Genomic DNA, 72,089 nt, shown 5'->3' on the forward strand with positions numbered 1-72,089 from the left:
ATTGTTTACATAATTATGTAAACAATTATGCAAAAAAATAGATAATGATAAAAATTCAATTTTTGAGATGTTTTGATGGTTTTCTCAATATAACATAACGCAACATCCGACTGGTTTTGGTCAGATGCGTCACATAGTTTATAATAACATTTCAAAGTTTTGTAGTCTTTTGTTTTTTTAAAAAAAAGAAGAAATAATTTAATAAATTTTAACTAGTAATTAACTAATCTAGAAAGACCTGTATCATGAATATCTGCGTTGAATTTTTAAAAAACGGCTATTTTCATAGCCAAGAGGTCACTTTATATAATCTTTTTATGTAAACATGTGTTTTTATGAAGTTAACGTAAGGGAATGTTATGCTTTTATTTATGGTAATATAGGAAAGAAATTCGTGTTGATATTTATTTAAATTTGATTTTTGTATATATAAATATATTGAATATATTACAGTTAATTATATATTGCTCAACCCTTGGTAGTTTTTCGTATCATATATATCATTAGTTGATCGCTACGGGTTTTTGTGCTAATTACATAGTGTTGATATCATTTATGATTTTACAAATATTTGTCCGAAGGAAGTTGCTTGTGTAGCAATTTTTAATGACTGTCTAAAGCGAATATTACAAATGATTGTCCAAAGGGAATTGGTTGTGCAGCAATCATTACAAATAGCATGTTGTTTATTATTTTTTCAATGGGTGGCAAAAGTGTCAAAGATCATTGTTGTCTGTATATTAAAAGATGGATAAAAATAGTCGTCTAAATTTGCTTATAAAATCTTACAATAATGCTCATCCGTTCTAGAAAAAAACCGATAGAAAAAAAAAGTCCACAAAATATGGAATGAGGTCAAGGAAAAGCAAGATTTGGAGGTTCAAGTAAAGACTTTGATCCAAAAGTATACCTGAATGGTCTTGAAACAAAAAGGTTCTTTAATGTCATTTTGGGCCCATCAAACAAACAATCTGTTCCTTCCCATGCCAGTTCTTCCTCTTTAAAGTTCTAGCTTTTTTCAGATCAATTTATTGAGCCAGAAGATGTTGTTGATACCATGTCAGATGCCTCTCGACAAGACATCTTGAGAACAGTTTAAAATGAGACAAAGAAGGCCAAGACCATTGCTCAAGACACTATCAAAGCAGAGATCGTTGTTTTGAATCAAGAAATAGTTGCTATGAAGAGCAGAAAAAGAAGTGACCTATGGACCAATTGTAAAGAAGAAACCATTAAAAAGAAGAAGACCAACGTCCAGGAGCTCACGAGTAATCTAAACAAGTTAATTGGCAATATGAAGTCAAAACAAAAATCAAGGGCTAAAAAGAAAACTGTCATGAATCAGGTAATATTTATCGCATCATATAATAATAAGTTACAATAATAATATTGTAGAAAATGAAGATTAACTTATTTGTATAGTTCTTTCGGTACTGGAGGTGTTCACTGACCACCCGGAAGTGAAAAAAGCTCTTAAAGTACGTGACGGAATTGGTCGCCTTACTATTGAGGTACAACAATCTGAGATATTGCGTGTCATCATTCAACTTGCTGAACATGGATCTGCTGCCCACGAGAAAAGACAATGACACTGACAATTGACACTGATCACGCCAGTGGTTGCCTTCAGTGTTGAAGGTGAACCAAATGAAAATCCACGATACGCTAAAGTCTTCGAAACTAGTATAGCCTTCTTTTTCAAATTTTTTATTGCGATCTATCAATATAATTATGTTCCTTCTAATTTAAATATTTATTTTGTTTACAGCAACTCATCATTTCCTTACAAATGATTTAGATGCCTTATTCATCATGACGAATGCGCCAGGACGGAGTGCTTTAAATCAAACCGAGACAAGGATGTCTCCACTGAGTAAAGAGTTTACGAGATTGATCCTACCTCAAGATCATTATGGACCTTATCTAGACTCTCAAGGTATTCAAATTGATTTTTAATATCAACTGTTTATCAAAATAGTATTCTGATAAACAGATATTAAAAATGAATTGTATTTTAAAAATAAAATATATATACAAGGCTTAAGGAGTTAATTATCTGCATTACGACTAATACAGCGGAGAAAATAGAATTAGCCTCACCTTTATTTTTTGTTCTAATTTAACAAAAATTGCAGGTAAACAATTATGAAATCTACTTTATTTCTTGTTACTTCTACTACAACTAAAAAGTTTATAAATTGGTATGCTTAATTAATTCCAAATGGAAAAAAAAATTAAAAATATTCAATTTGTGGAGAAAATAGAATTAGCCTCATTAGCGTTATATACAAAAAATAAAGAAAACATTTTGTTTTTTCGCTCATTTAGTATTTAGTATAGCTTCCTGAATTTTTAATGACTTCAAATATGCGGTTTGACATACTAGTCACAAGATTTTGGATAGTTTATATAGATATTTCATTCCAAGCTTCTCTGATACGAGTTTTCAGCTCCAAAGTGCATTCAAATTGCTTACCATTTTCATAAACCTTTCTAGAAAGTATTCCCCATAGATTTTCAATTGGGTTAAGGTCTGGACTACGTGCGGGCCATTCCATTACGTGAATATTTTTTTCTCTAAACCAAGCTTTTGTAAGCTTTGAATTATGGATAGTAGCATTATCTTGTTGGAAAGTGAAAGTTTCACCCATCAATTCCTCACTATGTTCAAGTAAACTTATTTCTAATAAGTCAATGTAGTCCTGTGAATTCATTTTTGTTGAAATCCATGCCAGTGGAAGTTTTCCAGCAAAGGAAAAAGCCCCCCAAACCATAACATTTCCACCCCCAAAGTTACGACTCATCCGAGTTTCTTTCTCTTTTCGAAGATCGTGCCAGTAATATTGATAGCCATCAGGACCATCTAGATTGAACTTTTTTTCATCACTGAAGAGAACTTGATGCCACTCTTCTTGCCAAGACATGTGTTCTTTCGCAAATTGTAATCTAACTTTTTTATGACGAGCAGTAAGTTTTGGTTTTGGTTTACGCTTTTTCCAAACTGTGTTTGGATCTTCATGTAAGATTTGTCTCACACGTTGAACAGATACAGGTAATTGTAAATCAGCACGAATTTGAGATGCAGTCATGTGCTGAGCAGCAGCACGACGTACAATAACTCGTTTAGTACGATTATCAATTTTACGTTTGCCACCACTTCCCTTATAGGCTCCATAATTAACGCCAATCTTGAAGTAATTGTTAACCACTTTTGGAGATCTTTTAATTTTCTTTGCAATTTCCCGATTAGATAAGCCTGTATCTTTGTATGCTTTGATTACTGCTAATTCTTCATTCGTTAAACGCTTACCACGTCCCATTTCAAATAAAGGTATCAAAAACCAAATGTTAAAAACTTTATGAGCACTGATTTCACAGTCTTTGTTTAACTTACAAATAATAATAAAAAACTAACTCACAAATGCGTATCACCAGATCAAAATATACAAGTAAACTGAAAATAATTATTGATGAGGCTAATTCTATTTGTTACCGCAAATATCAAGCATTATACATTTTATGGTTTTATCAAATGTTCCGCAATTTAATTATGCTATATTATAATCTAAAAAGTTGTTGTTTGTAACAGTAATTATATGTGTGTGGATACAAAAGTTGTACCGCACAAACTTGTTTACAGATTTACAAAATATTGGATCAGCACATGGTGAGGCTAATTCTATTTTCTCCGCTGTATTTAAGGCAAGACAGTGGATCATCTTTTGGAGAAACAGAAATTTGAATTTGCTGGAAAGAGATGTGCCTCGGTCTTTTCAGGTTTGATGATTGACCAGTTTCCAACGGTGGCCGAGTATATCGATCCAGACAAAAAGACGGAGCTCGATGTCTATCATCTCTTATCAAAGAATCAGGACTGGTTTGCCTTTCATGTGCGCACCTGTCAATATTTTACGCAAATTAGGAAATGTGAAGATCCCGGATCTTGCACTTTGAAAAGGAATTTTTACTTCCATGCAGGGTTGCCATCTGGTGTTTTTTAAAGCCAGATTTGTCAAATCTGGTTTGTTTTTTTATCGTTTGGCTTGGAACTTTTGTTTTAGTTTATTTTAGAAAATCTGGTTTAAATCTGGTTTATTTTAAAGTCTTTGGTATTTTTTTTTGTTTTTTCTGGTATGTTTCTTAAAATCTAGTTTTATTTAATAATAAATTTATTAAATAAAAATAATTTGAAATGTCGGATAAGACTAAAGTAATATTAAATAATTTTTTTTTTCAGACCATTTTTTCAAAGAGCAAAAACATACGTAGAAATACCTAATAAGAATCTGAATAATATTTATAGGGGAAAGGGGCTTAATTTTATGACGTCCTTTTTAAAGGATGAGGGGGGGTATGAAATAAAGGACAATTGGTGACAAAGAGAGAGGGGGAGGATGGGGAGGGGTCAAAAAATGCCTAATAAATGGTGACGTCCTTTATGGGCGGCCCCTTATGATACTGCTTGTAAAATTCTATAAAATATTGGCGCCCACTGTTTTTGAATATTTATATAAAAAACCGTTAAAAACAAAAATCAAAACAAAAAAAAAGTCAATGCAATAATTTCTTTTGATTCAAATATCAAAACATAGGTTTCTAAAAGAAAGTTTTGACGTAACCTCCGTCATCCTAATTCAAACCGCCGTCTGAAAGTGCGCATTTATGGCGTTGCATTTCAAGTACCTCCCTCACTTTTCTGTTAAAATTATTGGCCTCTACTTTTAAAGTATTTTTATTGTTTCCATATTGGAAAATGAAAATGAAGAACTTTTAACAAAAATATCATGAATTGACAAACAAATTATATTAAATATAAATCTTATTTGTGCTTTCTTTAATTTATGGATTAACATTAAAGCAAAAGAAAAAATTCAAAAGATAAATCTTGAAATTTTAAATTAAAATAGTTAATTACTTAAATACTTAGTTAAAAGTATATTTTAAGTAATTTAATTGCCACAACTCCTCAAACTATCGACCTATCTCACGCACTTCTGTCCCTCGCAAGGTAATGGAAAGCCTTGTACACAGACACATTACTGACTACTTGAACAAAAATAAACTCATCAGCTCTGCTCAACACGGGTTCTGAAAGGGAGAAGGTTACGTCACAAGCCTACTCGAAACTTGCGACATCCTGACTGAAGCTGTTCGCAAAGGTTACCCAACCAATGTTTTATTCACAGACTTTGCTAAAATACTCGATAAAGTTCTGCACTGTCATCTGCTGCATAAGCTGAAATCCTACGGAGTGTCCGACAACTTGCTAAATAATAATAAAATAAATAGATCAAGAGCTGGCCAACCGACCGCCTACAATGCGTAACCATTGGTAACAATAAATCCGATTGGAAACAGTATCTAGCAGTTTGCCACAAGGATCTGTTCTTGGACGACTCCTTTTCCATATCTACATAACTGTAAAATAATTGAAGTTATTGAATCGAACTATGACATCATAACACTCCAAGCCGACATCAACGAAGTAGTGAAATTGTTGCAAACATGGCTCTTATCGTTTAATGTTGACAAGTGCAAAGTCATGCACACTGGGCGCAGCAACAACAAAAATTGACTGCAATTTATACAATAAATAACTTGGTAGGCCAACTGCACCAGCTATCATGCACGTCATCTAAACGAGAGCTTGGCTTTTTTATGACATAGCCAAACTAGAGCAAGCCACATTACATAGGGCCACCTTTAAACATCTTCCGTATACTCAGAGACTATAAAGCCTTCACCTGACAACACTGACTGAACGACGAGTTAGGAGAGACCTTATCGAGAAATATAAAATCATGAGCAAAATCGACAAAGTTAACTTTCAGATCCCATAACTTCAACTAAACACAAAGTCCTTAAGTACAGCCTTCGGCCATTTGGACACATTAAACAACTAAAAGTACAACTTGTTCAAAACTGCGCTGGAAGAAACAACTTCCTCACCAACCGTGTTGTAAAATCATGGAATTCTTTAACCCAAAATGCGGTGGACGCAAAGAACTTGAACAATTTCAAATACGAACTTTCTCTGCTCTGGCATTTTCACTTTAGCTGAAATCAAAAAACTGTATTTTCATAATAGAGAGGCCTGGTGTGCCGCTCTTTGTCAACAACTTGTATATTTTGTTGACCATGAATAAACCAAACAAACAAAAAAAATTTAAAGTAATTTTAAGTAGATTTACAGGTAGTTTTTAGCAATCTAAATTTTTTTACTTAAGTAAACAATAAAAATTTTTACTATTTTATTCATGTCATAATTGACATGCAAGAAACTTTCGATTTGAAAAATGATACTAAATCACTATATTGATGTGGTAAATTTGCATTCAAAAGAGTATTTTGCGCTTACAGATTATTACTGATATTTGTAGTAATTGATAATACTATTTTTTTCTATTAACTAATTTTCAAGAAGAAAAAAGAATACAGAAAACTGGTGTTATGAACTCTCTGATGCAGATAAAAATGTTAACGATTTTTTAAAATCACTAAGAAACGTTTTTGTATGGAATTTAAATCTTATAATCATAAATTGTAATTGTTACATAAGTATTTTAGTTTAAAAAAAAAGAAGATTGACCGAAAAATTATTTTTTGATATAATTGATGAAAATATATTGTTTTCAGATTACACTAGGCAACAAAAAATGTTTGGTCTGCTACCTGTTAATAAACCTGTCGGTCTGACTAATTCTGACTAATTCTGCTGATTACAGTGGTGTAATCAGAATATTTGTATCACGTCAGGTTTTTCAGTTATATCACTTTATTTTTATTATTATTATTATACATGTTTGCTTTACAACTGCAAAGTATTTACAAGTAACCAATCACAGATTGACGGTAAAGATATACAAATATAAATCATAAATATAAAGTTCAAATATACGAAGTAAATAAATATATAGTTGCATACAACTCCGAGAAATGATTAAAATAAATATCAATTACAACAATATAATAACGTGTACGTAAAAATTATCCGAGAAAGAAATCTCTATATTATTCCAATTAAAATAAAAAACACAATAAATAAAAATAAATTTTTCGGAGGAGTGTTTAGATGTTTCACTATAAGTTTATTTACCACATTTCAAAATAACGTTAGTGTATAAATATGATAAAAACGAAATTTGTGTAAGATTGATAAGAAGAATTACTTATTTGTAGTTATAGGAAGCTCGCAGAAGACTTAAGTCAGTCTTGTCATCGAGTACCTTTTTCAGAGACGTGTAATAGACATAAAAAATCAGTTGCATACTTGGTATATATATATATATATGCGCTACACCTTGTTGTTAATATTGCTTTTTTAATCGATTTGTATTAAAAGTTAAGTTACATTCATTTATTTTTTTATTCAAATTTAAAAAAATTCTTTATAGTTGTTTAATTTGATTATTGTAGTTTTGAGCTTTTTTTTCAGAGAGTGTTCGTTGTTTAAGTTTAATAGTGATTCGTTTGTTTTTGTTTTGTTGTATACTAGTCTTGAAGCGTGTTTTTGACGTAAGTAAAGTGGTTTTAATTTAGATTTGTGTGTACTGCCCAATGCTATATTGGCATACAAGAGATAACTATGTATGAATGGAAAGTATAGACTTTTCGGACAAGTTTTAAACTTTTTTGTGACAAAAATGGTCTTGCCTTGTAAAGTAAACCTATGCTATTTGATATTTTTGTGTTTATGTAGTCTAGGTGGAGTTTCCAGGAGATGTATTTATCATTTAGAACTCCTAAAATCTTTGTGTTCAGAGCTCTTTTGATGGTTATATTTTCTATATAAATTGTTGCTAGGTTCAGGGGTATTTTTTTAATTTGTTGATTAGAATGGAATAGTATATACGTAGTTTTTTCTATATTGAGTGACAGTTTCTTTGATTTAAACGATATATTAAATTTTTTTAGTTCAGTATTTGTTTTTTCAAAGAGGTCTTCAATTGTCTTTGACGAGTAAAATAAGTTTGTATCGTCGGCAAACATTATAGTTTTAAAAATATAAAGAGGCGTTTGGAACATCGTTTGTATAAATAAGAAACAAAAGAGGAGCAAGAATGGAACCTTGGGGTACACCACATTTTGTTTTAAGTAGATTTGAGGTACTTTTTCTATCTATAATAACACACTGTTGTCTGTTATTAAGGTAGCTTTTAAACCAATTTAAAGCTTGATTTTTTATACCATAGTTTTTCATTTTTGTTAGTAAAATCTCATGGTTGACGGTGTCAAATGTCTTCGACAAATAAATAAAGATTCCTATTATGAATTTTTTTTTTAAATGATTTACTTATCCTATTTGAGAGGTCAAGGATTGCATGCTCAGTTGAGTGTAGCTTTTGAAAACCATATTGACCTTTATTGATAATTTTGTTAGTTCTTAAATATTCATTTAATTTATCATAGATTGTTGGTTCTAAAAGTTTTGAGAATACCGAAAGGATTGAGATTGATCTATAATTGTTTAAAGAATTGGTTTCTCCTGATTTATAGATTGGTATAATTTTAGAGATTTTTAGTTTATCAGATACAATACCTGTTGTAACTGATGAATTAAATACTTGGTAAATTGGATTGCGTATCTCCTCAAAAACATCTGACACTACTTTGCTAGAGATATCATTGATTCCTGGGGTCTTAATTTAAGTGATTTAATAGTTATTTCAAGTTCGTCTTGATTTGTTTCATTGAAATTTAAAGAGCAGTGTGAGCCTGTTAAGTAACTTTTAAATGTATTATTTGGGCATTGAGTTTATGATGCAAGATCAGCGCCAATGTTGGCAAAGCAGTTGTTAAATTCATTGAAAATATCTCGCTTGTTGTTTGATTCGCTTTTATTAATTGTTATTCTAGAAGACATTTTGTTAAAATTAGATTTACTTTTACCAATTATTTCCTTCATAATATCCCATGTCTTTTTTGAGTCTCCATTAAATTTTTGTATTTGATTAGAATAATATAAAATTTTATGTTTTTTTTTATTTTTTCAAATAAGTTTTTGTATTGCTTGTAGAGGGATAGGTTCGCTTCGCTTCTATTTTTTAAGTATTTTACGCATAGTTTTTGTTTTTGTTTTGATGATTTTCTTATTTCTTTTGTTATCCATGGACATTTTAAATATTTCGCTTTTATTTTTTTTCTTGAATTGGAAAACTTTTATTATATTGAAGAATAAATAAAGTTATAAAGATAATGTACATAGAGTTTGTGTTTTCACATTTTTTTTACTTTTACATTTTTGATAATAAGACATGTTGTAGCTAGCTTTTATATTGCCTAATATTGTTGTACGATTGTTGTGCTGTGTAGTTTACCTTTAAATGTTATGTTTTTATTATTTTTGACTGATCGTGTAGTATTTTCAAAACAATATGAAGAAAGTTAAAAGGGGCTTGAATCATCCAGACTATTTCTGTTATATCTGTGGACGTTTTACTACCCGAGATCAGCAGAAACAACTTACAAGAAAAATGAAGGTTGCCTATCATCACTACTTCGGCGTTAAAGTATGTGATTAAAGCAGAACCTGGGCGCCACATATTTGCTTCAGTGTTTTTATGTGGGGCTCACCTAGCGGCTAAACGGCAAAAGAAATGCCGTCTGCGGTATTAATGGTATGGCGAGAGCCAAGAGATCATCATTCGGACTGCTACTTCTGCATGACAAATATTGCTGGATACTCCAAGAAAAATAAATCAGCAATTCATTATCCAAATTGTGAAGGTTTGAAACCTGTTCCAAACGATGAACAAAATCCAGTTCCTAATCCTCCAGTATGCCTTGATTGCGAAAAGGGATGATGATGATGAGGAAAGTTACACGGAGCAGCAGAGCGATGCATATGATCCAATAGATGATGAAAAGATACCTCATCTTATTGGCCAAGCTGAATTGAACTATTTAGTGAGGGATCTGGGGCTAACGAAGAAGAAGGCAGAACTGCTTGGATATCGTTTACAACAATGGATATCGTTTACAACAATGGATATCATTTACAACAATGTAAATCATTTACAACAATGGATATCGTTTTCAACAATGGATATCGTTTACAACAAAATGGATATCGTTTATCCGTTTATTACATCGTTTATTAAATCGTTTATTAAATCACAACATCGTTTATCGTTTATTACAACAAAATGGATATCGTTTACAACAAAATGGATATCGTTTACAACAAATTTTTTTTTTGCTGCATGCTTTCTTCATGAACAGACGTGTTTTTGCAATGTAAGAGTTTAAAAAAAAAAAGTATTTTTAAGTTTTTGAAAGAAAAAACATTGAATATTTTTATTTTAAAAAATTATTTTTACAAATGACAAGCAAAAAAGAAATTGAAAATATAATGGAGAAGAAATTTAAATTGCAAGAAAGTTTGCTCATAAAAATTATTTCAGGAAATGCAGCAATTCAAAGCGACAAAATGGACAAGATTTTACTTTTAATTGAAACATTTTGAAACACGCAAAGATGCTTAAAGGAACAGGCATTTTTATCGATGAAGATTTTTCATACGAAACAAGCAAAATAAGGCGTGAATTAAGACAAAAAATGAAGATTTTGCGTAATGCTGGAAAATATGACGTCATAGAGTACGACAAGCTAATAGTAAAAGAGTTTAATCAGAAGGCGAAATAAGTAATTTTATTTTTTTAATTGTTTCTAATTATTAATTTATCTTTATTTATATCTTAAATGGAGGAACGCCATGAATTTAAATTTTTTTTTGATAATCTTAGTGATAATGATACTGATACAAATTGTTTCGACAATTTAGTCTTGAAAGTAAATACTACACGGTTTGGGAATCTGCACAATATTTAAAAAAAAATAAAGAAGCATTTTCAATATTAAACATTAACATCAGAAGTCTAAATAAAAACTTTGAAAACTTAAAATTTTCTTGGATGAAATAAAACACAAGTTTTCAAATACGATGAACAAAATTTACATTTTGAATTAATTAATTACACGTCAATTCATCAACCGCGGAAAAAATATTGTGGCGGAGGCGAAAGTATCTTTGTTCGCAATTCAATTAACTTTGCCCCAGGTTATGACCTATGCGTTAATGAAACAGATTGTGAGTCATTACGCAATGAAATTGTTAATAAAACCACAAAAAATACTATAATTAATTCTACTTATAGGAAACCAACTGGCAATTTAAAAGTGTTTAAAACTCTTTTAAATACATTTTTAACTAAAGTCAACAAAGAACGAAAGCAAGTATACATAGTCGGAGACATCAATTCGGACTCGATGAGACATGCTTCAAATAACATTAAATGTTTTATAGATACTCTTCTTCAACATTTTATAATAAAAAATATCTATAAAAATACACATTCTTCATTTTTCCACCAGGCTAACAAACATGAGCAGGGTCGGCCGTTTGGCGGAAACGCGTTTTTTATTCGGAAACATTTGTTTCAAAACATTATTATTCTTTATGAAGTTGATCACATCTTCGCAATAAATCTTAAAAAAAATCAGACTAATATTATCATTATTGGCATTTATCTCTCATCGTCGCGCAATAATCAAACATCGCTGGAGGAATACAAGAGTCAGTTGGATATAATTTCCGGTGTTATTAACAACTACGAGGGTATTGCTGAATTTATTGTTCTTGGGGACTTTCAATCTTTTCCTCACGAAATATATGATTTTTTAAAGAGAGCTAGTTATACGAAAAATAACTACTCCGTGGTTTTATCAGATTTTATTAAGTCGAATGAACTTGAATTAGTGGACGTAACACAAGGCTCTGGACCTAAGATAACGTATCGCCATAATACATTACCAAACGCATCTTACATAGATCACATAGCTCTCTCAAGGTATACGTCTCTTCTGTACTCAAATTGTTTCGTAATTTCTTTTTTATCTCAAAATATGAGTGATCATTTACCAGTATCGATTGAAATTGGAATTATCGGACAATCTTCTCAAGAAAACAATCACAAAAAATCAGAAAATTATAGCATTCCAAATTATGCCTGGAATAACAATGATTTTTTACAACTATATAACAATTGCTTAAATATTAATTTTAATCGTCACAATTTTACGAATGAAAATTACGACGAAGAACTTATCAAGGTATATACTGTTATTACAAAATCTGCATCTGAAGCACTTAGTCAATATTTATTCGGGAAAAAACCGTCTTTGCATTCAAAATCTTGGTGGACACCCGAGTTAAGCCGCAGTAAAGATATTCTTTCATTTTATTTTAAAAAATGGCGGGAAAATGGGTTCCTAAAAGATTTAAACTCTCAAATTTTTATTCGATACCCGGATGGCTAGAAAAAGTTTCCGCAATGCTATCAAAAATGCTCAAAACAAAAACCTGTACAAAAAATACATAAAAATCGAAAAGTTAAAAAATACAAATCCAAAAAATTTCTGGAATACTTTCAAAAATATAAAAAACGAAGCAAACTCGAAATTGTACACCATAAATAATAAAAAAGATAAAGACTCAATTACGAAAGAATTTGCCAACAGTTTTGAAAATCGATTAAACACTAAAGCAATCACATATACCTCTTCAAATTTTGAAATTCCACCTTGTACAAAACTCGACGAGGTAATAATATCAGATGAAAATATAAAAACGGTTATTTCTCGCCTTAAATTAAACAAATCCAAAGACGCTTTTGGAATCTCAGCTGAACATTTAAAGAATGCGAGTTGTGAAGCACTAACAGAATGGCTCAGAAAATTCTTTAATTTTTCTATTAATCATGGGCAGACCCCAAAATCGATGTCTACATCACTCATAATACCACTCGCTAAATCATATAAAAAATCGCTAACTGATCCAAATAATTACCGCGGCATTAGCATCATTCCAATCTTTACGAAACTAATGGAATATCTTATCTTACTAATCTGTCCAGAAATAAAAGAAACTCATCCTCTTCAATTCGGTTTCACTAAAAATAGCTCAACCCTACACGCCGAATTTGTTATTAGTGAAACGACTAAACACTACAACAACAACAACTCACCCGTCTATCTCTGTTCCCTCGATGCTGAAAAAGCGTTTGACAGCTGTAACTGGGACATTCTGTTTGAGCGACTCTACAATGATAAAAAACTCCCTCTATATATTGTTAATACCATATCATCATTATACTATGAAAGTAGTGCTTCTGTTTCTTATCTAGGTTGCAAATCATATCCATTCTATCTAACGCAAGGAGTGAGACAGGGATCTATTCTCTCGCTTTATTTGTATAACATTTACACCGAAAACCTACTAGATACCTTACAAAATGAAAGCACTGTAGGTACATCAATCAATTGAAACTATACGGGTGTTGTAGCATATGCTGATGACATTATACTCCTTAGCTCCACCCTTTCTGGCCTACAAAAGCTTCTTAATACCTGTAGTATGTACACACACAAAAACTGTATAAAATTGAATGCTAACAAAATCGAGTTCTTGCTCACCGGAAAAAAGCAAATTAAAAACTGCAAAATAACTCTCAACAACAAAAAACTAAAACTTCATGATAAACTTAATCACCTAGGTTTTACATGGGATACAAAAAGTTCACCTTTTGCCTCACTTAATAGTTTAAACATTGATCACCGAATATCTAATTTCCGGGCAGTAATCCAAACTTTAATTCAATCAGGAATTCGTTTTGCTCACCCAAACTCCATTGTCCAGCTATATAAAACTTTGGCTGTCCCAACACTAACATATGGTCTCGAGCTTTGTGAACATAAAAAGGTATTAATGCAAAAGCTTGATATAGTTGGAAGAAACGCACTCAAGTCACTCCTCAACGTTTCAAAACATAGCAAAAATTATATTCATCCCTTATTCTTTATTGAAGATATATCAATAACTATACAACAAAACAAGCTCAACTTATTTATTCGCCTGATGAACAGTAAAATTACATTTGATATTATTAAGTCGCAGCCGGAAAACAAAACAGCCCCACAACCTTTTTTAGATAGTATCAAGGGTTTGTGTAATAAACATGAACTAAATCTGGAGAAAATAATTCAAAATAAAAAAAAAATAAAAATTATTGGCTTAAAAAATTTAGTTCCTGAAACGGATCTTCAAACTCTAAAATGTGCAGTTGAATGCTGGAACTCAAAAGAACAAAGAACAATCTTCAAGGATATTCTTGAAAAAAATATTCCTAGATGATAATAATAAAATAATAATAATAATAATTCAAGGATTTTTATAATTATCATGTATAAAACTCTAATTTACCTTGTATACTTGTATAGTGGGTGTTTAATAAATATATAAATAAATAATGTTATTCCAACGATAAATAAGACAACCAGAATTACTAAAAACTCTTCAACACTACCAGACAATATAATCACCAACAATTTTTATAAAAACCCTATTTATACTGGTATAATTAAGACAGACTTATCAGATCATTTACTTACTTTTCTAATTACTGAAAATATCACAATTAACAAGAAGCCTTTAAAAACTATTATATACAAGAAGCAGATCAATGAAAACTCCTAACAACAATTCCAAAACCTTTTAAAATATAAATTTGATTGGGGCCTTATACATATATCAAATGAGGCAAACAATGCCTACGAACTATTTCTTCATCATTTTTGTAATCAGCATGAAAATGCGTTTCCTGAGAAAAAAATTGTTATAAATACCAAGTCGCTCCTATGTCCTTGGATGTCTAAGGGCCTACTAAAATCCTCGAAGAAAAAAAAAAAGTTGTATGAAAAGTTCTTAAAAAATAAAACATATAAAAATGAAACAAACTATAAACATTATAAAAATATATTTGAAAAAACTAAAAAAAATTCCCAAAAACTTTATTACTCAAAGTTATTAGAAAAAACTAACGGAAACACTAAAAAGATGTGGACGGTAATAAAAGAAATTATTGGCGATTCAAAAAATTATGAAAAAAATAATCTACCCAAAAAAATTTTAGTAGATGGTAAATTTATATACAATAAAGCAATAATTGCTGATATTTGAACAGCTTCTTTCTTAATATTGGGCCTAACTTAGCTAAAAAAGTTCCGTCAAGTTCTTCTTCATATGATTTATATTTAAAAACCTATGATAAAGTAAATACTACACGGTTTGGAAATCTGCACAATATTTAAAAAAAAATAAAGAAGCATTTTCAATATTAAACATTAACATCAGAAGTCTAAATAAAAACTTTAAAAATTTAAAATTTTTCTTGGATGAAATAAAACACAAGTTTAGCAATATTTACATAACAGAAACGTCCCAGTCGGCAAATTTAGTTGTAAATGCGCATTAGAAACTCGTTTAAATACGTATCGATGTGGTATGTATGTTTGCCATTTTATCGTGTCGAATACGCATTAGAAATACGCATTAGATGCGTATAAAGACAGGTATACAATACGACGCCTACTGAGTATCAAACTCGCATTTGAAACTCTTGTAAACACGTATAAAACACGATAACCAGAGAATACTCAATACGATATTTTCCTGGCATTACATGCGCATTTAAAACTTTCCAGAATACGCATTATTTACGAATATTTGTTAGCCATTTTATCGCGTCAAACGCGCATTAAAAATAGACATCAGATGCGTATAAAGACAGGTATACAATACGACGCCTACTAAGTATCAAACTCGCATTTAAACACGTATAAAACACGATAACCAGAGAATATTCAAAACAATTTTATTAACTAATATGAAATCATAACATAATGATAATGACTAGCAGTAAGCAACCCGTAATACGGGTTATGAGTTATTAAATCATTAATAACAATAAAAACACATTAATAACTTGATATATTATCTAAAAAATTAAATACAAATTTATCTGTAAATATTTTAACTTTGACTCCCTATCAGCAACATCATTGCTTATAGTTAAAGACGAAGACCGCAATTAACATCAGTTGAGTTTTTTTTAAAATCTGTCACAACACAGGTACCAGAAACGGAAAGTCAAGTAAAGCCTGCAAATACCTAAAAAATAAAGTTAAAAAAAATTTTTTAATTACAAAAGTACTATTTGCATTTTATTGTTAGTAGAATTAGGATAATAATAACAGAAAATATATACTTTGTGTCTACAGAGTAATTAAAAAAGATTATAAAAAGGCTAGACAACACAATGTAGTAACACTGGTAAATAACACCACAACTTAATAAAATTTTATTAACTTAAATACTTGGACTGAAAAGATTTTAATTATTACACTATTTGAACAATCGAGGAACAATTATAGTTAAACAATTTAAACAATTATACCATAAAATAGCAAGCAAATCGTAAAATATTTCTTAGAAATGATCTATTTTTTTCATTTGACTACTATTTTCAAGTTGCCTATAAGCATTTACATTATAACTTCGTTGAGCCTAATACTATCTATTTCAATTTAACTATTATCATTAAACATATAACCAGCAATCTTATATTGCTGCAACTGAATAAATGAACGTAAAAGAATCTTACAAATTGTGATCTTTTCTAATCAAAGACTTTATTTAAATTTAAGATTTATTGAAATCCATATCTTTACGACTAATATATGTTTACATACATTAGTCGTTTATCAAAAATATTAAACAACATTTATTTACATCAATTATTTTTTAATTAAAAAAGAATCTAGACTACAATGCACAAAATTATTTTTACCTTAATGCCAGTGATATTTTCATTAACGTGAAGTAAAATTTGAAGTAAAAATAATTGATTTCGTTAATGTAAATAAAAACTTAAAATTAGGGTATATCTGAAGAACGAAAACTGAAATAGAATTGAATATAAGCATCAAAAAACGAAAATAGGAATAGAATTAAGCATTATTAACGAACGAAAGTTATTGAATATTAAAAAAGTTTTGATACAATAATTAGTTTTTTTTTGACAATTAGTTTACAAATTTTACATACTTGGTTTGAAATTGGCGCACATGTTTGACCATAATGATTTGAAATGATTATAGAATGTATTAATGGACCACAAAACTGGTCACGTGCTTGTCATTACGTTAAGTATAAATTCAATGCGTCCAATCTTTTGTTGTAAAATAAAATTAAAATCTATAGATTCTTAAGAGTTGCAAATCAATCAATAACAGAATAATGAGTTTATCAAGGTTGTCGGCTGGTAGGAAGCGTGACAGTCCTGTATGGAAATTCTTCGTTTACGATCAAAAAACTGACAAATCCAAGTGTCTAGTACAGGACATAAATAATGAGGGCGTGTGTGGCGCATTTCTTGCCGGAAAAAATTCCAGTAACTTAGTAGCGCACATTCAGAGAATACATAAAGAGACACACAAATGTTACACAGATGAAAAGAAAAAACGAAATGCAGAAAAAATGATTTTGAAACGTAAAATTGATGAAATCAATTCTACATCTTCCCAAAATAGTGGAAAGACAAAAATCCAGACAAGAGAGAGCTTTGAACACCGAATCACCGCGTGGCCAACGGAATCAAGTGAATATCAAGTGCGTCAGGATAGCGTGATTGAAATGATTGTTAATACCAGCTATCCAATGGTATTGCTAGATCAGCCGTCGTTTCGGAAGATGATAAAAACGCTTGACCCAAAATTTAAATTGCCAGGTAATAATTAACACAACTAAATTTTTAAATTATTGTTTTAGATTCATTCAATGCTAAACAATTTTTAAATGTTTACCTGTAATTATCGTATCATTAGTGTAACACTTTAGTAACTAACTACACAAACTGATGTGCATTAAATTTTAACTGATTTAAATTTTATATTGCAGGGTCTGCAACACTGAACAAGCGGATAAACGAGCGTTTTCTTCAACAATCTGCACAACTGAAAGACTTGATAAATCATACACGCAAAGTAACAATTTGTCTTGATGGTTGGACGAAGAAGGGTCTCACAGCATCGTTCCTTGGAGTATTTGCTTGTTTCTATGACACCACCATTGATAAAACACGACATGCTTTCCTAAATTTGATGGAACTCCAACATCCCCACACGGGTGAGATGCTTGCCGAATGTTTAAAGAAATGTCTTGACCAGTGGGGTATTAGAGAAAATCAAGTTATGTTGATTGTTACAGACAACAGGTCTAATATGGTTAAAGCCATCAGGCTCTTACAGGAAGTGCATGCAGCTAAGAAATCTGACGAATCTGAATCTTATGAGTTTGAATCTGATGAGTCTGAACATGAAACTGATGAGGAAGAGATCCAGTCTCAGTCAGAACAAACTGATTTATTCCTACCAGATCATATTCCATATCGTTGAATGCCCTGTATGGCTCACACACTCCAGCTTCTCATAAAACCAGTTTGTGAACATTATAGTGCAACCATCTTAGAAACGAGACAAGTTGTATCAAGAATTAGGAAATCGAGTGTGGCAATTGAGAAGCTTATTGACAAGTGTGGGAAGTCTGTGATAACTGACTGCACCTCAAGATGGAACAGTACATATCAGATGATTGACCGGCTGTTGAAAATAAAGACATCGGTGAATGAAGTTCTTACAGAAATTGGTACATATTTTTTTATTATTTATGTTATTAGTGTATATAAATTGTTTTCGGAATTTTATTAAATCTACAAAATTGTGTCTTACCTTATTTAAACTAAAAAAACGAAAATGTTAATAAATTGTAAGCTCATTAGTCATTATCATTAAAAAACAAGACAGGGCATATAGTCTTTAAATTAGGTTTACTAATAACACGGAAAGACTTTACCCTGCCTTTTAAATCACATCACAACAGCATGGAAAAAAGAGACGTATATCAATGACAATTATTAGTTATTACAATTGTTATTAGTAAACTTTAATTACAGATAGTTTACTTAAATTTAGGAATCGACACATTCAAAGCAAGTGAATGGGTTCGTCTTCAAAACATTTCTTCACTTTTGGAACCATTTGCAGTACAAACAGATATACTTCAGACTGATGCCCAGTCTCTTTCACAGGTTCTACCATCTATACTCAATTTGGAATGCCATTTACAAGAATATCCTACCAACAAGCCTTTGACAGCGAATCTTCTTGGAGATCTACGTCAACGGTTTCAATCAATTCTGCAGCCGGACTCAGATACGTTTAATCCTCTTCCGTCTGCTGCATGTTTGTTAGATCCAACCGTTGCTGTCTTTATACTCACACCGGAAATGGACACCTTGCTCCATGCAGCAAAGATGTATATAATAAAAGTTTGTGGAGTAGAACAAGAATTACAAGCTGCTGCTGAGTCAAATGGATCTGAATGTGAATTTGCTGCCATAAAGCGCTTTAAGTTCTTGTCAAATAAAATCTTTACAAAAGAAGGAAAGATTTATAACCAAGACAATATCACTGTTGCAAGTCAGCTGTCAAGGTATTTGGTTGACATAAGCGGTGATGAAGCGCTGCCAAGTAACGGCCTGCTCTTTTGGAAACAAAACAAAAGCAAGTATAGCAAGATTGCAATTTTGGCTGAAGATTTACTGTCTGCCCCAGCATCACAGGCGTTTGTAGAAAGGATTTTTTCACTATGTGGAATTTTAACTGTTGGTCGCCGCAATCGAATGAAAAAATCATTAGAGATGAGAGTTTTTATGAAACTGAACAAAAACTTGTAATTATAATTCAACCAGATATTTTCTTTCTATTTCAGAAAAAAAATCTTATTATAACTCAATTGAATCATTGAATGACTTTTTTTATGACTATTTGTATGGTTATTTAGATGTTTATTACTAAGTTAAAAAATTTTTCAAATTTCTTTCTTGAAACTTATGTATTACATTATTTTTTGAAATAATGATAGGGGAGACCGGGGCTAGTTGTCAGCAGGGGTAAGTTGACGAATTGCGTTTATGTGCAGAGTCTTTTATCAAAAAGTATAAGAAATCTTAGGGAACTTTCCTAATTGATCATTTCATCTTGGGTCCTATGAATAAAACTACTATAAATATTCCAGTCACAACTGATTTACTATTATCAGTCAGGTTTTTTTAGTAGTTGTCGTTTTTCAGGATCTTTAGGCAGTTTATTGAAAAGCTTTTGGGGTTTATTGGCAAAATTTTCACAAGGGAAGCTGAAAAACAAAAATATCTTTATAAAATCAATTTTTTTTTTAAATTATTATTTGTAACAATATTGAAAAAATTTATTTTTACAAAAAAAAAATTTTTTAATTTATTTTTTACAAAAAAAATTTTTTATGGGATTTTGTTACCAGGAACAAAGGTGGGGTGTTGTTTTGGCTTCATATTCGAACTACTAACTGCTTCTAGCTCATAGAAATATTAAGAAATTTTCATAAATTTTTACTCACTAATATGTTTGTAATCTTTATCATAGTTTGCACCAACTTACCCCGGGGTGGGGTAATTTTTTTTTTTTTTAAGGCCCCGGAAGGAGCCATAAGATTTTTTTTTTTTAATGAATGCAACAAGTACAAGTTACCCAAATTCATAAACTTCAAGAATTCACTTTAATTTTTTTAAAAAATGTGTCGTTAGGACTACTAATTGCTGTGAAATTTGATAGAAGTAAAATATGAACCGATTTAGAAACTGAAATAAGAATTAAAATGATTGAAATCATAAGAACTGAACTGAAATTAATTTAATCAGAACTGATTCAAAAGAAGTAAAATTAAAATTAGAAATTTTATCAATGCTTCAAGAACTAAGTAAAATTGGAAATTGAAATTATATTTAGAACTTAAATATCAATGCTTAATGCATAAAAATAATAAATGCACAATCTTGTATAAAAAAATGAAGCAATGTCAATCAGTATATTTTACTCTAAATTAATTATTTAAATATATATATATATATATATATATATATATATATTATATATATATATATATATATATATATATATATATATATATATATATATATGTATATATATATATATATATATATATATATATATATATATATATATATATATATATATATATATATACAGGGGAACATGGGGTAAAATGACAAATGGGGCAAGATGACGACCTACAGTTATCTCTTCAGCAAAACTAAATATAACAGTTGATTTTAGCTGAATAGGAAGTAGATTAATTTTACTAGATTTATCAATGGTTTCTTTTTAAATATTATTTTTGTGACGAAAGCTAAGTATTAAAAAAGTTTTTCCGACATTGAGAAAAAAAATTTTTTATCCTCGTTTGACTTGATTTATTACATTGCTACATCATTAGCTAAAGGTAAGTTTTAATTTTTGGGACAGACTAAGATACAGGTGTTTTTTGAAACAGTCGTCATCTTGCCCTATGTTCCCCTATATATCTATTCACATACCTTTAAAAAGTGGTATTACACTTTACACAATGAAATATGGAAATACATCATTTTTTTCAAATACTTTCAAAAGGAATTTATTTATTTTTTCTAGTATGTTATTTTTTCTAAGAAAGAATATTTATAAAGATACAGGGAAATATAAAATATACTGAAATATAGGCAGATTTATGTTTATAAACTTTTGTGTCAACAGATTACAGTCAGTTTTCCATGTTAAATACATAAAATATATATCTAATATAACATATATCAAATATCAAATAAATCCAATATAAAATAAAACAAAATAGTAAACTTACTCAAATCAGTATCAGTTATACCGTGTGAAGTAACTAAATATATTCATATATAAAGACATATATCTCGTAATAAAATATCAAATTATAATCATATTTAATTTAAATCAAATACTTATTGAATAAAGAACAAAAAACAGATAAAAGAACTGCAATCCTAATAACAAAATTTAACGCTTAGCAACAATTAAAATGTCAGTGCTGGCTCAAAATTTTAACTTATTTTTCTAAATTTTCTAAAACAGAACAAAAAAAGGTAATAGCATAACAGAAATGTCAATAAAATAGTAATCAACGGAATAAAATAAGTAAGGTATGAAATGATAGGATTTAACGTATATTTGAATTATATTAATTTAGGACTTTATAAAACTAAATTAATAAATTTAAAAGTAGTAATAAATATTTTTATGATCAAGTTTTAGTAACTCTTTTAGTGCAAAAAAGTACTGTAACTGTACTGGAGATAATTTACTAAATTTCTCAAGAAACCTTTTTATAATTTAAATTTTATATTTGCTATATCAGTTTAAGCATGCGCTTTAAAAGCAAAGAATCTCGTTTTTCCCTTATTTGTTAATAGGGACTTTAAGCAAAGACAACGGGTTTTGTTGACAACGGTAAACTTAAGGCAATTTAATTACAGTTCTGAGTTTTTCCGTTTTTAGTTTTATAAATTAAGCAAATTTATCTAAGCATTCGCGTAAACAAATAAGGCCTCCTTACGAGAAACAAAAGAAGTTATTTTAGCCGCTTATATCCAAAACGAGATTTCAGATGAAGAATTCCTATTAATGTATGATATAAATTCCAGTACAAATTTTTACTTTCCATATCAGAAATACCAACATTTTGAATTAGATTTAATGACAGATGATGAATGTTTTGCAGAATTTAGATTTTATAAAAATGACATCTATCGTATCGCAGAAGTACTAGCCATACCTGAAGAAATAATCTGCAGCAACAGATCAGTTTTTGATGGCATAGAATCCTTCTGTGTTTTTCTAAAGCAATTTGCTTACCCTTCACGCTATTTGGACTTAATTCCTCGTTTTGGTCGACTAATTCCCGAGCTATGTATGATGTCAAACGTAGTCATGAATGGAATATTTTCAAATCACCACCACTTGCTCAAGAGTTTCAACCAGAATTGGTTAGCTCCTAATCAACTGGAGCGATATGCTTTAGCAATACATAATAAGGGTGCCTCACTTGATTTTTGCTGGGGATTTGTTGATGGGACAGTTAGACCTGGACAAGACCAACAAGTATTGTATAACGGGCACAAGCGAGTTCATTCAATTAAGTTTCAATCAGTTGTGGCTCCAAATGGACTAATAGCAAATCTGTTTGGGCCAGTAGAAGGTTGCAGACACGATAGCTCAATGCTTGCCTCGTCAAATCTGTATAACTTATTACTACAAAATAGTGTAAGACCAAATGGAGATCCTTTATGTATTTATGGAGATCTAGCATATCCACTGAGAACTCATCTTCAAACCCTTTACAGTAATCGTTATGCATTAAATCCAGAACAAAAGGAATTTAACAAAGCTATGAGTAAAGTAAGATCGTCTGTGGAATGGGTTTTTGGAGAAATTATTAACTATTTTGCATTCCTAGATTTAAAAAAAAAACTGAAAGTACAATTAAGTGCAGTGGAAAAAATGTATCAAGTTTGTGCATTATTAACCAATGCTCACACTTGCCTTTACAAATCAAACACATCCAATTATTTTGAGGTTGAACCCCCATTGTTAGAGCACTATTTTTTATAATGATTCTTATATATTTTCAGGTGTTAGCAACTATATAAGTTATAATTATTCGTGTTTTATATTTTCTTTATTAATAATTATCTCCAACTTAAAATATAAATGTTTAGAGTATCAAATTCCATAATTTTTACTATAATTACAATGATAAATCAAAATTTATGAACAGTATCTTATTGATTATTTTTTACCAAATTGGTAATATGTAACAATTTATTATTCAAAACTGACATCTTTAATTGATTAACTTGCAACTAATTTTCTTTTTTATTCAAAAAATAAACAATCGTTTTCTCAAAATGTTATAGATTTATTATTCATTACTTACATACATTTGGTGACAACCATATCAAAAATATAGAATTAAAATATAGAAACAAAGAAAATATTTACTATATTTATCTATCTTATTGTTTTTGTAAAAGTTGCACAAGTAATCCAAGAATTTGCTGATTTTGTTGAAGAATATTAGAAAACATTTGATTTTGTTGTTCTTGACGAGCTCTCAGCTCTTCTCGCTGCAGGATTAGTTCTTGTAATCGTAATTCACAATCTGCTTCAGCTTTTTCTCTGAGATACTGAATAGTCTCAGTTCCTGAACTTCTTTGTTTTTTTGAAGGTGGAGTAGTTACATTATTTTCTGTATTTTTACGTGCTTTTGTTTCCATAAAGCTTTCCATTGACTTTTTTCTCATGTCCTCTGCTTTCTCTCTCTTAGCTTCCTCATCATTTTGTTTTTCATTATGGTTCAACTCTTCTTCGCATACTTTTATTTGTTCTAATACACTTTCTAAAGCTTCATCAACAGGAGTGACCTGAGGACTAATTCCACTTGCTTTCTCTTCAGTCTTCTGTTTAGATAAATATTGAGAAACCAAAAGATCGAATCTTTCTCTCACAGCACGAGCGTCTACTTTAAAATATATATCATCATTAGAGCTCGAACAAAGATTATTTGCAATTGTTTTCCACAAACTTCCCTTTTCTCTGCTTCTTGTTTTATGTTTATAAGGTTCTATTAGCAGTATTTCTCGTAACAGCAGTTCGTCTTTCAAAGGACTCCACACCATAATTTTTCTAAAAAGAAAAAATAAAATATTTACAAACTATTGATGACATTTTCTTTCAAAACATTTTAGTCAACTATAAGTCATAACGTTCTTCAAGCTAAGTTTAGAGTTTAGAAAAGTTTATTATTGAACTTTTATTTTTAATGGCAGGGTTTTAAAAATAACTCAATAACAAGCCTAAATTATTAGTTATATTCTTGTTATAAATACAACAAATATATTTATACTTAAAATAAATCATATAAAAATATACATCACCTTTTTCTGCTAATTTCGGTAACTTCAACACTTTTTTCCATTTCAACGCAAAAGCACGCGTTTTTGAAACAACCGCAAAATGGCTTTTTCCCGTATTAAACTAGTTCAGAACGGCATGAGGATAAGGGAATCACCGTAACTGGGCATGCGTAGTAAAAAAAATATGACGATTAGTCATAAAATCCCGTTGTAGATACGCTTCCGTCGTGTTTGCTTAAAGTCCCTAATATTTGATCAAAATCGGGTTCAATATCATATCCGATTATGATCAAATATTATAAATACGCATTTTTGATAAATAAGTGGTATTGAACTCGAATTCGAAACTTAAAACTAAATGCGTATTTTTCTGGTATCAATGGCGGTTTGTTATACGTGATCAATACTCCGAGTATTTACAATACTAGATATGCCGACTGGGGTGGTGCAAATACGATGAACAAAATTTACATTTTGAATTAATTAATTAGACGTCAATTCATCAACCGCGGAAAAATATTGTGGAGTATCTTTAAGGCGTAATTATCTTTAAACAGCATGACATAGCATTTCCTGTTAAAAAAATAATTATAAAATCCAAGTCTCTTTTAAACCCCTGGGTGACCAAGGGACTAATAAAATCGTCTAAGAAAAAAAAAAACTTTATGTTAAATATTTAAGGCATAAAACATATAAAAATGAAATAAACTACTAAAACTATAAAAATTTATAATGCAAAGTTGTAGGAAAAAACCAACGGCGACACTAAAAAACGTGAAGTATAATTAAACAAATAATTGGTAAAAATAAATGTGTAAAAAATAATCATCCCTAAAAGCTTTTAATTGACGGAAAAATGATTTATGATAAAAAAAAAATAGCTGAAAAACTAAACTCATTTTTTCTTGAAGTATGGCCAAACTTGGCGAGTGAAATTCCGTCAAGTACCATAAAGTTTGAATCTTTTATTAAACCGTGTAATACAATTATGGAAGAATTTAATTTAAATCTAAGCGAGATAAGGAATGCTTTTAATAGTTTTAAAAGTAATAAAAGTGCGGGTATGGACGAATTTAGTGTAAATGTTGTTAAGTCAGTTTTCGATATCATTGAACCGTCATTATTTCATATTTTTGACCTTTCATTAAAACTAGGTGTTGTGCCAAAAAAACTTAAAGTTGCCGTAATCACTCCAATTTTTAAACCTGGTGACGAAACTAATACTTCAAACTACAGACCTATTTCCGTCTCACCTTGTTTCTCAAAACTATTGGAACGATTTATGTATGACTTAATAACTATATGATGTTAAACAGTTTGCTGAACAATAAACAATTTGGGTTTAAAAAACTAACTAACCATGCGGTAATCGAACTGATTAATCATGTATCAGATGCATTCAATAGTGACTATTTTACCTTAGGAGTTTTTATTGATCTGTCAAAAGCCTTTGACACTGTTAACCATAAGATACTTATAAAAAAACTGGAACTCAATGGAGTTAAAAATAAAAATTTACTTTGGTTTGAAGATTATCTGGAGAACAGGTCACAATGTATTATTTATAAAAAAATTGAAAAAGAAAAACACATTACATATGGTGTGCCCCAAGGTTCAATCTTAGGACCGTTATTCTTTATATTGTATATAAATGATTTGTACTTAGCATCAAATATTTTAAATGTTATATTGTTTGCAGACGACTTCAATCTTTTCTATTCCAACAAAAATATAAAAGTTCTCTTTAATATATTGAATGAAGAACTATTAAAAATAAACGAGTGGTTTACAAGTAATAGGCTTTCTTTAAATGTAGAAAAAACTATATTTATTTTAGTCTTCAAACCTAGTAAAGGTTCCTTTAAAATTCCCTAATCTTTTAATCAATAAAATATTTATTATAAGGGAACCAATCGCTAATTTTTCAGGAGTAATACTAGATGAAAATTTGTCATGGAAACCACATATAGAATACATAGAAAATAAAATCTTAATAAATATTTCCATATTATATAAAATTATATCTGAACACTGCTTCCTTGAAAAAAATATACTTTTCATTTATTCATAGTTTTATCTCTTACTGTAATATTGTATGGGGTAGTACTAGTTATAGTAAATTTAAAAAAATTTATAGTAAGCAAAAACACGCATGCAGGACTGTATTTGGTGCACACAGAACTTTTCATTGCGAATCTCTTTTAAGGAAGCTTGGTGCCCTTAGTATCTATAAACTCAATATACACCAAGTTCTACAATTCATGTTTAAAATAAAACATGGGCTTTCTCCTATTGTATTTCAGTCTTACTTTAGTGAAATCTCGCACAGGTATCCTAGTAAATTTTCAATTAATAACTTTATTGTACCAACAACTAATTTAAAACTAAGTTCTTACCAAATCCAATACCGTGGACCGTTTCTATGGAAACACTTTTCAAAATTTATTAAAAAAAAATAAATATTCTAAACATCTCTTTGGAACAATTCAGGAAAGAATCTAAGAGTCTCTTATTACAAAATGACTATGATTTAAAATATCTCTTTTAAAATAAATATATAAATAATATAAATTATCGAAAAAAGTAGTTATTGACACTACTCTCTTATGTTGCAGCTTTATTTTTATGTAATTTTTTTTGTTAAAAAACTTTAATGCTTTTATATTGTTGTTAATCTTTGATATATTGCGTTATATTTCAACACTAGTATTTATATTATATTAATATTTATATTGAAACTAACGTGTGTAAAATTCTTGATATGTACTTAGCTGCTTTTTATTTTTGTATATAAACTAACAATTTTTTCAATGTAAATGGAGCTCGAAGAAAATTTATTTCATTGTAAATTTTGTTCACTGAATTTTTAGATGTTTGAGTTTTGACACCATTATTTTTCAAAAACTATGACCATATGTAGTTTTAACCCCCCTCAATTTGAGGGGGCTGTAAACATTGCAGGGTCATAAAAACTAAACACTAAGAGATTATTGCATGAAACTTGAAATTTGTAGATAAATATGAATTTTGATAAAAATAGTAAAGAAAATATTTTATAAACTCGTTGCTCCCACGTTAAGGGCTGGGTGGGCCGAAAAATTAGGATTTTTTTGTTCCCAAGCTCCAATCACTCTAATTCTTTGAAAAACATTCTTTTTTGATACAACATACAAAAGTTTGGAGTTTGCACAATGCCTGTAAGTGTCAAACTCAAACATCTAAAAACTCAAACATCTAAAAATCCAGTGTACACCACTGATTACTGTAAAATCCCGATAAATGTAACCTTTGAACTTTATGTAACTCGCAGTATTTTTTAATTTCCTTTGAATCCGGTTTTTCATAAAAATCAATAACTCGAATAAGTCTAACTATATTTTTTGTCAAAAAAAAAAAAAAAAAATTGCGCCAACCTACCCCACCACGGGGGGAGTTGGCGCCAAAGATAAAAATGATTATTAATGTACAATTAAGTGCAAAATAAATAGAAGTTTTTTTACTATTTTGGGCAACAATTTTATCCCAAAAATTAAAATTACTTCTAGCTGGTACCAAATATAAGTCCGTATAACAGTCAAAACAGTATCACACTTTTTATCTGTGAAAAAAAAACTTAAAAATATTTTTTTTTTAATTTTTTTGTAAGAATAAATTTTTTCAATACTGTTAAAAATTGAAAAAATAAAATAAAAATTAATTTTATAAAAATATAATTTTTCCATAGTAAATGCTATGAGCCAACTTACCCCGTGAAAATTTTGCCAACTTACCACGAAAGCCTTTTTTTAATAAACAGTCAATAGATCCTAAAAAACGGCAACTTTGAAAAAAACTCTGAATGGATATAGCAAACCAATTGTGACTGGAACTTTTACAATTATACAACTATTTTCCTGTAAAGTAAAAAGGAAGCGATGTTCCAAAAGTTACTTATTTGTCCAAAAAACGCATAAATCTGAATATCTCACATGCGCATGCGCGAATCCTAACAATACTATAATGAATGATGAAATGATCAATTAGGAAGGTTCTGTGTAATTTTTGTTACTTTCTGATGAAAGGCTCTGAAGATAAACGCAGTTCGTCAACTTACCCCTGCGGCCAACTAGCCCCGGTCTCCCCTACCACTCTGTGAAAAAGCATATAACGTAAGAGTATTTAACTAGGAAATTTATGTCTTTTTCTTTACCAATGTTGCTTGTCTGGCCAGAGTTGGTATAGAACTTTGATTTCATGACTTGGAGCCAAAACTAACCGTTGCGAATTTATACACTTTAATGACGTATGAGAGAAAATTAAATTGCAAGAAATTTAAATTGTTGTCAAATCTGCTTAACTTACCCCTATTAGACTAAGTGACAAACTAGTTAGAATTTTAAAAAGAACAGAATATCGGATAAAAAGACTAATTATAATTAAAAGTCCTATAATTTGGTTAAATATTAACTCTTTAGAGATGCAGATAAAAATTTCAAAGCAAAATAATAATATTTTTAACTTTTTTGGTTAAAAATAGAAAAATGTCCATGCATCATACTCGATTGCTATCTAATCACTCTTTGCTGTGCATTGTTACCATTCTAACTACTTAATTCATTAAGTAGTTCGAATGATCATTTTATTGATTAGATAGAAAATCATTTCATTCATTAGATGTTTTGTCATGCAATGCATAGTTATCGAGATTTTTTATTTGCCTCTCTACTTCAAGATTATAAGATTATAAGAACTACTGTCAAGAAAAGTTTATTAATTAAGATTACATAATACTTCTCTACCATAAAAATTAAAAAATTAAATTCTAGTGTGATGTTTGATTGAGGTTCGTATTGTAGTCATACTCATTTTAAAATTTTTTGGAAAAATTTCAAATCGTTTTATCAACATCTTAAAATATTTGAGAAACTGCGAGAACAAAAAGAGATTTTTTCATTCTTTCAACAAATGAAAATAAAGATAAATATTAATTTATAATTGGTTGTACTAGCCACTAGAGATTTTTTCATTCTTTCAACAAATGAAAATAAAGATAAAAATTAATTTATAATTGGTTGTACTAGCCACCAGGCTAAAAATATTTGTTTCAGTTAATAAGTACAAATTACAAAAATTACTTCAAGAAAATTGCCCCTAAGCAACGTTTCTATAAAATTTAATTTTTAAATAAACAACCATAGTGACCCAAAATAATAAAGAAAGTTTATGTTTTTGAGCTTAGATATGTATTTTTTTTCTTTGTGAGACTCCTGTCAATTTTTCACTTAATTTAAAAAAACCAACTTTTTTACTTATTTATTGGTGAAGCACCTTAAAAATAATTTGATTTACCTATATTTACATAATAATTTAGCAATATTTTCATTGTAAATTTTCAAAACTTCTAAAAATTTCCCGCCAATTTAAGTTTTAATTTAATTTAATTTATTTGATTATTTTTATATAAAATTAAATTCTTTAAAAAGTTTCATTAAATTATACTGAATTATCGTTATAGTTAAAAATGATCAAAATTTTTATGTAGAAACTTCAATAATAATAATTAAAAAAATCAAAGTGTATACTTTGCTTTCAATAATGTCTTCTTATATCAAGGTAATAAAATTCTTTAAATGGGTTTTGTATAGGTACCTTTGGTAAAACGTCCAAAATTTCCCGCCTTTAAGGAATATTTTAGGCGCTCAAAAAAATTCGATTTTTAAATCGAATTTCCAACATTTCTGAAAGTAAAAAATTTTTTGCTTAAAATCATTTATGAAAGAAAAAAGAGAAGAAAAGAGGAAGAAAAAAAGTAAATTTGCATTCATTTAAATTTCATTTATTTGACAATAAAAAATTAATTTACATTAATTACATTACAAATATAATTTACATTAATTAGTCACAATTTAAAGAATATTTTATTTTTTTAATAGCTTCTTTTAAATAAATATATACGTTTAAAATACATTTTTAAAAATTTTTAAATTTATCTACATGATAAAATAATGGACGTGTCTAATGCCAAACTACTTAACTGCACTTTTTGAAAATATTTTAGCTTTGATAATTTTTAAATTGGCTCTTAAGAACTAATCTAAAAATCATTGTTTTATTCATATTTTTGGTATTACTTATTCACTTACACTTAGGGGTTGTTCATAAAGTGCGAACGCTTTTATTCCAACCTCACCTTACCCGCATTTTGCCATACGCTTTTTTGAGTTCCCTCTGCCTTCCTAGAAATACCTCCTCTTTTAACCCACCCACCGAACATTTTATGACAGTTTTTTTAGTTAATTTAGTGTCTCCTTATTTCTACAATTTACTCACTGCCCCCCTCCCCCCATCACATATACGCCATTTTCAAACCCAGCTTCCCCTCCGAGCGCACGTACTTTATGGACGATCCCTTATTCATAATTTTGGTAATACTAAAAATATGTAAATAAAGGAGGTTAGAATCCTCTCTTTAATGGTTAAATTAAGGGTCAAAACATACAATAAAGTGGTTCTCAAAATTCTTTATTTAATTACACGCGTTCCTACAACTATCAATAAATAGACCTGGATTCATTTGGAATAAAATTTTGCAAAATATATAACATTAATACGTTACGCTCTCAAAATATCGAAAAAAGGATATTAAACATAATTCTGCTAAGAAATAAAGACAAATCTGCTGAAAAAGTTTTCATATTCCATGTATTATATAAGAATGACGAATTGTTTGACGCTGAGGCATTTCTCCTGATTTTTTTTCAACGCATTTAAAACGCATAATGATGATATATAATATATATGGATAAATATGATAAGCCATATTACTAAAAAAGACTAGTATCACAATCTAACCCTTAAATAGTAACATGGCAGTCAATCACATTTCAATTTTTAATTCAGCAGGTATTTAAAAAATTTAGTATATTTAAGTTGTAGATTTTCTCGAAGTTTGTCTCTAAGTTAATATATTTCCAAAAATCCTAATACAATATATAATACAATAAGTTGTGGAGAAGCAAGAAAGTCTCGATGCAATTAATCAATAGCCTCATATGTTAACATTTAACTTATAAAAGAAAGAATTAGGAAAACATTTTTTCTTTGCAAAAGTTTTTTTTTAGTTTTTTTAAAAATAATATCTTCGCTAAAATAATCGCCTCAATTTGACCAATGTTAACAAATGTTGACGCCTTAGTCAACTAAAAAAAATTAAACTTGTTTCTCTAAAGTTAAAATTAAATGTCATCTTATGATTGCTGTTGAAACAATACTAAGGGGCATCGGTAATTTGGTAAATATCACGTATTCTTCGTACGCATGCAACACAAATCTTTATATAACCTAATAAAAAAAAAGAAAACCAAAAACTGAGTTATTTGTCAATTGTTAAAATAAAGAAATTGAAAATATCAAAGAAAATGAAGAGTAAAAAAAAACAAGTCATATTATAAACAAAGAAACACTTAAAAAACAAGTCATATTATAAACAAAGAAACACTTAAAAAACAAGTCATATTATAAACAAAGAAACACTTAAAAAACAAGTCATATTATAAACAAAGAAACACTTAAAAAACAAGTCATATTATAAACGAAGAAACACTTGAAAAGTAAATACTCAAAACTAACACTTGAAAAAACTATCAAAAGAAAATTTGAACATCGATTTGTACTTCCAACTTTTCTACACCTTTTTTTTCGCCGAAAATAACAAAAAATTATTATTATTTTTATTTTTTAGAAGTTTTTGTGTTTGCATTTTCATTTTTCATTTTTTGTGTTTTGTCTTTTCGTATGCGTAAAGTTTGTTTTTATTTGTGCTGTTTTGCTAATTGTTTTTATTTTTGTTTGCTGTTGTTTTTAATTTAGTGCTTTCATATTTTTTGTCTTATTATTTAATTTATTATAGTTTTATCGATATTATTATTATTTTTAAGTTAATTTAATTTACACATGTATTTATTACTACTTTTTTTGTTTGTTTATTTTGTTTAGGTATCACTCCAATGACGAGTTTTTAACTATATGAGTGACACCTAACCTAACTTCGTAAAATTATAAAAAGAACTTGTAATTTTTCAATTTTTGGTTGAATAAATGGATAAAAAAAAAAAAATTAAACTTACGGTACTTAGAGAAAAAACTAACTATAACTATAACTTTTAGCCCCATTTAAAAAACTGTTTTCGGTATTTAATATTATTTTTTGAAGTACTTGGGAATTTATTAAATTATGTTTGCTGATGATTCTTACTTATTTCTTAATCATAAAGACATTTTTACACTTTTTAGCAACATGAACATTGAACTAGCCAAAATTTCCGAGTGGTTTAGATCGGTTTAGTGAAGAAGGTGAAGTTCCGAGTGGTTAAGATTGGTAGAGTGGTTTAACAAACTATCATTCAATATTGATAAAACTAAATGGATTTTTTCCATCCTTATGGTAAATAGCACCAGCTGCCTAGCAACTTACCTTTTCTTTTTATCGATAACATAATTATTAAAAAAGTTCTAGTGACAAGATTTTTAGGTGTATATATCGACGAAAGTCTTATTTGGAAAAGCCACATTGCTAACTTGTGCAATAAAATTTCAAAGAGTATAGGCATTTTATACAAAATAAGAAACATTCTTGATAAACATACCTTAATTCAATTATATTATTCGCGAATTCATTGCCATATTAACTATGCAAACATTGCTTTGGGTAGCATTTTTAAAGTAAACTTAAACCTCTCTATCGGCAACAGAACCATGTTGCATGCCTTATAAATTTCAAGGACTATTTTGCTCATCCCAAGCCTCTTTTATATGATATGAAAGCACTCAATATATATGAGTTTAATGTTTTTAATATTCTCTTTTTTTTTTATGTATAAATGCAAGACCCACCTATCACCCGTTTCTTTTCGTAACTTATATTTACAAAAAGATAGAAATAAATATATTTTAACGGAACGATAATTTAATTCGACAACCATTTTCTCACACTAATTTTGGAAAATTTTTTATTTCATTTCGCGGACCATTTTTATGGAATAGTATAGTTCTAAATACCTCTAAAGATTTTCCTCAAGAATGTAATTTTGATTCTTTTAAATAAAATCTTAAAAAACTCATATTTTCAACTGAAAATATACTAATCTACTTTTAAATTTTTGAAAATCCCTTATCTATATTAGTATATGTATATATTTAATGTATATTCTTTTTTATTTATGTTTTTGTTTGTTTTTATATCCACAAGCAATTAACATGTTTAGTTTTAGTGAATTATTTAACATGTTTTAGTTTTTAAGTTTTAGAAATCTTATATTGTAATATTATATGTTTATTTTAATTTTTATTTTTAATATTATATTACGAATTTTATATATAAAATTTTATTATTAAATTTAATTTTGTAATAAAAGTCAAGAATAAAATATTGAAAAAAATAATAATAATAATAATAATAATAATAAAAAAAAAAAGTAATACAAAAATATTTATATATATATATATATATATATATATATATATATATATATATATATATATATATATATATATATATATATATATATATATATATATATATATATATATATATATATATATATATTGGCCACACCAATATATATATTGGTGTGGTGTTTTTTTGTTTTCAGAAGCGTAAACGGAAATTTGGTAATTTGGCTTAACACACAGCGATAACCATCGTATGGCTATCTAGGTTCCTTTTGCACAACTTTTTGAACAATCTGGAAATACATTATATTCAGTCTGGAAATGGGATTATACTGATTATATTCAGTGATATGTAGTGAATAATGAATATGGAGAAAATTAAGATTCAGTAGTTATTTTCGACAAAATAGATTTATCTCGTAAACTATGGGCATCATTGTTCGCATGAGTCAGCTCATAGTCGGAAGACATAGTAATTTGATTAATGGAAGCCGTAAACACCATAACAAAACACCATTGTTGCAATAAAATATTACAAAACATCAGAGACGGACGCAGGTTTTTAATTTACCCCGTCAAAAAAAAAGCGCCTTACGTCATGTTGTAAGTGACGCAACTACGTCCACAAAACAAATTAAAAAAAAGTTGGGGGGCTGGAGCAAGGGTGGACTCGGACCATGAAGTAAAGGTGAAAGGGGACAATTTTTATGATTCCAACAATCAAGACTATCGATTTACCAGATTTAATGATTTTTTAAGCAGGCAAGTGTAAAAAATAGAATTTGCACTACCCAGTTTTATCCGAATTTCGTGTCACTTAGAAACATCCTCCCAAATTTACTTACGTTTTTAAACAATGTGCTCACTATCTCAAAAAAAAAATATATATATATATATCTATGGAGGGGAGGTAAATAGGGGCCTCCCCCTATGTATCCCTTTAAATCTTCCTGCCATTGGGGTGAAGGATTTAAAGGGATTTTCTTTCTATTGCAGAAAATAACCATTAAAAAATTTAAAAAAATAAAAAAAAAAAAAAAACGTTCTAATATTTTCAATAGCGGTTTCTCTGTGACAAGACCTGGTGGTCTTCTCTGAATATCCGCGTTCTTTATATTTATTTCTTTATAATTTTGTATCTGCATCATAAATATTGTAATAAAAAACAAAAAAACAAACAAACAAAAAACAAAAAATTTGGCCGTCTTGAAAAAATTTATTCCATTAAGAATGCGTAAACAATTAAAAAACAGAGGCGTTAAACTTTATAAACAAATTACTTTCGGTTTCAAACTCGTTTCGTTTTTATATCAGTAGTAAACTTTAATTTGATTTCTTTTATTTTTATAACAATAATTCAAAAGTAACATAAGTTATTTTTAACTTATTGTTATAAAAACAATTATATTTTTGAACACAAAGTCGATACCTTATAGTTTTTCAGAACTTTTCTGAAAAACTATAAGGTATCGACTTAAATTGGAGTAATTATGATATAAATTATATAATATATAAAATATATGCTAAAACTTTTTAATTTTGAGAAAATTGCTTGTTGGTTGTTATAGCTAGCCTAGGTAATTTGCAATATTTTTAAATTAAAAGCAATTGTAAGCAATAGATGATTTGATTTGGCCTCAGTATTGTGTTGCAATAAAATATTACAAAACATCAGAGACGGACGCAGGTTTTTAATTTACCCCGTCAAAAAAAAAGCGCCTTACGCCATGTTGTAAGTGACGCAACTACGTCCACAAGACAAATAAAAAAAAAGTTGGGGGGCTGGAGCAAGGGTAGACTCGGACCATGAAGTAAAGGTAAGAGGGGACAATTTTTATGATTCCAACAATCAAGACTATCGATTTACCAGATTTAATGATTTTTTAAGCAGGCAAGTGTAAAAAATAGAATTTGCACTACCCAGTTTTATCCGAATTTCGTGTCACTTTGAAACATCCTCCTAAATTTACTTACGTTTTTAAACAATGTGCTCACTATCTCAAAAAATATATATATATATCTATGGAGGGGAGGTAAATAGGGGCCTCCCCCTATGTATCCCTTTAAATCTTCCTGCCATTGGGCTGGAGGATTTAAAGGGATTTTCTTTCTATTGCAGTGAGAAGTTCATATCTTAGTTTTACTTAGAAAATTTTTTTTAACAAAAAGTGTTTTTTATTAAAAGAGTATAGAGCTGTAGATTCTTTACTACCATTCTGGTATAAAATATTACAATAATAAATATATAAACCAACAAATGATTGTTTCGCCCAATATCAGGGCTCATCAGCATGTCTAGGAACATATTTAATTCCAGACATGGACAATCAGAAAAATAAAAATTAATAACAGAAAAGAGAAAGACACAAATAGAAATAGATTTGTAAAAAGATTATATATATTTTTATTTTACAAGACTTTTTCTTTTTCAGTGCTTGTCTGAACAATAACTACTAATCATATATATATAATCCCAAACAAAAGTATGGGGTTACATATAAGCCAACCTGTTAAAGATACCATTGATGTCTTGGTCTTCCAAGGGGTTTCCATGCACACTTGTTAGCTGTTATAGGAAGAGCAGTGATAATGGAAAAGAATTTTTTAATATAAAGAAGTTGGTGTGTGTTAGAATAAGCAGCATAAACTTTTAAAATAAAATAAAATAAAATAAAATAGATTAACTTATTGTATTAAAATAAAATAAAATAAAATAGATTAACTTATTGTATTAAAATAAAATAAAATAATTATTTTTGAAGAAAAAGTAAAGTGACTTCAGAGCAATACAATGCTTTTTATTGTTTTTTAGTAAGACGGGATATAAACTTCTGCACATATATTATTTTTTATTGTGTCATTATGATGGCACAATAAAATGTTGATATCAACAAAACGACTTAAAAGATCTTTATTAGTAACCATTTTTGTTATTGTTATTAATAAATTTATCCAAAAAAGTTTCATAGAACATATTTACAACATCATCAATTTCAAAACCCTCAAACGAGATCGTCGGTTTTTAATCTTTTTATAACATCTTCAATTAAGTTATGGGCCATGCTTATACATTAAAATTCAAAAATTATATATACGATTTAAAGGAAATACATTGTTGTATGTGTGCAACCAATCAAAAAACTACTGCAAATGCTGAAAAGTATAGTTTACACTACGATTTTTAAAAAAGTTTTATTTTTAAACGAATCAGGTTGCTACTTTTAATAGCGTAAAATAATTACCTTATCTGTTATTGTTATTAATAAATTTATCCAAAAAAGTTTCATAAAACATATTTACAATATCATCAATTTCAAAACCCTCAAACGAGATCGTCGGTATTTAATCTTTTTATAACATCTTCAATTAAGTTATGGGCCATGCTTATACATTAAAATTCAAAAACTCTATATACGATTTAGAGGAAATACATTGTTGTATATTTGCAACCAATCAAAAAACTACTGCAAATGCTGCAAAGTATAGTTTACACTACGATTAAAAAAAAAAGTTTTATTTTTAAACAAATGCTACTTTTAATAGCGTAAACCAACTACCCAATCCGATTTTCTCATATCCTGCAAAGTTTAATTTACATTAGTAAGTTTTATAAAATAATTTTCTCACATCCTGCAAAGTATAGTTTACATTAGCTCATTTTATAAAAAAATTTTTGCAACCTCTGCAAATCATAATTTTCACTGTAAACTTTTTCCTAATTGAATTTTCTAACAAAATATAACAAAAATATAAAGATCGGCAATTCGTATTAAGCGGGTGTTTGACGTCATAGTACCAATATTTATATTAATTTTTTTTACCCCGTCACTTGCAGCACTTGACGGGGTTTAAATCCGCCTCTGAATATTGTTGCATAAAGTGTATGACCCTTAGGTTTCCATTAAGTATCAAAATAAACATGTAGACATAAGTCTACATGTTTGTTTTGATACTTAATGGAAACCTAAGGGTAAAGAGGTAGGAAAAAAAAAAAAAAATTGCACACATGCAAAATCATGTTGAATGTATTATTTAAAGAATTTACATTATTACACATTTAAAGAATTTACATACGAAACACATAATTATTAGATATAAGTCGCTAAATTGAATAAAATACTGATTACTGTTTTATCTAATTGGTAAAGAAAATAATAAAAAATTACCCTCTAACAACAATGGATTTTGAATAATTTTAAATAAAAGAATAAACTTTAATAAAGATTTTTTTAAATTAACTCTTTTTCAATCATTACAATACAAAAATTTGCCACAACCATTTGCATTTTTTTGATGTCATAAAAAATTACTCATCATAAAAAAAAATCCATCTGTTAAATGAATTTTATAGGTATTTTGAGCAAGTACTGAAAATTTCAGATCAAGTGAACAATGCTAACTCAAGAAACCGTTTTTGAAGTTTAAGCAAAAACGAAAAAACGCGAACTGAGATAAACAGCTTTGAAAAATTCTTGATATATTATTTACAATATTAATTTAAAATCTTCCTGAAATATAACTGCCATTACATTCTTTTGCTTTCTCCTCATCTAGGCGACCTTTTTTGATGGCTCTAAAAGTTTTTCATCTTTTTTTTCCCTTCTCTGATGACTTGCACCTCATTTGACTAATCCTTTTTTTATTTTTAGAAGTCGCTGAAATATTTGATACCTTACCATGTAAACCAAAATGTCTAAAAATAATAATAACACCCTTTGCACTATCATTGTATGCTAAAATAACTGAATATCTTCCCATTTTCAGTGTTGATTTAGAAACAAAAACTCTTTTTGGTACACAAGCTCAAATAAGTCCATTAAATGCCTCGTTAGCATTTTTTGCGTTTCCATTTAAACATTTTGATAACAATTCATCTGATTGTAAATTTATAATTATTGGTAGAATTAAATCTTTTATCCACAGAGGTATGGTAGATTTGGGTTTATAACTCTTTTGATTTAGAGCCCAGTATTTACACCAACAATATTTTCCACGAGGACAAAACTGGTGTGTAGGAATTAGGAAAATCGGTGAAGTGGAAAAGTATGGCATAAACTGCTTTCTTCATTGAATACAAGTTTCCCACATTAGATCTGATTGCAAGACCATAGAAATTTTCCATTGAATTAATGCAGTTTTCAGTGAGTTTACCTCTGCCTGATATTGGTTTTTTAGTACCTTATTGGGCAATGACAAGGTTTCGAAGACGTGATCCTAACCGTTTTTGAATATGTCCAACACATTTCAGTTTTACAGGCATAATACCATACTCTTTGTAAGGATCTGCTACTATTACATCATTAAAAGAAGATGTATCCCCATCTCCTAGATATTCTTTATATATCAACTTATCTTTTTGTAAAGATCTCTTAAACATAGCCACAGCTCCAACAGATTTCATACTACCCAATGAATCCTTGTGATTCGATTCACACTGGTGATCAACCAACCAACACTGATACTATGGAGTTCCTCTTTTAGATCCATTGCAATGTTTGGTAAATATCTCCGCATCAATACATTTATCACTACAAACAGCAGTTACAACACCATTCAACGAAATTATGACCTTGCTTTGGCCATAAACCATCAATAGAAATTCTAACTTCTTTCATTTAAACAGAGTTGTTTATTGATTTGGTTTCAAAAGCAGCTTTTTGAATACTTTCCTTAGCAGCAGTTTTGTATACTAACATGGCAGTTTTATTTAACTTATTAAAGCCGTTAGGCGACAAACAATAAAGATTCATACAGAAGGAAAAAGTTTTCATCGACTCATGACCAGCACCTATTTCTCGCTATCCGATGACAGCTTGCAGGTTGATCTCGTATGGTGATTCTAGAGATGAAAGTTTTTTTTTAACAGTATCAATAGGAAACTCATTTGTGTTTAAAGAATTCTTTGACTTTGGTGAAGTTCTAAAACTTTTAGAAAAGTTACACTTTGTACACTTCATCTCAAGTAAATGACAAAAGCCCATGCGAGAACCAACGTTATCTTTGATTAACAAATTTCCAATAAAGCAATTGGGGCAAACAGTGTGTGCAATTAATTTCTTTAACAATAAAAAGTTAATAATTATAAAATAGTCGTCAGATTCACATTTATCCGAGCTGAACGATACATCTAACTTTCTTGAGCTAACACAAGAAATCTCCTGATCTGCAGGTTTTGATTTGAGAATATCAGATGGTTTAAACCCATTCAACTTTCTGCTCTTCTTTCTAGTACTATTTTTGTTTATTTGGCATTTCTTTTATTTAATTTATATATATATATATATATATATATATATATATATATATATATATATATATATATATATATATATATATATATATATATAATATAAATCCAAAGGGTAAACAAACAATAACACTCCAAATCTTTCAAATCTGTTAACTGTTACAAATCGTGTTTAGTGGTTAAAAACATTGATTTTTAATTGAATTTCAATTCGGAAAACATAGAAGTGATATCAAGCTTACAAAGCTTGAAGACTCCAGTAAAATTGAGCTTATTTTTAGGGAGAAAATGCCCTAACAACCATGTTAAATATTTAGTATCTCCGTTGTTAAGGAAAAATAAGGAACGTTACTTGCTTTGCAATCACCGATTTTAATAGTCGTTATGGCTATTAAAACCGGTGACTTCATAGCGAAAAACATTCGCGCATTCGTTTAATGTTTTAAATTTAATACGTATGATAAAAGTCGTTATTAAACGGAATCTAAAAGGTGTTTTAAAAACTAAAATATTTTTAAAAATTATGAAAAAATAATAATATTAAATCAATAAAGAAATGTTTATTTAAATTAATAATAAAAAATTAGTTTATTGTAACGTTTTAACAGCTGTAATATAAACCGAGCTATGTAATTAAAAATAAAATTTGCTACAAACATTTTAAAAGTTTGATCGGACATTGTCCGACCAAATTTAAATTTAATCAGACATTTTATCCGGGACTTAATAAAAAATTAAAGTATTTGTTTTTTACAGTAATACATCATAATGGACAAATTTCTTATCAAACGAAAAGCGAATGATGAGGAAGAACAAAATACTAAAAATGGATCGAGTAAGTGTAAACAGTATAAACTGTAGTGCACATATTGTAATGCACATATTGTGCCTGATACAAACGATAGGATTAAAAGAAAAAAAATTAATCGACAGTATTCTGAAGAATATTTAAGTTTTGTATTTACGTACATTTGTGAGGAAAAATATCACATTCCACATTGTATTGTATGTGGAGAAAAATTATCCAACAGCGCGATGGTTCCTAACAAGTTGAAACGTCACTTTTCTACAAATCACGCCAAACGATTCAAACGATTGTTAGATACGCAAGCTAAACAAGTAAAATATTTTGAAAAAACTGTGAAATTTCCGATAAGGCACAGTTGGAGTCATATAAGGTTGCTGAAATGATTGCTGTTCAGTTAAAACCACATACTATAGCAAAGTCTTTAATTATACCTGCAAGTTGTGAAATGGTTAAAGTTATGTTTGGCGATTAGGCAACAAGGAAATAATGAATATTTCTCGTTCAAATGATACAATAAAAAATAGAATTAAAAATATGTCGGAAAACATCGAGAAAACAGTTACCGATAAGCTTTCCAAACGACATTTTGCTCTGCAAATTGAGGAGTCCGCTGACAAAAGTGGAAAAGCTCATATACTAGGGTTCGTTCGTTTACTTCATGAAAACGAAATAGTGAATCAATTTCTATGTTGTCTTGAGCTTACCGAAAGTTCGACAGGACAAGATGTCTTTGATTCTATTCTTCCTATTTTGAACAATTCAAAATATCATGGGAGTTGTGTGTGGGAATTTGTACGGACGGTGCTCCATCAACGGTAGGCTTATTAAAAGGGTTTGTGACTCGCGCCAAGAAAAGAAACGCCAATGTTATATCTACTCATTGTTTTTTGCATAGAAAATCTCTGTTGTCCAAAACATTACCAGTAGCACTAAAACCTGTGCTAGACAAAGCTGCAAACATGGTAAACTTCATAAAATCGAAACCTTTGAAAATACGCGTCTTTATAAATCTTGGCATCTCTATGGAAGTCAAGTACGAATCTTTGCTTTTGCATACTGAAGTGAGATGGTTATCCTTAGCAAAAGTGCTACGTCGTTTCATAAAACTGAAGGCTGAATTGATGACTTTTTTCCAAAAGGAAAATATGGATGATTTAAAAATGACATATGGTGTTCTAAATTGGCATATTTAGCTGATATTTTTGATTATTTAAATTTTGTTAATTCCTGCCTTCAAGGAAGAAAAGAAAATTTTTTAACATTGACAGACAAGTTGACAGCCTTTTGGAAAAAAGTTATTTTTTGGAAAAGTTGTGTGTTGGAGAAGAAGAAAGTAGATATCTTTCCTTATCTTAATCATAAAACTACCGACGAAATTATTTCAGCAGTAACGGAGCATTTAACTTTATCAGAAGAAAAGATTGAATTTTATTTTCCATCAATAAACGTAGAAACATATGACTGGTTACGTAATCCCCTCGCCAAGGTTGATACATTAAATAGTAAGTTGTCATACCAAGAAGAAGAAGAAGAATTAATCTTTCTTGAAATGGTTCTTATGGAATTTTGAATCTTTGTGCCAGAAGAATACTCAACTATATCCATGAAGGCACCTAAAATGTTGTTGCAATTTTCAACACCATATTTGTGTGAACTCATAATAGTCACCAACATAAAAACTAAAAAACGAGCAAAACTTACTAATTTGGATGAAGAATTGAGGGTAGCTATTTCTAAAACTAAGCCTAATATCACTGAAATTTGTAAAAACTGTCAAGCTCAGGTTTCACATTAAATCTTTTTATTTTTCTGAATTAAATTTTTCTCAATGTTGTTTCTTTACTTATTAAATTTATGTTTATTAACAATTTGTTTGTCATGTTATCATTTTAAACTGTTATGTTATAATCTTTTATTTTCAATAAAAGTCGAACGTATGTGTATTTGTTTGTTTTTTTACTCCTTGATTTCAGTGCTCCCCAAATTTTTTTCATGATCAAAAGTCCTTCTTGACTTCAAAAAGGTTAAGAACCACTGCATTAAAGTATAAAACTAATATCAGCATATTAAATCCTATTAAAATTATGATTAAACAGCTCTTAGAAAATGTGCATTTGACCGAAAGTCACGCTTGAATTAAAAAGTTTTATGCGTGTTTTGTAAAAAATATTATTTTGGAATTTGAAAATTGGAATTGAACTGGAGTTCGAAATTTTTTATAAAAAAATACCTTATATTGTAACAAGAAAAAAATCACCAAATCCCAAAATATAATAAAGTTTATTAAAATAGAAGAAATTTAGCTTCTTTTTTTTTTAAACATCCACCTTAATATGTTTAAAAAAAATGATTTTAAAATGTTTCAATGATTGAAAATATTATTGATTGAATATGATATTTTATTTTTTTAGCTATTTGGATTGTGCATCAGCTGTCTGATCAGTAACCTGATTTATCAATACAGCTAACTTTGTATAGTTTGTACCTGAAAAAAATGAGTTTTTTCACTTTTAAAATTAGCAAATTAGAAAAAAGAGAGCAACACCTGGAGATCCAAGAACTATCAATTAACTTTGACCAGCTTATTGGTGAAGGCAGCGCTGCTAAAGTATACCAATCAACCATGAGAAAACAACAGTTAGCAGTAAAAGTTTTCAAGACACAATTTTCAAAAAATCGAGTTTTTACAGTTTGTGAAGAGCTCAGACAAATTCGGCATAAAAATATTGTTTTCTTTATTGGATACAGTGTTTGACTATCAGCTCTGTGTTTTGAAATATGCTGTGTATATGTCAGAGACGTGGTGGCACCTGAAAAGCAGATACGAATTTCCAGAAGAGGGGCCCAGTGAAGTACTTTTAACGAGAGACAAATAAGCAAATAAGGGAAAGTATATTTATACTAAAAAAAGTTTTTCATGGATACAAAATATTACGTAACTTATTAGTATCAGCATTGTTTTTTATTATGTCTGAATGGGTCAAATTCCACGTTTTCTCATGTTCCTTTAACAAGAGAATACGATCTCCAACATACTCTACTTGCTAGACGAGTTTTGACAAGTTTCAGTTTGCTGAAAACTCTCTCACACTGTGCTAAATTTGTTGGAATTGTACTAAATATCTTGTATAGAACTGCAACAGAGTGGAATACAGCATCTAACATTATCTTTAGCATAAAATTGTAAATAGTGAGAAAAGAAGGCAAAGTTTCATTATCCTTCTCAGCAGCCTTTCTGTAGATCTCCACAAAATCAACCATTTCGGTAGTGAATTCATTCAAACTGATACCAATTTTGAATTTTTCAAACACTGATTGAATATTTTCTTGTGAATTAAGGTTATGAAAATTATGAATAATATCTTCACTTATATTCTTCAATAAAAGATGTACATGCTTTCTAAAAATTTCCGCTGTGAAGAAAATTTGTCAACAAGAACTGGAGTTGCTGAATCCACTATAGTATAAATCACTTCTGCCAGCCACTGGTATTTAGCCTGAGTAAGCCGCCCATCTTCTGTTTCATCGAAGTCCAGTTGTTTCTTTTTGTGAGTCCTATTCTAAACAAATATTTGCTGTTCAAGCTAAGCTTTAGTTGCAATTTTAACAGCATATAAAATAGCATTTTGGCCAGCTCTGTCCCTTGATACTTGAGGCTTTTCCAGTGATGCGTCGATAGACATTATAGCAAACGAAAAATCAAGTGTTTTTCATTGAAGAACTTTATTTAGGGGACCTAAGATTTCTTTGAAGAGACATAAAGTCACAATCGTTACATATGACTGAAATTGGGATAAAAGACCTTGTGCTTCACTTCAAATATTCATTTTAAGCTTCATGACATTTGTTTGAAATTTGTTCAAGGCAATCGATTACTGCACGGCATAGTGTCAGCAGTTGGTCTGTAGCATTTTATAAGTCACTGAAACGAACAATGTGGGTAGCAGCCAATAGACTGATTCACACCCTCAAGACGAGATTTGCACTTCTCAAAAATATTATTTCGTTTCCTTGAGTTTCCGTATAAAAAAGTCTTTAATTTCTGCACATCATCAAGCTTGTTTTCTGATCCAAAAAAGTGAACAGAAACAACAGAAAATTTTGCACAAGCTTTCATAACCAGATTTGTTCCATGAGATCCACAATAAATATTTTTTGCCATCGGAGAACACTGCTTCAAGTGTGTTGCAACTCCTTTCTTTATTCCTTGCATATTTTTCGCATCATCAGAAGACATACCTACACACTTTTGAATATCTACGTTAATTGATTTAATTTCATCTTTGATTTTTTCACTTAACCCTTCACCAGTAGTTGTTCCAATTTCAACCAAATGAAATATTTCTTTTACAGATGATTGGTCACTAATCTCTGTTAATTGCTCAGTTTCAATAATAGGCTCAATTTGCTATATTCACAATGGATGTTGATTGACTGGACTGAAATGAGTGGACTGGAGCAAATTGAGTAGTAGTGAATGAAAGTAATAACAAAAATTCATTAAACACACAGTATTGTTTATCAAATATATATTAACCATATTTATTAATGCAAAGCGAATGAATTCATGCATTTTATATATTTATTGTTTTAAACTTTTCAATAACAACTTTCTCTTTTTTCTGTTGATGGGATAGTTAATTTCAGATAAAGAAGAGACTTTATTTAATCGTTCGTCACTACAATGCTTGTTTTCGTTTAGCAATACGTTTGCCTCTATCTTCTTCTTTTTCAGCCGCCATTGCCTTAACATATCGTTATCTTCGTTTTTTTAGCTTAGATGCTTGTTGTTCAGCTGATTCATTTGCCCGAAATTTCCGTTCACCTTCTCGAGCAAGACAAGCTAGTCAATCATTTTCAGTTTCCAGCTTTCTTTTTTATATTTAGCTTTCTTCTTTATATTTCTATGTTGATAAGATATATATTTTTTTACTTATTTACTTTAAAAACTTTAATTATTATTTTTAATTACTATTTATAAGTAAAGTATTAAAACATTACTTACTTTTATACAATATAAAATCTATTAATTTCAGGTCAACTACGTTTTTTGTTATTATTATTCACTATCGATTTTATTTATTTACGCTAAACAACATTTGTTATTTATGTTTGAATTACTTTTCTTGAAGGAATCCTTTTATTTACTCTAAACTAAAGTTTAGGGTATTTCTTATATTATTACCACTGACCTAGTATTTGTTTTGCGCGGACACCAAACGAACAAACAAACCGACGTGAAAGCAAGTTAAATAAAATGTTGTAAAAAATGCCCTGAAAGAAACTTATAGAACTAAAATAATTTTTTTTAGTTTGAGGATTGGGGGCCCAGTTTACTGAGAAAGAATAAGGGCCCAGTACAAGTCCTCGTACCCTCGTACTGGGCCACCACGTCCCTGGTTTAGTCCATGACACTTTTGTCTTCTCTAAATGAATTAATAAATACTTTAATTTAACTGAAAGAATATCTTACTTAACGCAGGCTTGCGAAGGAATAATGTACCTCCATAAAAAAACATGCATAGAGACATTCAGCCAAATAACATGTTGGTCTGTGGTTCCATTCAAAATTTGATAAAAAAATATCAGATTTTGGTGATATGACAACAATAAAAAACACAGTTATATGCACTATCAATGACAACTGGAAAGGAATAATAATATGTTGTGTAGCACCAGAGCTTTTAGACCGAAATACAAATAAACTTAGTGTTTACTGACATTCATGCCTTTTCCATATCAAGTTATGAAATTTTGTCAAACCTATGTTCGCCATTGGAAAAAAAATCTTCCTATAATCAATGTTTTACTCCTCCAAGCAATAAAAAACAATGAAAGACCAGATACTTGTATACTCAATTTTCTTAACAAAAACAATGAAAAAGATATTAAAAAAATAACAAAAGCAATAAAATTAGGCTGGAAATCATCACCAGAAGAGAGATTATCTATGAAAAATGTAAATGAGTGTTTTAATTTTTAACTATTAAAATATTTTTATCTGTTAAAGACTTCCAAAAGACTTTCTGAAAAATAAACCCATTTCCTAAGAGTTGTACAGTAAAATTTACAAAATAAGAACTTTATTAATAAGAATATGACATAAAATTATTATTCTAAAATAATGAAGAAAAAAACTTTTTTCTGAAAATTGCTAATTTAACAAGTCTAAGTTTAATTTATTAAGTCAGACAATAATAAATGCAATGTTTAACAAAAAATTCCTTATATATGTTTACAGTGTCCCACGAGATGTAAATTAAAATCGCGCGCGAACAAAACCTTGAATTATACATATGGTAAAACTAGTAATAAACCTGTTTTATTGTAAGATTTTAATGTTACATTTTAAGTTGAATTTAATAAGTTGTCTTAAATAAGTAACGCAAAATACTAGCGTAAACAATGCTTTTCGCTAAAACGAGGAGGTTCGAAGAAAATGTTAAAAATTTCAACAGACTGGAGGAGGTAGTAAGTTCAAATTTAAAAAAATGTTTATAATTTTCTATATGTACTCATCAAAATGCACCAGAAAATCAAATGACGACCTTCGAAAATCAAAAATTTTACGGAAATGGCGGGGGCTAATAGGCACGCTTACATACGCTTAAGTTCTATATCATGCATACTCGTATATCCATTGATACCCTGTTGAGGCGGGTTGATCAGCTAGGTAAACTGTAGGCAATATCTATTCAATCAAATGAGATAAAAGTACTTTTTTAAAAATAACATTTCGCAGAATAAACTATATATTTAAAAGGAAAAACTTATTTAAACCCGAAGCACCGATCATTATCTTTCCTAGATTTAGTAAAAAATTTCTTAACAAGACCCCTAATTCTGACTTTAACGTGGCTTAAATATTGTTTAAACTCTTAAACAACCGAGAGACAAAGAAAATGGTTAGACATATTTGAGTCATTGATTTTTATGAAAAACCGGATTCAAAGAAAATTTAAAAATACTGCGAGTTACTTAAAGTTCAAGGGTTACATTTATCGGGATTTTACTGTAATACTATATTAAAAAGGTTTTTAAATAAGATATTAAGGACTTTTTAAAGAAGAGTAAACTTGACAATCTATCACAGAGTACCGTGGAAAAGCATTTAACCAGGAAGTGCACGCCTTCTTTCATATCATTGTCGCAAGATTGTTTAGCCAGAGCTTACATCGAACCTCTTGATTGTTTGCCGTAACTCTACCCACTGCGCCGTAGCTACTGTTTTAAGAGTTTTATTTCTCCAATCTAGACTAAAAAATTCTTAAGTTGATTAGATATAGAAAGAAAATGTGCAATTTTAAAAGATAAATTTTATAGCAAATTAACTTATATTATTGAAAGTCCATCATTCATTCAATATTGTATAATACTCGGATAATGAATAAATATTTTTCTTAATTTTTTTTTTTTTTTTTATACCGCATAAACTTTAACGACGTTAGTAGTGTAGTAATAGAGTGCTTGCATCATTAGCTTGATGTTCCAAGTTCAATCCATACCACGTCTTTGAAAACACCGCGCTCAACTTTTGTTTGTCAAGGTTTGTGTTTCGGAGTTAAAAGAGTTGAGAGAAATTTGTTACCACATTAAAAAAAATTAAAAATTACGCTCCTTGACTTTAGTGGCTGTCTCGACATTGGGGAGGTGAATAACATAACAAAAAAAACACTTTTCTTTTGAAAAAGTATAGTTGTTTAGGCAATGCGATAAATTCATACTTATTAAAACACCTAAAAAATGCAGAAACTTGATGGGAAGAGTGCAGATTGTTGTATTTGATAGCAACATCAAAGTTATATCAAAATATCAGTCTCAAATCAATTAACAAACTACTTGTAGTTCAACGAACCTCTCACCACAAATACAGAAATAAGACATCAGTACAAAAAAATTTATGTTTAATTTAAATTTTGACTAACAAAAATATCATATCATTGTGATAAATCAGATTGCCACGTTCATCAGATCATCCAATTATCATATATCTGATATATCACGCGGTTTATCAGATTACTCGTGGCAAACTAGATTATCAATATAATTTGTGGTAAGTCTTAAGGTATGTAAAAATCAAGTTTAATGTTAACAGAGATTCCTAAAAAAAATTTCTGAAGTATTAACTTCCATAATAAATAGTGCAACTACGCTAAGTTTTCAAATCTTATAATTTCTCCAAACCAGACCTTTATGATTTAAACGAGTCTCTCCCAATTGAGCTGGGTTTTAACTACTGCACGGTCACCATCAAAACCGAGATATTTTTTGATAAAGTCTGAATTCTATTATTGAATTTAGTTTAAGATCGAAAATATTTTCTCTCCCCCTCTCTGGTGTCTAGTGGTAAAAAAACTTTCCAATCTCTAAATACTTTAATATATATATTCTGATTACCTATAATTACTTCAATTTATTTACACTTCATTACGTTACTATTCTGTTACTTAACATAAGAGGCCATCCATAAAGTACGTACGCAATAAAAGTACTGATTTTGAACCCCCTCCCCCCTTGTACGCACTTGTACGCTTTCGACGATCCCCCCTGCGTACGTACGCATTATTTATTCCAAAATAAAGCCCCCCTTCCTGAATGCATAATTTTTTTTTTTCAGTTATTTAGGTGCACTAAGAAGTCCTAATGGTCTTACCACAGAGCACCGCCACAAGAAGAATATCATTTATTAAGTTAGCTCTCAGTTTCCAACTTTGCCGATAACGTTTATTTGCTTCGAGCGTGGATCGAGCCAAAAACCCTTGGGTTACAAGTCCAATGCTCTAACCACTGCGCCATGGCTGCTATAAAACATTAAAAACCAAAAAATATCTAGTTATTTCGACATTTCTCTGTACTTAATTAAAAACCGGGAAGTTAATAAAAGTAAAGAATAATATTATAAAAAAGGATTCTTGCAAGTATGTTATATTTTTTATTTTCACAAATGGTGACTTAAATAATTCAAACATATTATCAAATACAGGCATGAACTCAGCTTCCACAATTTTATCGACAACCTCCTCACTGACATCTTCACTTTTATTAATATATTCACTTTCACTTACACTCTCCTCACTCTCCAATTCAATCGTTTTTTTTAATTTTTTATATGCTTTTTTATGCCGTTTAATTGCAGCCTCACTTGGCCAGTATTTATTGCAGTTAACGCAAATTTCGTTTGATAGCTTTTCTTTCATCGATAGGGCAATAGAGATCAAATGGTATTATTTTGTATTTTAATCCTTCTGTAGGTATATCATGTAGCAAAAGGCGATGTGTCAGTGGTCAAAATGTTGATTGGTTTGATACGTTTTTAAAATATTTAGACGGCTCTATTGCTTTATAACCATTCTCGCAGTATTCGTAAATGGTTGGAAATGGAATGAAACGTTGGGGGAGGTTTTTCATCCAGTTTGTTTGAAATGGTGTACAGCATGACTTGTCTTGGCATTTTACGATTTGAAGGCTATATCGCGATTGCTGACAATGTTTTTCTACCCAAACAGGATCAGGAGTAGGTGGTTCATATGCTTTTCCAACTGGTACAGCCTGGCAATCAACAGGATACCCATCAATGACTGTTTTCTCCCAAACTTGGGCTAAAACGGTAGCCACTTTTTGAAAGTTCTCTAGCTCCAATTTTTGGCCGATTATTTTTCCTGAAGAATCAAGGTGGTTGCCAAAATAATCATGAGGAAGAATTATTCCAGCCAAATCATGAGAAAGAGGTGCCATTCTTCTTTCGACGGGGTTAAAGGCTAAAAGCCCAGCTGCATTTACATCATGAAGAAGGGCATCCAAATCAAACAAGCGGAAGAGAACAGCAGTTGCTAAGGTTTTAGGAAAGCGCGGTGCCTCATCCTGAGCTCCATCAGTCTCCATTAACATAATTGGTCTACGTTCAACCAACTTGGTTTTAAAAAGCTCTCTAACATCAAAAGCATGTGTAAAAGCATTTGATATATTGTGTTTCCCACTTCTTATGCGTATGAAAGTGTCCCCACTGCAAGATACATTTCCAGTTTTGTTAACTTTGCATATGCCATACACTGATGGGATCAATTTGTGCTGTGGGCCAACGACAATGTCGTGATCCATGAGTTTGACCTTGTAATCCATATGCATCAGCAACGGCGCCTGAAGGCTTGCTGCAGCAAGACCCAATGGATCCCTGGCTTTATCATCGCTGGAAATGAAAAGCAAAGCTATTGGTCCAAATTATTTGCAAACTTCAAACATGTCGTCAATAAAATGAGATTACAAACATTCTATAGTTTTTTTTTTTTCGCATTGAGTTTTCTGGACGTAATAGCTTCACTGGAACCGTGTCGACATGTTTTTTTCCTTCAGGAGTGTTTCCACGTCGTGGTAAAAGACGAAGGTACAAACCACTCCTACTCAAGGTAAAGCTTATTATTGTCAACTCTGTCTGAAGGCCATCCAAAGTGGAGACGCTACGAAGGCAGTTAGTTCTTCGACGTTCGTCAGCTGCTGATGAGTTCTGCGCAATTTTTATTATTGTTGATAAAAGCTCTGGTTGATCAACTTCAAGACGCGGTCCCCCATACCTGCGTACGCACTTTATAAATGGCCCCTAATGCAACGTATAATATATAAAACATAACATAACGTAGTTTAACAAGTATAACAAAGTATGACTTGATTTAACAAATGTTTCTTATCATAAAAACTCAGCGTTTCTTTAAAAGTAAAAATAAAAAAATTGTTTTTTTAAATATAAACATGTTATTGTAAAGGAAACTCCTAGAACACGATGAAGTTTATCGATAAATGATATATTATAGTTTTAGTGATGTATCATAGTTTTAAAAGATATATCAAGTTTTAGCAATATATGATATATCATTGAGTACCACTTTAAATGGTTAAATTAAAAACCTAATTTATAAGCATATATACTCAAATGTGCTTAAACAATATAAAGTCATATAATTTTTTAGTATAAATTATATTCTTAAGTTTAATACATCGCAACGTTAGAATTATCTTGTTCTATCTCCACGTTTTTGACTTTTGAGATAAAACGATTAAAAAGAGAGACTTAAGGAGACGGCACACAATTTTTTTTTTATAACTTATGTTTTTTCCGCAACTTTTTTACTTATAACTAAGGTTCCAATACGATAGAAAAACATTATTCTGAGGTACACAACACTATCAATAATTCAAATTTTTCAAAAAGTGGAGATAGAACAATATAATTCTAACGTCGCAACACGTCGATATAATTGTTGATAAGTATGAGTCTCGACGTCCCCATGATGTTTGTCGGATATCTTGAGATGTACAATGCCCATTGTTATAGAGCAAAATTAAAAACTCTTAAAAGTGACATATTCAAAATTTCTGTACTATACACTCCAAGAAAAAATCCGTTATATACAACGAACTGCATTTGTCGCTATTGCACCGACGGGTTTTCCGTTATGTTAACGGATTAAAATTTTAACGGATTGAAATTCGTCGATATTGGTCCGTTGAAATTACGGATTTTATTCAGTTTGTGCAACAAACAATTCGTTAAAATAAAGGAATTATTACACTAGGCGGCTTTTGCTGTTTTGGTAAAATAAATAATTTACTACGTCATCATATTGAATAATTTATTATATCCATTTTTAAAGTTAGAAAGGAATTATACCAGATAAACTGAGATTTCATTGCAAAATAGTCCCTAGTATGATATTCAACATCTGATACAAACAGTACAACTTATACAAACTAACTTGATCGGGAGAGATTTTTTAGCAAGCTTTAAAAACGTTTTAACTTTAAAATTGAAAATCAATTAAATATTTATAATAATTTAATTCAATTTAGAAACTTTTAATTACAATAAAAATTACAAAAATTTAAATAAAAATATAAAAAGTTTTTTAATATATATTTTATTAATACAGCTATTATATTCAAGGTTAAAAAACATTTAAATAAAAAACACAAACATGTATACAACTGTTACTATACTAGGATTCAATTTTTAATACTGTTGTAAATTCATGTGTGTGCACATTTCAATTCCAGCAACCTGTTGTCGATTATTTAAAAATAAACAAACCTTAAAATACAATAAAGAAATTATTGAATATAAATGATATACCATAATACAAAATGGAAATAAATTTTAACTAATAACCCTGTAAGAAACATTTGTTGCTAATTCTTTATTTCTAAATTACTAATAAAAATTATGTTATTTTAATAGTTCTACATTTCAATGTATTAAACAAAAATTAAATGCACTACAAAAGAACCTTACCTGTTAAGTGAAAGGTTCTAAAATTTTTACGCACATCATTAGTTGTAAAATTTTTACACACATTAAGAATAAAAGAAAAAAAGTCTCTCACCTTTTTATCTAATAAAAATAAACACATTAAAAGTATTAATATTAGAACTTAAATTTGATACCTCATGCCTGAATGCCACATGTCTAAAGTAGCAAGTTCTATACAAATATAAACAAGCAATATATAAACTTAGTTGTAACTAACATTAAAAAAATTGCAAGTAAAAAAAAAATAGTTTTACAACTAGTTTAAACTTACAACTAGTTTAAACTGTGATATAGCATGACACGTGTCTAAAATAGCAAATTATAAAAGCATATACAAATTTAAATAACCAAATTATAACAATCTATATATAAACTTTGCATTAACTAGCCTAAATACCCATAAAATAAAAAAAATGCAAGTAAAAAGTTAACAACTGATTTATTTTACAACTGATGAAACTTACAGTGTAATATTGCAAGCCATATGCCTAAAATAGTCAATTATAAAGACATATTAACAAATTATATGTAAACTTAGCTGAAACTAGCCTAAATAAATATACCCATTAAAATAAATGCCAGTAAACAATTAAATTTTATACAAGAAAATTTGTAGACAAATATAAGATATTTTAAGCTTCCATTTATTGGATTTTACTCAAACTTCACTAAAACTAAAATTGATAAAATTATTAAAAAGTATTGTAAAAATGTAATAATCAAATTTATATTCACAACCGATAAATTAAAAAACAATTTTTGCATAAAAGATGCACTTCCTAAGATGCTTAAATCTAACCTTGTCTACCAATTTCCTTGTGCTGGCTGTAACGCCAGTTATATTGGAGAAACCTCCAGACATTTGACAACACGGATAAATGAGCACCTTATGAGTGACAAGCAATCGCATATTTTTAAACATTTAAACTCATCCATTAATTGTAAAACATTAACTAATTATGATTGCTTTCAGATTTTAGATACTGCCTCTACCATTAACAAATTAAAAATAAAAGAAGCACTTCATATTAAATGGGAAAATCCTTCTTTAAATAAACAAACATCTCATTATATTATAAATTTATCTATCTAACTTACTATATTATTATTATTATTAATATTTTAATATTAGGAAGTTTGTTTTGTCATAATTTTTAATATAATTTTTAATTGGTTTGTAACAAGTTTATTTGTCCGTTAACTTTTTCTCTGTACTTTCTTCAGTTTTAAATTTATTTACCAGAGTTTTAATTGTAAATTAAATCTTTTGAAATTGTAGTATGACTACGAAACATGTCAAGAATAAAAAATATTGTGATTTTTATTAATATATATATATATATATATATATATATATATATATATATATATATATATATATATATATGTATGTATGCGTGTCTATGTAGGTGTATATATATATATATATGCATATATATATGTATATATATATAATATATATGTATATATAATATATACATATATAATATATATGTATATATTATATATACATATATATATATACATATATATATGCATATATATATACATATATATATATACACCTACATAGACACGCATACATATATATATATATATATATATATATATATATATATATATATATATATATATATATATATATATATACACATACACACACACATATATATAAAAATACATATAAACACAAATATATATAAAGACACATACACACACACAAACACATATACATACACATACATATATATATACACATATACATACATACATACACACAAATACATACATATACACACATATACACAAATATATACACATATATACACAAATATATACACATACAATACATACATATACACACATATACACACATATACACAAATATATACACATATACACAAACATATACACACATATACACAAATATATACACATACACATATATACAGATATACACATATGCATACACACATACACACATACATACATACGTACATACATACATACATACATACATATACATACACACATATATACATATACAAACAAACACACAATACATACATATAAATAATCATACATATGCATATATGTAAATAAACACATATAAACAAATAAGTAAACACATTGTACATATACGCATACATACACACAATGCACAATCAGGTTCATACAAATATGTACACATATGGAACAGAAGGGTAAGGAGTAGTAGAAGAGATAACTGAATAGGTTTAAAATAAGGGAAAACTAAAAGCTGTTATATTTTTGAAAAATAGACAGAATTAATTGAAGATATAAGATAGTGAAAATGAGTTAGAATTTTATTGAGTGTTTTTATGAAGGATAAATTTTTTGATATTGGCAATGAAAGCATTTCTAGTAATGTTTGGGAGATTTATTTTTATTGAAAGTGGCAGAGAGTTCCAAGAGTGATTTGATTGGTATTTAGTAGATTGAATACCATATTTGCTAGTTTTAATGTTTGGGAGATTTATTTTGATTGAAAGTGGCAGAGAGTTGCAAGAGTGAATTGATTGGTATTTAGTAGATTGAATACCATGTTGTTTTTTTTAAGGTAGAGCTAGTTTATAAAAAGATATTGATCTAAGTTTGTAATTATAAATATCACTTGTGAATTTAAAATAGTTGTTGAAAGCAATAGGCATGGTATTATGAATGATATCCCACACAAAAACACAGTTTAACAAGTAGATGAGTTCATCTAAATTCAAGATATTTGATAAACTATACCATAAGTCTGAATAAAAATTGCTTGGTTGGAAATGAACTATTCATATAGATTTATTTTGAAGTTTTTTAAAATATTTAAGTTGAGTAGATGAACTTTGCCCCCATATTTGGCATTAGGTGGGAATTAAATATAGCATGCCAAATATTTATCAATGTTTCGTAGTTGTCAAAGTGCCTTACTTTGGAAAGCATTCTATTAGCTCGACTTTTGCAAGATATTGCTTTGACTTTTGCAAGATATTGCTTTTACTTGTCGGTGAAACAATAGATTTTTATCTAATATAATGCCTAAATATTTGATCTTATCTACAGTATTAATTTTTTTACCACTTATTCTGAAATTAAGTTTTTTTATAATTGTGTTGCCTTGAGATTTAAAACTATTGAAATAACTATTTCAGACTTCTTGGTATTTAAGGAAACTTTGTGTGATTGTAGCCATTGTACCAAACATGCAAGGTCATGATTAAGATTTTTATTTAGTTTTTTAAGAGATTTACTAACAATAAGAAGATTGGTATTATCAGCAAAATGATGTTTTGGAGAATTTAACACATGTGTGCAGATCGTTTTTATAAACAAGGAAGACCTAAGATTGAACCTTGTGGAACACCAATACATGTAAACCTAGTATTAGAGGAAGTGTTTCCAACATTTACAAACTGAGAGCACATATACAGGTACGACTTAAACTATTTGAGAGCAACTCCACTGACACCGTAAGGATTTAATTAGACAGCAAAATCTCATGCTCAACAGTATCAAACGCCATCTCCAAATCAACAAACACTCCAGCAGCAAATTGTTTTTGATCCAGGGCTTCGCGTATTGTCTCACTTATATCAATGAGTGCTTGATTTGTACAGTGCTTTTTGCAGAATCCAAATTGAAGGCTATAGAGATTATTAGATTGATTTAAACGACATACAAATAATAGTGTAATTTAAACTGTGTTTATCCATTCGCTTTCTCTACTGAAATTTAGTAGAAAAAGCAAATGGATAAACATAATTTAAATCATGCTTTTTTAAAAAAGTTTCACATTTAGTCTTCACATTTAGTAAATGTGAAGCTATTTAAAAAATGGCTAATTAAACTTACTGCAACAAACCTTTTATCTAGGTACGTGTGTAAAAATTTTAAACCATTTATTCAATTAAGTTTTATAATGGTTCGAAAGAGCTTTGAATTTGTAATAAAATGGTGAAAACTTTATGAAAAAAGAATAACTACAAAAAAAGTTATACTCATTTAAGTAACATTATTTTTTATTAAGAAAAATGAAACTTACGTATAACACTCGCGATCAGCTGACGGCAGCTTTGTAATAAAATCATTGTTAATTTGCGCATGATTTTGCATAGTGAAATGTTCAAAACGATTTAAAAACGTTATTAAAAAAGTTTCGATTTAAAATAAATAAATATTTTTAATGATTAAAACGTTATAGTAAAATTTGTAACAAAATTTTATAAAACATGCATAAAAAAAATATCGCGCATTTTTGCTATATTTACAATAATTATATATATATATATATATATATATATATATATATATATATATATATATATATATATATATATATATATATATATATATATATATATATATATATATATATATATATATATATATATATATATATATATATATATATATATATATATATATATATATATATATATATATATATACCAATTACAATTTCCCTCAATTACAGCAAAAATTTTAGATAAAACAATAGAATTTGTAAAATCCCATTTAGATCCCATATTAGAAACAAAAGAATTTGTAAAATCCCATTTAAATTACTGAGGACACTATCCATATAATTAAACACTGCAGAAAAACTTTACTCTATTTTAATAAGGAAACGTGGAAGTAAAAAACCACGCACAAATGCTTTGATGTAACAATGGGAAGTTACGACGGAGCAGAAATTTGCGAATTTGTAGGTTTATTTATTTTAAATACCCTAAAATAATCCAAATTAATCAATTAGGTCTTTATCGCGACGACGGATTAATAATAATGCGTAAAAAATCAGGGCCACAACCCGATAAAATTAGAAAAGATATTATTAAAGTTTTTAAAAACATTGGCTTCCAAATTGAAATAAACATAAATTTAAAAATAGTGAATTTTCTTGATGTCACATTTAACCTCTCAGAAAGTTCCTATAAGCCTAACGACGAATTATTGTGCATTAATGTGAATTTGAACCATCCCCCTCAAATTCTAAAACAAATTCTAATTTTAATTAACTATAGGCTAAACCAAAACTCTTCTAATGAAAATATTTTTAACTCCTCTAAACGCGTTTATGAAGATGCTCTTAAAAAAGTGGCTTTCAAAATTTTGAGCTAAAATTTGAAAAGAAAACTGCAAAAAAGCGTAATAGAAATAGAAACATAATTTGGTTCAATCCACCGTACAGCAAAAATGTTTCAACAAATATAGGTAAAATTTTTCCAAAATTAGTGAACAAACATTTTCCTCCCTCTAATAAATTACATAAGATTTTTAACAAAAATACCATTAAAGTAAGTTATAGTTATACAAAAAATTTAGAAAGAATTGTAAAAGGCCACAACTACGCGTTAATTAATAAAAATAAACATATAAAAGAAAAAGACACTGATTATTTTAATTGTAAACAAAAAAAAGATTGCCCTCTAAATGGAAAATGCCTTTTGAAAAATGTAATTTACAAGTGCATTGTTTCCTCACTAAACAACCCTGATAAACAATATATTGGCTTAACCGAGGGGAATGGAAAAAACGTTATGCCAACCACAAACAATCCTTTAAACAAACAAAAATATTCAAAAGAGCCTATCCTGTCAAAATATATTTGAGATTTAAAAGAAAGAAAGAAAAATTTTAGTTTACAATGGTCTAGTCTAAAGTCGTAATGTTTTTAACAAAATTGTGACTTTGAAGAAAGCCTAATTTTTGAAGCAAATAAAACTGTGACATCCTAAGAGTCGATTCTTTAGTATGCAAAGAACAAGAATTGCAGAACTTTTTTCACTAAGTTGTTGGCTTAACATTGCCTTTTGATAAGAAAACTTTGTTTGCGTGAATGTCAACTGTTGTTTCAAACAAAAAATTTGAAGTTTTTTCAACTGTAAATTTAAAAACTTTTCCTTTAATTTTTTTCTAAGTTGAGAAATTATCTTTTCCTTACGAGTAATAACTTGATTTAAATACTGAAATCTGTATGGTCTAGCCTTTGCCTTATATCTTAAATCATTAATATCCTCTTTATGCTTTCTCTTCTTAATTGCCATTTCATTTGCCAAAATAGTTAATCTCTTTCTCATAACCTTTTTTCTGGGACTCAACTGGTCATCTCTCAAACTGGATAGTGGTTCATGAGAAGAGGTTTTTAAAGTAGGATGAGATAAAGGAAATAAGTGATCACTCTTTGATAAAGATGAAACACTTAAATTTTTCATTTTCTTCAGCCATTATTTCTAATAGCCTGACTACTAAGATTAACGCTAATCAGGTTGCTAATAATTATAATATTATTATATAATAATATTACTAATACTATTAGTATTAATGGCCACGAAAAAATTAAGTGAAATAACTCTTTGACTTAGTAACTTAATAAAGTAATATTGATAATGCGAAAATCAAAAATTTGTATTTTAAAAGTAGATGTATTTAAATAATATAAAAGGTATAAAAATTGCATTAACGTGAAATACAAGTTAATAAAAGGTAAAAGTTTTTAAAATTATACAATTTCATTTGCAACATGACAACAACAACATGTTGTAACAACAACAAAAAATCATTTACAAAATTATGTAAAATATCAAAACAATATATATAATTTTTTCAAAAGTTTATTATTGTTTTTTTTTAATTTTAGGAGCATTTCTGGTTTTTTTTAAAAACACTTGACAAAAGGATATAATATTCGAAAGAGGGGCTAAAGTTTGAAAAAAGAGACAAACAAGCTTGTTAAACTAATTTTGGATTATTTAAAATAATGTTGCTTTTGCAAAGTATACATAAGACTTTATTATTCATTTGAAATATAAATTGAAATTTATTTAAATAACAGTTTTTATGTTTAAAATAAAAAATATTTTTGTCTTTATTCATTAAATGACTCTGAATCTGAAAATAAAACATTAGCTTGCATTGGAAAAAAAAATTGGAAAAGAAATTAAAGCCGGGTAAGCATATAACTGATGAAATCCATATTAAAGCAAATGTGGTATGGATATATTAATAATGATAACAGTAATAATAATAATAAATTTTATATATATATATATATATATATATATATATATATATATATATATATATATATATATATATATATATATATATATATCTGTGTGTATGTGTGGTGGACTTTAAAACAACTCACCAAAATTTTGTTATAATTTATTTATTAGCCTATTGGTTTGCTGTTTTTGTAAAGCAGTAAACCTGAAAACGAGATTAAGTATAATCTAATTTAATAAGTCTATGAAAATCAACTTAGTCTTTTTCAAATACTAAACTGTCTACTAAAAACGAAAATACTTATGATTTACCGAGTTTCGGGTGGGTTGTTTTAAAGTTTATATATATGTATATATATATATATATATATATATATATATATATATATATATATATATATATATATATATATATATATATCATATTTAGATGTACAAAAACTTATTGAAATGTTAACCAATTGAAGGAAAAAATTGATTATTACTATCTCTTTTAAATCCATTCTTACTCATCCTTGGATACTCAATCCATTCCTTTAAAAAATGAAGCACTGAACTTTTAAATTCTGATAAATCTAGTAGCTCACCTACAACATTACTTTGTTTAGCGCCAATCTTCTACAATGTCAAAAAACACTCTTTTCTCCTATAGCTAACACGCTATAGGTTCAAGATATATTAGGTATTGATATTATAATATCAATATCTAGTATGAAACAGAAGGTTCAGGACATAATAAGCATTGATATTATAGTACTTTATTTGGCAACACTATTTCTCTTTGTTTTGTATAATGAATATAGTATACAACTATTGTTCATATTTTTATTTTTCCAGATCTTAGCTGAGCCGATATCCGAGTTTTATGTTCCAGAAAAAGCAATTACTAGGCAGATTGCAATGATGAAAGCTTGCAAAACGAAACGTTGATGTTTTTAAGAAAACTCTCGTTACATAGTACATTATTTTAATAACAATAACAATTGATGTGATTAGTAACAATAACTGACTTGCTGACTTAATCAATATTATGTTGATTTTGCAAAAAGTTCAAAGACAATCCGATAAAATTTTAAACAGGATTGAATAGGATTACTGCATATATAAAACTTTAAGATATTTTTCATTCAATGTTTTATTAGACACTGAATGAACAATACCTAATAGATATTATTATATATATATATATATATATATATATATATATATATATATATAAATATATATATATATATATATATATATATATATATATATTAGGGGTGGGAGTTAAGGTTAGTTTTAGTCTAACTAAATTTAGTCGACTAACTTTTTAGCGTAACTAAAATTAGTCGATTAACATTTTAGCGTAAATAAATTAGTCGACTAACTTTTTAGTCTAACTAAGTTTAGTCGACTAATTTTCTAGTCTAACTAAATTTAGTCGACTAACTTTTTAGTCTAACTAAATTTAGTCTACTAACTTTTTAGCGTAACTAAAATTAGTCGACTAACTTTTTAGTTTGACTAAATTTAGTCGACTAAGTTTTTAATTTGCGAAAAATATATTGTTACTTTTACCCAAAAAATACTTTTTTTAAATCTTGTTATGTGTTAGTTGTGAAGTGGTTTGAGCGCCATTTTTTTAATAACAAATTGCTGTAAGTTACAATTTAGATCTCCATGGCATCTTTTTCAAAGTTTGATTTTCAGAGTTTTTCAAGTTTTTGGAGAAAATTTTTTTTTCTTAAGTTTGCGAGATATACACTTGGAGTTTTGTAATAGTAAAAAAACTGTATCCAATTACTCCCCCCTTATTACTAAGTACTTGTTTTAACTTTCAATGAAAAGCGGTTTAAATTTGGATTTTTTCAATTTCTAATTAAAATGAACCATAAACTAATAGAAAAAAAAATGGTGCCATATTTTTGAAATGTGTTGTTTGCAGAAGCTTTTTCGGATTTCTTTTATATAATACCAGCAATCATTTTTTGAGGTAATAATACCTAATTTATTTTGTTCTACACTCATAAAACGCAGTTTTTACAGTGACGACAATATGATTGTAGTTGTTAGTAACAATTACACAATATAGAAATAATAAAAAACATTAATTGCGTAACAATTTGTTACGCAATTAATGTTTTTTATTATTTCTATATTGTATAATGAATATATATCTTGTTCAACTCTCAATTTTTATTTTTTTTTAATTATTATTAAAATGCTAATAACTAATTATGTATTCGGTATAAAACATCAGCTGTTTTTGGCGGAGTTGTTCTACTAACAAACCAATTTTTATTTAATTCAATGAAAGAAAATGTGGGGCAATACTAGGTACAAACAAAACATTTTTATTACCTAATAGTCACAAATTATATTACGTATTTTAAATTTCTTAAAAGCAATAAATTTTAATGAATGTCTTTAAGTTGATTTATTTGTCTTAATTCATATTATGTTCATATAATTTCTCAACACAACAAAATTTAAGGAATGTCTTAACTGACACCTCAAAGTAATGGTTTCGCGCTATATATTAGATAAACCGTTATTCTCAAATATATATTTAAATTTACTTTAGGAAATTGCATTTTTAAACTATGTCGAAAAATAATACGTTTTCTCCAATTGAATATGCTGCTCCAATATTTGATTTGATGAATCTATAGACTATAGATGAACAAAACCCTGCAGATAATAACGATAGCGAAACAAGTTCAAGTTTTTTATCTGGTCAAACAGAAATTGAAGTTGATGCTAAGTCCATTGAAGAAGCAGCTAAAACTACATACGAATATTACTCAATCGAGGAGGAAACATCAAAATGGATATGCAATCAATGTAATAGTAACAGACCTAAAAAGTACTCTTGTAAAACATCAAAGAGTATATTAGACTACCATCTTGAACATGATCACAAAATAATAATGCCGAAAAAAAAACGAACTATGAGTGGCTTGTCAAAAGAAGTTAGCGATAAGATTGATAGAGCTCTTTTAATTTTCATTATTGCCTGTTGTCTTCCATTTATGTTGGTAGAAAGTAGTGCATTTAAAGAATTTGTTTTGTGTTTAAATCCAAAGTATAAAGTGCCTTGCCGAAAAAAGTTAAGATCTCTTTTAACTGATTTATATCGAGAAAAAGTTGAACTTTTGAAATCAAAATTATTATCAATTAAAGTTTTATCTATTACTACTGACGGATGGACGTCCTGTCAAAACTATAGTTATATATCTGCAAAACAAATTTTATCAGTTTTTGTTTGGGCTTTGCATACCTTAATGGCCGCCATGATGATAATTTAAAAGAGGCTTTGCTAAAAATCGTAGAAAAGTTTAAAGTAGATGATAAAATAATGAGTATAGTATCAGACAACGCTAGTAACGTACGCAACTGTCTAAATTCTTTAAAAGTTTGTTTAAACATTCAACCAATAAGATGCATGGGACATGTTTTGCAATTAGTTGTTAAAAATGTCATAGATTTAGTTGAAGAAGGTGAAAAAGATAGTTCGTCTAAATTCTTTTTCATTGCAAGAACATTAACTAAGTGCAGGAAAATTGTTACATTTTTCAATCATTCTTCTCAACTTAATGATTTATTAGAGGAAAGTCAAACACGACAAGGTGTCGAAAAAAATCACATACTTCATTTGGTTCAAGATGTGAAAACTCGTTGGCACTCTACGTTTCTCATGGGAGAGCGAATGCTTAAGCTTCACTCCTACGTAAAAGATATCTTTAATTCGAAACAACAATACAAAGATATGAGAAAATATTTACTCGATGAAGATGAAATGGTTAACTTAAAAGAAACGGTAAATGCTTTATTAAGCTTTAATCAAGTAAGTGTTTTACTATCTGGCGATAGGTATGCAACGTGTTCTTTAATTATTCCAAGTATAAAGTACCTTGAGAAGCAGCTGAGTAAGAATAAAAGTGAAACTCCTCCTTTAATTGTAATATTGAAATCACATTTGTTAGAATCTTTACAAACTTACAAAGATTCATATGAATTAGAGAATAATTCCTTTTTATTGTGTGCCACTTTTTTGGATCCAAATTATAAAAGTTTTCAATTCTTTGAAAAGTACGAAAAAAAGAAATATTTAAAAATTGTGAAAGAATTTTTGTCAGATTTTTATCTCGCAAAAAGAGTTGGTGAAATAATTCCAATTAAAAAGGTGACAAAGGAATCAAAAAAATTTAAGTTGTCATTTGAGGATGAAGAAGATGATTCCGGAAGTGATAGTGACAAAAATGTAACCTTAGATTTAAAAAAAGAAAGCAGTGAATATATAAGTTTGTCAGTGCACGAACAAAATGTTTTAGAGTTTTGGCATCAAAATCAATATGTTTTTCCAATATTGTATTGCATTTCAACGATGATTTTATATACACCTGCTACCAGTGCACCAAGTGAGCGCCTTTTTTCTGATGCATTAAACAATTTGTATGCTAAGCGAAATAGGATGACGGCTGAATGTTTTCAAATGTTGATGTTTTTGTACGAAAATTTGGAATTTTTTAATTTGGTTTAAAATTGGTGCAATTTAATCAATGTAATACGGAAATATTTTGTTGTAATAATTATTTTTGAATTTATTTTATTGTTCTTAAATAAAAACTCTTAAATTTAGAACTTGAACTGTTTTGTTTTAAAAACAATCAAACAAGGTTGCAACATGTTTAAAAATGATTTTATAAAGTTGTTGCTCTCATTTTTGGGGCGGGATGGGGGGGGGGGGGAGGACCCCAGAAACTTGAGGGCTTTTATGTTTCCAGGCTACAATCATCGCAATTTTTTGCAAAGTATCATTATCCGATTTTCAATTTTTTTTTTAGAAAAACCAATTGCTTAATTAGACTATAAAACTAAGTGCAAAATATGAACGTAGCAAGTCTTCCCGATTCTATGTTATTTAAATTTAAGTTTTTTTACATTTTTTCATTTTTTACATTTTTACATTTTTACATTTTTTACATTTTTACAAATGTATTTTACATTTTCATGTATTAATTATGACCTACCCAAGTTTATATTTCATAATGAATGATTTCATTAACTTTACCTTTTCTTTATAATTCTACAAAAAATGGCAAAAAATGCGGTTCATTTAAGTTGATATTTCAAACTTACTTTTTAAATAAGATTGCTTCTAGTTAACTTTAGATCTTACTTTTCACGCTAAAACTCTTATTTTGTAACAAACTATCTACTCCAGCTTGAAGCAATTTAAAGCCAAAAATTGCTGCTGCCTAGTATACAGCCATATTTAATATAATTAAATGAGTTTATATACGATTAAAAATTAAATTTTTGATACCAAAAAAAAAACATTATTTTGGGAAAAATATATCGTAACTTAATTTTTTTTTAACAAAAAGTGAAAATGTACTTTAAAATAATAGATATTCTGCATTTTTTAAGTAATTAAAAAGTGATAAGAAATTTTCTGGTTTGATAAAGCGACCGCTGCCATTTAACAGAATGTTTATCTTATTTTACAGTTTTACACGATTTAATTGCGGAGGTTGCATTTTTAAATGCGGACGATGAGCCTCTCGGTAAATGCTATTAAATGTTTTGCATTTTAAAAACTCTATTAATACGTTTAACATTTGGTATGCATTTTAGAATAAATAAATTGCCGAAGCTTAAATGTACCTAAATTGTAACAAACATAACCTAAATACGCCAACCAATTTAAGCGCAATTCCGTGCTTATTTGTCCGTACGTTGAAAAAATGAGAAAATGATAAAGTTTTAATTATGAATGTAATGATAACGTTGCATATATAAGCTTTCGTATTAAATGTCAAGCTTGTTGAGAAAAATGATGGAAGTTAGCGTTAATAAATTGGTACTTCTTATCGCTTATATGAAATTAAATATTTAGAGACTAAGTATATTCGCTAGTATACAGGGGGGGAATGGGGGGGGGGGGAGGTGGTAAGTTGAAAACTGCCGTAAGAATAATTGCCGATTAAAAATTATACTTGCTGAGTATAAGAATATATATATCGATTGCTGAGATTTGCTAATAATTATAATAACATCTTAATTTGCCGAATGATCAAACTAAATATCGGTAATAGCATGGCCTATAAGAGATGGACGTGCAACCTTTTTTTTTTTTTTTTTGCGAACCATGCTCATTGCGCATTGTTAAAAATCTTTTGTTTTAATCAATAGAAATTAGATTATAAAGTCTGTCGAATTTGTCGAAAACTTTTGGTCTCGTCTAACCAGTTACATCAACTTCCTTTTAGTTATTCAAGATAACAGCAATAGATAGCAATTCCACGGCTCAACGAAAAACATTTGACGTTTGAAAAAAAACACGTAACTTTCATGAACTTTACTCTCTTATATCTTTTTGTATGCTTAAGCAAACACCTTAAGGTTTTTTGCATCAATTAGTGTTACTCAACCTCTTTCCAGTCATATATAGAAAGTATCTTAAGACCACTTTTAAGAAAAAAGCTCGAAGCGGGAACGTTTTTTTAAAACAAAGCTTTTAGAGGTTAGGATTCCTTAGTACCAAAACACATCCAATTTTTATAAAACTTTCCATATATATTAAAAAAGGGATGACGAATCTAATCAAATGTGGACACTTTTTAACTTTTATACATAAATTTTTAGTTCTAAGCGTTTCAAAACTTCAAGGTTTATTTTTATAGAAAAAAAAAAGTGTTTTTTAAAAGTGTCCAGGTGGAAATTGCAAGTTTACTCTTTCCTCTTTTTATAACAAGTATTTATTTATGTTTTCTTGAAGAATAGGTTCTAAGGATTTGTATATAGAAATTATGTATATATATAAAACTATCTTCCTTCGCATATTTTATGACGTTTTTTGTTTTGATTTTGCCATAACAATGCAAATTTTCCATACTCAAGCCCTATACCTTTCGTCAAAAAATCATCAATTATTGCACTACAAAAAATTCAATAACTTTAGATCCGCTTAACTTCAAAGGCCGAATGACCCCTCATTTTTTAAGTCAAGTTAAGCTCTATACAATGATATAAGTTACATATGTTTATTTGAATAATAAAAAAATCGTCAAGAATGGCTACAATAGAATCAGATTTTAAGTTTAATTTTATATAGCTAGATATTCCTTATATTTTAAGAAATAAAACTGATAATAATATAGAAATTGAGATCATTTAATTAACTACTTTAGTACATGTATAACAAGAGATATAACAAATAATACAAAATATCAACTAGTTTTGTAGCTACTTAGAGAATATTGGTTTCATGTCCAGGGAACTACACCATCTACTATATTGCTGTAGGCTTATTGTTTATGAATATTATAGAATTTTTTATTTTTATGTTTAACAACAGAAATATATACAGTTAAGGATAAATAACTCATACATAAAATGAATTTAAATACAATAAAGAAAAAAATAATTTGTCACAGTTTTAAAGAATTTAGCAAGCCAATTTATGGCAAACCGCATGAATAACTAAGTATTTAATATTAACATAGCATGATTTACCAGCTATATATAAGCTAATCTTTATTTGACAAAAACAAATATGTTATTATGTGCCTTTTATGACAAATGAAATAGTATATGAAATATGAAATACGAAAACATGAAATATCTGGCTACATTTTGCAAGATGATTATAAACTTGAATAAAAAAGGTTTTGCATTATCAAACGAGTTATGAGAAAGCCCATTAGAAAATACACCTACTAAAAAACAATGCTCAGTGGAATATATATTATGGAGCTTATAGAGTAGTCGAGGCAAAAAATGGCGACATATCGGAAATAATACTCAAAAAATACAAAAAACTAAGGCTGGTGAATGAAGGACCAAGGAGTTGCATGAAACCAGACCTTGACTAAAAATTTTATTTAAGCATTTTTACTTTTCGCTTTACTTTTTTTAGTCATTTTAAAATTATCTTTACAGATCTATTTATTATTGATGGAACTTTGTTTACACGAAATAAGTTCCCAAATTTACAAATGTTTACCTTGGAAAATTGATGAAAATCTGTTCGTGCCGACAACTGGTTTCCTTTTCCTTTGTGTAATTTGTTTAGTAATTTGTCAACACGTGAAGTAGTTACTTATCCTGAACAGTCTTATTAAATAAATGCTATAAAATTTAAACTAATACCACGTGATCAGAGTTTCTTTTTAAAAACTAAGGGCAGCCATTTTAATAGATTTTTTTGTTTACGGGTGAAAATTTAGAGTTTCTCGGAAACTCGCATGGCTCGCTGATTTCTGCGGCCTCTTTGATGTAAAACAATAGGTTGCACGTCCATCTCTTATAGTTCCATGGTAATAGATAGTGAGTGTCATACCCCCAACACCACCTTCCCTTCTCGCTGGCTCCAATACTATATATCACTAATATGAAAATGAAAAGTTATAGGCAATATATAATAAAATCCAATTTTAGGAATGTTACTTATCTGGAATAATTTTTCCTATGTTGCTATTTTAAGCCTTTGAAATAGGGTTGTTAACCGAAAGGTTTCAAAGATTTCTGTAAAATAATCTTTCAAAAGGGTATATACAATTAGTATTTATTTTTATTCGTAACGAATATATAGAAGCATTAAAATTTGTCAAAGTAACTTTCGCAAATAATGTTTCTGAAAATTAGCATTATTTGAAATAGCAACTTTCGCAAGTTGCTATTTCAAATAATGCTCTTCCAAAACGTCAAAAAGTTTCACTTTCGGAAGTAGCACTTGAGAAATGAGCGCTTTTAATAACTACGTTTCGAAATCTATAAAGGAAGTTCATTCGCCTAACTGCAAGAAATGTGAAAATAAAATATCTGTATATATCAAACTGTTTGTAATGAAACTTTATCTTCAGTATAGCAACATATTAAATTTTTACTAGTTTGTTTTTTCAAATAATGATCAAAAAATTTATTTCGAAAGGAAAATTTTCGATAAATCCAATTGAAGAACGGTCACTTACGGAAGAAAACTTGAAATTTGTCATAAAAACAAGATTGAAATGTTCCAAAAAATCCGTTCAATGAACTAAGTAATTAAATGCTCATTACTCATAAGTGTCAATTATCGCGCATGCAAATTTTTATGAAGTAAAAAACTGATATTATTTTTTAACTGAGTCCTTTCGGTAGGTTTCAAAAATCTTCTTTCGAAATGAATCGATTAGCAAGTTTCTTTTCGCTTGTGATTCTTGCGAAAATTTTATTTTTCTTATATTGCTTTACCAGCGGCGTGGGCAGGATTTTTTTGATGTTTCAGATATGACACTTTTAGGCATCGTGCGAACTCATAACTCAAGAATGTTGTTAAGTCAAATGAAAATGTTTCTCAAAAAAATTGCGGTGATTGGAGCGTGAGAACAAAAATACCCCCAACAAGCTGGCTTTCCCAACCCCGAATTAGACGTTAAATTAAACTGCAGAATGTTAATTAAACGTTCAAAGGGTGCCTTTTTTAGATTCCGTGCCCATTGGGTGTTTATAAACAGTTGCAACAACCGCATTGGTAGTTGTCTCAGAGCTGGGACAAAATTCTAATAATCAAAGTTGATTTAATACGTTACGAATTTGATTTGACGTGCCCCTATGATTCATATTTGGGACATTCAACCGCCACAATAATGTGCCATCGTGTGTGAAAATTTTATGGCTTCATAGGTTATTCAGTTTTTAGTACTGAAGCTTGTTTTAATCGACCAATTTTAGTTACGCTAAAATGTTAGTCAACTAAATTTAGTTAGACTAAAAAGTTAGTCGACTAAATTTATTTTCGCTAAAAAGTTAGTCGACTAATTTTAGTTACGCTATAAAGTTACTCGACTAAATTCAGTTAGACTAAAAAGTTAGTCAACTAATTTTAGTTAGACTAAAAAGTCAGTCGACTAAATTTAGTTACGCTAAAAAGTTAGTCGACTAAATTTAGTTACGCTAAAAAGTTAGTCGACTAAATTTATTTACGCTAAAAAGTTAGTTGACTAAATTTTGTTCGACTAAAAAGTTAGTCCACTAAATTTAGTTAGACTAAAAAGTTAGTTGGGTAATTTTAGTTACGGTTTTTTTAGTTAAGTTAGTTACAATTTTTAGTTTTGGTCACAACACTAATATATATATATATATATATATATATATATATATATATATATATATATATATATATATATATATATATATATATATATATATATATATATATATATATATATATATATGTTTTACATGAGTATATATATACTTTTTATTTTATATATATACGTTATAAATATTTTTTTTTTTTTTTTTTGTTCTTTTTATTACATTATAAATAGGCATTTCGTTACAATATTTAAAATACAAATATATAATAATAAAAACATATATATATATATATATATATATATATATATATATATATATATATATATATATATATATATATATATATATATATATATATATAATAATCGTTATTAAATATAAAAGAACGCGGGAACTCGTGGAAGACCATACGGTCTTGTCGTCGAGTACCGCTAAGAAATGATCGTGTTAAAATTTATAAAATATTTACAAGATAAGAAATAAGTTAACGAAGTAAGAAACTTAAAATATCCCGTTACAAATACAAGATACATTATTATATATTACAATTGTTAATGATGCATATATAATTTTTATAAATCAATAGTTAAATAGGGGGTAAAAAGGAAGATCACTAAAAAAAAAAAAATAAATAAATATCAAAAGTATATTGTTACATCTTCAATTGTAAAAATGAGTTCTTTAAGCTTTCGTTTAAAAGAAAAGCAGTTACTTTGATGAATAAAATCCTTAGTAAAATTTTTTAAAACTATTTTATTCCATAAGAATGGTCCGCGATAATCAATACAAAATTTAAAAAGATTTGTTTGAAAAATGGGCTGCTTTATAAAATTATCATTACGCAAAATGTATTTATTTTTATCTTTCGATGAATACAAATTATGGAAAGAAATAGGGGATGAATTCGTTTTACATTTAAACATAAAACAAAGAATATTAAAAATATTAAGCTCATATATATTAAAAACTTTCATTTCAAATAATAGAGGCTTGGCATGAGTATAACGGTCTTTAAAATATATGAGACGTGCTACATGCTTTTGCTGACAATAAAGAGGTTTAAGTTTAATTTTCTTTGCACTACCCCAAGCAATGTTTGCATAGTTTATATGACAATGAATAAATGAGTGATATAATTGTACTAAAGTACGTTTATTTAAAACATTTCTTGCTTTGTACAATATTCCTATACTTTTTGAAATTTTACTTGATAAGTTTTTAATGTGACTTTTCCATGTAAGATTTTCATCTATACAAACACCTAGAAAGTTGGTTACTGTTACTTGTTTAATTTGTATATTGTCAATAACAAGATGAGGCATGTTAATTGGCAGTTTATGTTTTTTGATAAGAGGATGGAAAAGAACCCATTTAGTTTTATCAATGTTAAGAGATAATTTGTTAGTCTTAAACCAGTCAGATATTTTGATTAACTCGATGTTCAAGCAACTAAATAAAGTAGGAATGCTTTTGTGTGACATGAATAAATTGGTGTCATCAGCAAACATAATTG

General features: G+C 28.6%; 2 protein-coding genes and 2 long non-coding RNA genes across 4 annotated transcripts; 2 read left to right on the forward strand and 2 right to left on the reverse strand.

Moving 5' to 3' along the window:
* Positions 1–15,809: 15,809 nt before the first annotated feature.
* On the reverse strand, positions 15,810–20,118 carry LOC136076710 (uncharacterized). The gene is made up of 2 exons (XR_010636531.1): positions 16,686–20,118; positions 15,810–16,006 (listed from the first exon to the last, which is right to left on the reverse strand). It is a non-coding gene; the product is annotated as an uncharacterized LOC136076710 (long non-coding RNA).
* Positions 20,119–41,680: 21,562 nt separating this feature from the next.
* LOC136075797 (zinc finger BED domain-containing protein 5-like) lies at positions 41,681–42,764 on the forward strand. The gene is made up of 3 exons (XM_065789234.1): positions 41,681–42,009; positions 42,090–42,364; positions 42,433–42,764. Exons 1-3 carry the CDS (start codon positions 41,681–41,683, stop codon positions 42,762–42,764), a joined length of 936 nt encoding a protein of 311 aa, XP_065645306.1.
* A 10,354-nt stretch (positions 42,765–53,118) lies between these two features.
* LOC136076368 (uncharacterized) lies at positions 53,119–57,583 on the reverse strand. Its single transcript, XR_010636209.1, has 3 exons — positions 57,541–57,583; positions 53,957–53,980; positions 53,119–53,798 (listed from the first exon to the last, which is right to left on the reverse strand). It is a non-coding gene; the product is annotated as an uncharacterized LOC136076368 (long non-coding RNA).
* Positions 57,584–63,845: 6,262 nt separating this feature from the next.
* Positions 63,846–65,030, forward strand: LOC136075798 (E3 SUMO-protein ligase ZBED1-like). The gene has a single exon (XM_065789235.1). It carries the CDS (start codon positions 63,846–63,848, stop codon positions 65,028–65,030), a length of 1,185 nt encoding a protein of 394 aa, XP_065645307.1.
* Positions 65,031–72,089: the final 7,059 nt, after the last annotated feature.

This window comes from Hydra vulgaris, chromosome 02 (assembly GCF_038396675.1).
Source record: "Hydra vulgaris chromosome 02, alternate assembly HydraT2T_AEP".
Taxonomy (NCBI): domain Eukaryota; kingdom Metazoa; phylum Cnidaria; class Hydrozoa; order Anthoathecata; family Hydridae; genus Hydra; species Hydra vulgaris.

What these genes read in the sequence shown, in the direction of transcription:
- LOC136075797 (XM_065789234.1), top strand. Translation starts at nt 41,681, where the DNA reads ATGAATATTTCTCGTTCAAATGATACAATAAAAAATAGAATTAAAAAT. An exon ending in CGGACGGTGCTCCATCAACG is followed by an intron (nt 42,010 to 42,089) that starts GTAGGCTTATTA and finishes TTTTTTGCATAG; the next exon opens with AAAATCTCTGTTGTCCAAAA. An exon ending in TGATTTAAAAATGACATATG is followed by an intron (nt 42,365 to 42,432) that starts GTGTTCTAAATT and finishes CCTGCCTTCAAG; the next exon opens with GAAGAAAAGAAAATTTTTTA.
- LOC136075798 (XM_065789235.1), top strand. Translation starts at nt 63,846, where the DNA reads ATGAGTATAGTATCAGACAACGCTAGTAACGTACGCAACTGTCTAAAT.